The sequence below is a fragment of the Nansenia antarctica genome (assembly GCF_963989245.1).
Source record: "Nansenia antarctica genome assembly, chromosome: 20".
Classification (NCBI taxonomy): Eukaryota; Metazoa; Chordata; class Actinopteri; order Argentiniformes; family Microstomatidae; genus Nansenia; species Nansenia antarctica.
The window spans coordinates 11,842,802-11,914,890 of NC_137693.1; the positions used below are offsets into that span (position 1 = coordinate 11,842,802).

The 72,089-nt window shown below is 44.1% G+C and overlaps 1 protein-coding gene and 1 pseudogene across 2 annotated transcripts; both read left to right on the forward strand.

Annotated features, from left to right (window-relative positions):
* Positions 1 to 19,105: 19,105 nt before the first annotated feature.
* On the forward strand, positions 19,106 to 39,549 carry LOC308174733 (myosin heavy chain, fast skeletal muscle-like; the record flags this gene model as incomplete). The annotated part of the gene is made up of 39 exons (XM_080549835.1): positions 19,106 to 19,312; positions 19,601 to 19,744; positions 20,470 to 20,626; positions 20,746 to 20,773; positions 20,986 to 21,103; positions 21,388 to 21,480; positions 21,556 to 21,619; positions 21,711 to 21,809; positions 22,081 to 22,184; positions 22,447 to 22,585; positions 22,884 to 23,002; positions 26,845 to 26,994; positions 27,092 to 27,262; positions 27,506 to 27,809; positions 28,438 to 28,502; positions 28,615 to 28,702; positions 28,839 to 28,956; positions 29,079 to 29,202; positions 29,827 to 29,963; positions 30,068 to 30,323; positions 30,494 to 30,736; positions 31,881 to 32,057; positions 32,354 to 32,499; positions 32,735 to 32,825; positions 33,136 to 33,525; positions 33,645 to 33,771; positions 33,978 to 34,096; positions 34,338 to 34,534; positions 35,110 to 35,293; positions 35,378 to 35,543; positions 35,747 to 35,871; positions 36,097 to 36,405; positions 36,741 to 36,944; positions 37,045 to 37,170; positions 38,135 to 38,305; positions 38,437 to 38,541; positions 38,640 to 38,735; positions 39,034 to 39,165; positions 39,532 to 39,549. The coding sequence occupies 39 exons, from the start codon at positions 19,106 to 19,108 to the stop codon at positions 39,547 to 39,549; spliced, it is 5,811 nt and encodes a 1,936-aa protein (XP_080405961.1).
* Positions 39,550 to 57,127: 17,578 nt separating this feature from the next.
* Positions 57,128 to 69,769, forward strand: LOC308174736 (myosin heavy chain, fast skeletal muscle-like; annotated as a pseudogene). Its single transcript has 32 exons — positions 57,128 to 57,334; positions 57,644 to 57,787; positions 57,951 to 58,107; positions 58,227 to 58,254; positions 58,431 to 58,548; positions 58,750 to 58,842; positions 58,917 to 58,980; positions 59,068 to 59,166; positions 59,437 to 59,540; positions 59,829 to 59,967; positions 60,368 to 60,486; positions 60,858 to 61,007; positions 61,106 to 61,276; positions 61,872 to 62,175; positions 62,682 to 62,746; positions 62,862 to 62,949; positions 63,085 to 63,202; positions 63,337 to 63,460; positions 64,007 to 64,143; positions 64,418 to 64,673; positions 64,820 to 65,062; positions 65,404 to 65,580; positions 65,882 to 66,027; positions 66,261 to 66,351; positions 66,665 to 67,054; positions 67,170 to 67,296; positions 67,583 to 67,701; positions 67,833 to 68,029; positions 68,431 to 68,614; positions 68,801 to 68,966; positions 69,203 to 69,327; positions 69,577 to 69,769. The product of its transcript is annotated as a myosin heavy chain, fast skeletal muscle-like (transcript).
* The last annotated feature ends 2,320 nt before the right edge of the window (positions 69,770 to 72,089 follow it).

Here is a 72,089-nt window from a genome sequence, read left to right on the forward strand (position 1 = left end):
CTTGATGATGATGGGGGCTGGGGTCCTTCTCTTCCTCCTAAAATCCACCACCAACTCCTTTGTTTTGCTGGTGTTAAGCAAAAGGTAGTTGGTGTCGCACCACTGCACGAAGCTCTCCACCAGGGCCCTGTACTCCTCATCCCTGTCGTCTGTGATGTAACCGACGATAGAGGAGTCATCCGAAAACTTCTGCAGGTGGCACTGGTCGGAGCTAAACTGGAAGTCGGAGGTATAGAGGGTGAAGAGAAAGGGTGACAGAACAGTTCCCTGGGGGGCACCGGTGTTGCACACCACCACCTCAGACTGACAGCCCTGCAGTCTCACATACTGACGCCTGTCTGTGAGGTAGTTGTGGATCCAAGCCGTCAGGGAGTCCTCCACACACATCACTGCTAGTTTGTCAGCCAGCAGTGATGGCTTGATAGTGTTAAATGCACTGGAGAAGTCGAAGAACATGGTCCTCACCATGCTCTGTGGCCTCTCCAGGTGTGTGTAGGCCCTGTGCAGCATGTAAATGATGGCGTCCTCCACCCCCATGCTCTCCTGGTATGCAAACTGCCGGGGGTCCAGGAAGTCCTTCACCTGGGGCTTAAGGTGTTGCAGCACTAGCCTCTCCAGGATCTTCATGACCTGTGGTGTCAGGGCGACAGGTCTGTAGTCGTTTGGGGTGCTGGGCCGTCCCTTCTTTGGCACTGGGACGATACAAGAGGTCTTCCAGAGCTGTGGCACCCTCCTCAGTCTTAGAGATAGACTGAAGAGATGTTGGAATGTGTCCGCCAGCTCTCCAGCACACACCTTCAGAACCCTGGGGTTGATGTTGTCTGGACCTCTGGACTTGTTCACATTCACCCTGGAAAGCTGCCTTCTCACCTGCTCAGATGTTATAAAGCTGTGAGTACCGGTGTCTCCAGGTGTGAAGCATGCTCCCTGGCTCCTGGTGTTGGTAAGGGGAGGCAGTTGCTGCTGGGGTGCTGCTGGGGTGTCAGGGGGAGTGGGGGCTACTGTTGCCAGGGGTGCGGTACATTGGAGAGGGGAAGAGAGGGTCGGGGGCTGTGGGGGGTGACAGGGGGATGGGGGGGGTGACAGGGTCGGGGGCTGTGACAGGGTCGGGGGCTGTGACAGGGTCGGGGGCTGTGACAGGGTCGGGGGCTGTGGGGGGTGACAGGGGGATGGTTGGTCAAACCTGTTAAAGAAGCAGTTCAGGTCATCTGCCTGCTCTCGGGTCCCCTCCACCACAGTATGTGGCTGCTTGTGGCCCGTGATCTTCTTGAAGCCCTTCCACACCTCCTTGGAGCTGTGGGCCTCTAGCCCGCCCTCCAATTTCCTCCTGTATTCCTCTTTGGCTGCTCTCAGCTCCTTCTTCACCTCCTTCTGAGTGGCCCTGGCTCCCTCAGTGTCCCCTGCCTTAAACAGCCTCCTCTTCCTTTTCAGAAGGTTCTTGATGTTCCCATTTATCCACGGCTTGTTGTTAGGAAAGCACCGTACCTTTTTAATGGGGACGATGCTCTCCTCGCAGAACTTGATATAGTCTGTGACACAGTCTAGCAGACCATCTATGTCCTCCCCGTGGACTCTCTGGAACATCCCCCAGTCGGTTGTTTCAAAACACGCCCTCAGCTCCTCCTCCACGTCTTCTGACCATTGCTGGACAGTCCTGGTGGTGATAGGCAGCCTTTTTATGATAGGGGTGTATGTTGGTTCCATCCAGACCATATTGTGATCGGATGCCCCTAGTGGCGGGAGGGCAGTGGATGTGTAGGCTCCCTTCACATTGGCATATAGTTTGTCTAGTATTTTGTTCTCCCTTGTTTTACATGTGACATACTGGGTAAAATCCGTCAATGTCTTTTCCATATTTACATGGTTGAAGTCCCCATTCACAATGATAAATGCGTTTGGGTGAGCGGTCTGTATCCCCGCGATACAGGAATGGATGACGTCATTTGCGCGCGCCGGGTTCGCGCTTGGTGGAATGTAAATAGTCACAGCCACAACATGTGAAAACTCTCTCGGACAGAGATCTGGCCTCAAACCTAGCGCCAACAGTTCTATGTCTGGAGTGCAGACTTGCTCTTTGATAGTGATATGACCTGGCTTGCACCATTTGGAATTAACAAACACAGCGATCCCGCCTCCTTTTATCTTACCGCTGTTTCTCGTTCTGTCCGCGCGGACCATTGTGAAACCATCTTGTTCCATCGCCCCGTCTGGGATACCAGGATTCAGCCAGGATTCAGTCAGGAATAGCAGGCTGCATTTCCCATATTCCCCCTGTCCCTTCATCAGAGCAGAGAGCTCATCAGCCTTGTTGACCAGCGACCTGACGTTCCCCATAAGAACAGACGGCAGGTAGGTCCTATTTGCTTGTCTGTCTCTCCTCGCCCTCACGAACGCGCCAGCCCTCGTTCCTCGTCTGCGTGTCCTTATTTCGCTGGGCACTCCTGTAGGGGGAGCGGCGGCGGCTCGACTCCTAAAGGCAATGAGCTCCTCTCTGGAATACACCCGCATTCCTCCGTTTATCAGGCACATATTGAGCACTCCGGTTAAAAGATAAAAGATAAAAGTTTGAAATAAAAGGTTGAAAAGGGCTAAAAAAGGGCTAAAAAGTAGAAGTAAGACTGAGCTGTTTCACTGGCAGCCACCCAACCGGCGCCATTTTGCATCTACTTCATTGCGGATCACTGTGGGGAGATTGATTGATTGATTGATTGAAAACTTTATTAGAAGATTTGCAGAAGTAGGTACATGACAGTACATATTACATACAAGGTCAACTAACAGGATAAAAACCCAAGAAAGCCACTGGCTTATTTCAATTGGGGTCCTTGATTCTCAATTCATCGTTACATGTAAGACAGACAAAGAGAAAAAAAAAAAAAAAAACTAGTACTATCTACAAGATAATACAGACAAATAACTATTACTATCTACAAGATAAAAATACATCCATCATGGGAAGAACAATACAACAAAACATCAGGTATGTACAGCGGGTAGGACAGGTGGGGACATACACCACAGGTGGGGGCGGGGGACAAAACACAAAGTATGTACAGTGGGTAGTTCGGGTCTTTTAATCTGATTTTTGATTTATATGTGCTTATATTAGAGAGTTCCAAAGGGTGGGTGCTGCCACACTGAACGTTCTGCCCCCGAACCAGAAGGGAATTAAACCAATTTAATATAGAAGTTCATCCAAATATGTGCTTATATTATTTCTTAGAATAAGCACAATACATAGGCTAGAACAATAACCTCAAAAGAATACTAGACTTGAGATGATCACATTTTACTGCTTTAAAGCTGTCCTTTTCAGGACCAATAGGACAACCAATATCTGCCATGTCCTCACTCTCTCCTTGCGAGGGGCAGTCAGTCTGTGTCCAGGCGGTCACAGTGGCGTACCGCAAAATCCCGAGGCCCCCCCGCAAGGTGGCGGCGGGGGCCCTTTCGCAACGGAGGTTAAAAAATAAAAATAATAATAATAATGATAATAATAATAATTAAAAAATATTTTAAAAAACGTGCGTTTTTTAGAGGCCGATGCGTTATTGACGTTGCGAAATTCCGCAATATGCACTCTACATTCTAAATGCTTGACTTAGCAAAAGGTACAAACAAGTGAGAGCAATAACTAAAACCAAATGGTAGACTACATCAGTAGAATGTATTATAAGTAGAAAAGTACAAGCTTTATTTCTTTTAACAAAGTGTGGTGTGCACAGCAGTGCGATATCTGTAAACATACAAGCTGTAGACTCTCCGCTAAGGGTTGCCAGATGGGATTGAGAATTTCCAACCTAACCAATCTAAAAACTTCTAAATCCACCAAAAACCAGCCCATCTGGCAACCCTGTCTCCGCTGCATCAGAGTCTACTTGTTGCGTAAAATAGGCCAGGGTTTGTCAAATCCTTTGTTGGACATCTCGTTTCTTAAGTCCTGGTATATTGTGGCATGTCTTTACTGTTTGCCATCTGGTCTAGGAATACCCAGGGAGACGCAGACAGCAGAAGTAGAATAGAATAGTAGAATAGAAAAAGAAACAGCTATATATAGCCTAACCATGCTGAATTATGTACCTGTATGATGCACTGACAGCCTGTGACTGTGAACCTGGCCGGACCCTGCCCTTCTGCCTGAGTTTGAGTATGATGCTGCCCAAATAAATGTTATTGTTTAGTGCTGTACGCTTTCGTGGTATTATATTGTGTGAATTATCATCTGTATGTTGTTTTTCTTTCACTCGACTAACCGCCGAGATAATACTTGAGACATGTACTTCCGTAAACATACATTTTTGATTTGATTTTTTTACAATATCGGACCGACAGTCCCACATATAGCGGCTATAATGTCCGAATAGAGAATCTACCACCACCTAAAGAATGCTTATTGTACTTTGTATTGTATTTTCGCTTGCTCATTTTCCTTGTGTCTCGCTGCCTACGTGTGACGTCAAAGTCATGTTGCTATTGGATACGGCTAACTATCTATATATTTTTAAATATAGGCCTATATATTAAAATTAAGGTTGACACAATGAAGGGCCACTTATTTTCTTTGTTTTATATATTTATTTATTTTTAAAGTTTGGATCCAATGTTAGGGGGCCCCCTAGTGGCTGGGGCCCCCCCGCGGTGCGTCGCTTGCGGGCCCGTCCGCTACGCCACTGGGCGGTCAGCCCTTGGCCCTCCTCCTCTGGCGTTCGTCACCCATCTCCTGCATTCTCCTCTCCAGCCTCTCCTGCAGCCTCTCCAGCAGACTCTCCTCCACGCTCAGCAGACTCTCCTCCAGGCCCACCAGCCTCTCCTCCACGCTCAGCAGACTCTCCTCCAGGCCCACCTGCCTCTCCTCCAGGCCCCCCCGCCTCTCCTCCAGGCCCACCAGCCTCTCCTGCAGGCCCACCCGCCCCTCCTCCAGCCTCTTCTGCACGTGCACCCGCCTCTCCTGCATGGCCACCAGCCTCTCCTGCAGGCCCACCAGGCTCTCCTCCAGGCCCACCAGCCACTCCTGCAGGCCCACCTGCCTCTCCTCCAGGCCCACCAGCCTCTCCTGCAGGCCCACCCGCCTCTCCTCCAGGCCCACCAGCCTCTCCTGCAGGACCACCTGCCTCTCCTCCAGGCCCACCAGCCTCTCCCCCAGGATTGTCTGCCTCAGGGCCAGGAGGGTTCTGCCCTCGCTGGGCTGCTCAGACTGGGTGGCGGCTGTGGTCCGCATGGCATCGTTTCTCTGCAGGGAGAAATCCAGGGTTCGAGTTATGTGGGAGCCAATGGGAGCTGAGCTCCCATAAGGAAGGTCTGAGCTCCCATGAAAGCAGTAAAATCATACATCTGTGGGAGTCGCTAATAATACATTACCACAACCATTATTTGATCATAAATGTCAATGTAATGAGTATTATTTATATTTATTTATATGATAAATATTTTAAAATAAACATGTTTTCCAAAAGAACTACGCGCACCAGCATTAATATCCTGTGAATGACAGTATGCCTTTGACTGCCTGCACTTTACCACCAAGACACTATGGGGCGCAGTAGAATATTGTGCAACAGCAGAATATGATCGTTGAGAGCTTGCGAACGTGAAAATACGATTATTGAGAAGAAAACATTCAGTAGCTAGCTATCATGCCGCCCCAAAAAAGGCGACTGCTGCCGACCGAGTCGACAAGCCTGGAAAGTTTCGGGTTTTCATCCAAGAAACCAAACTTGAATTCAGCTGCACCTGTTATGACACCTAACGTTGAAACTGTTGAAATAGCAGAGCTCAAACAAATCCAAGTGCTTCCGAAGAAAGTAGCAGAACTCACTATGGAGCTATTTTAGTGCCATCAGAAATTGAATTGTATTTGACAGATTTAATTGAATATGAGCACAAATTGAATTGTATTTGACAGATTGAATTATATTCAATTCAGTTTTCATTATTTTAATTCAGTTTTCAAATTCAGTTTCTCTAAATACAATCCGTTTTTTCTCAAAATACAATTCAGTTCTCAAAATACAATTCAGTTTTTCTCAAAATACAATTCAGTTTTTCTCAAAATACAATTCAGTTTTAGAGGCACTCATCCGGGGACTCTGGGCTAGGTAGAATAATAGAGCAATGATCGGCGTCGTTATATACAGAACATTGATGAAATAGGGGTTGATTCATCAGAGCAGTCATATATCATCTCCCTGTCATCAGGGATTTGTAGTTCTTCATTTGATTTGCCGTGTAAATCCCCAGATGAGAGTGTTACATTAGTTTTCTTAAGATAGGATAATAAATAAATCTGTTCAATAGGCATTTGCCAAAGTAGGGTTAGGGTTATCTAAGCATTCATCAGCAGCTACATGTCAGAGGTGTTGTGTGGAGAGCATGCGGCGTCTGGCCTGTAGGGGGAGCTATAGGACTGTGGTTGAGAGTAGGGTTAGGGTTAGCTCCCTCTACAGGCCAGACACTCTCCACCACAAGTTGGGTTTACTCACATCAGTGCTGAGGCCCTTCTGCTCGCTCTCCTGGTCCTCTACCTGGCTCATCACTGCTCCCTCAACAAGGCCTACAGCAGACTCTCTGCTCTCTGCCATCTTGTTGTTGTTTGAAATGTTTTGATTTGAATGTTCTGGAAGATGCAAAGCATTAGAACACTAGACTGTTCATTACAAACAGTTGATGCCTCAAAGTTTCAAATTCCAACATGGGAAAACAATGAGGATACTGTAGGACTCCTTCCCTCAACACACCTCCCAGTTGAAGGAGAAGGAGGTGAGCAGTAGGAGATTGGGGTTAACAAACAGATTTTGAATATTTTAATGTATGCTGCATTACCATGCAAGCATTGCTGGGCCTTCTCCTTGTTCTCTTCTCCATGGCCCTCCTCCTCCACATGTCTCTTCTCCATGGCCCTCCTCCTCCACATGTCTCTTCTCCATGGCCCTCCTCCTCCACATGTGTCTTCTCCATGGCCCTCCTCCTCCACATGTCTCTTCTCCATGGCCCTCCTCCTCCACATGTGTCTTCTCCATGGCCCTCCTCCTCCACATGTCTCTTCTCCATGGCCCTCCTCCTCCACATGTGTCTTCTCCATGGCCCTCCTCCTCCACATGTCTCTTCTCCATGGCCCTCCTCCTCCACATGTCTCTTCTCCATGGCCCTCCTCCTCCACATGTCTCTTCTCCATGGCCCTCCTCCACATGTCGCGCTCAAAGACCTCCAGGGTGGCAACCAGGGTTAATATTAAAGTAAAAAGCTAGCTAGCTCCCAAACCTGGCCCAAACTTTTGGGCTGGTAGATTTGCTTCACTCACCAGCCAAAAAACCAACAACGATGACGTTAATCTATTGAGTGGCTGGTCAAATCTGAACGTTCACCAATTTGTCCATTTGGACAGTGGATAAAAGTAAATTTTGCGCCCAGCTTCCTAGCAATTTCTGACAACACACACGCTCGACGTTATTCGCATTTACGGTTAGTTTGTGGTCAAGAAAGTAAATGTATCCATACAAAGTAACGTTAATCAATTAAAAACAGTTATTGTAACCTTACCGTTTAATCCACAGTGTCCCGTTCCCTTGTGCTGTCTTCAACTAAAACCGTCTACCTGTGCCCGACCACTGAACATCTCAGTCAGGCGTGAAATCTAATCAGAGTCGTTTGATTGGTCTGCCACATCCTCAGCCTCCTCGGTTATTGGTGCAAATCTGAAACTTGAATTTTTAATAACATCCCAAAAACATTTTAAGAATGTTTGGGCATAATGTTTTAACAGGGTTTTCAGTAAACATTTTAAGGTTATAAACAAACGTTTTTAGAATGTTTTTTAGAGCACGTTATCCTAAAACATTCTGGGAACAAACAAAAAACTTAAGCTGAAAATGTTTTGAGAACATAAGGTGTAATGTTCTAGCAATATTGTCAACTCACATTTTAAGAAGGTTATTACCAAACATTTGTAGAATGTTTTTTGAGAACATTATCCTAAAACATTCTGGGAACTTAAAGAAAACTTCCCGCTGAAAACATTTTCAAGAACATTAGGGCATAATGTTCTAGCAATGTTGTCACTTAACATTTTAAGAAGGTTATCACACAACATTTTACAAATGTTTTTAGAGAACATTATCCTAGAACATTCTGGGAACTTAAAGAAAACTTCCCGCTGAAAACATTACGAGAACATTCTAGGTAACATTCTTTGAACATGTTTAGAACAAAAAATTGCTAGCTGGGAATGTTCTTCCTTTGTTATCATGTAACATTGTGGGAACATTTTATAAAAGAACATTTTATAATCTGTTACCTAAACAATGTCCCCAAAACATCCTTGGAATGTTGCAGGTAAAACGTTCTTCCTTTGTTTACATATCACATTACAGGTACATTCTAGAAAAAACGTTTTGTGATCTGAGGCATCAATAACATCCTGAAAACATTATCCGAATGTTGCTTTGAAAATGTCCATTCTTTGTTATCATGTAACATTGTGGGAACATTTTATAAAAGAACATTCTATAATCTGTTACCTAAACAATGTCCCCAAAACATCCTCAGAATGTTGCATCTAAAACGTTCTTACTTTGTTAACATTTAACGTTATAGGAACATTATTTGAAATGGTAAACATCCTTAAAATGCTCTTTGAACATTAGATGAAAACGTTTTCTTTAAAACATTAGCAGAACTTGTAGGGAATGTTAGCCAATGTTGTGGGAACATTCCCTGCTAGCTGGGTGAGTGTTAAATGTGTGAGCTACTTTTAACAGCTACTTCTAGGCAGCTCATAAAGAAGCCACGGCAATGCTTTGCAGTAACATTTAATTTGGGTCCATCAAGTAATCATCACTTAAATTTCACAGCCTATTACATACGCTTTTGTTATGGTCAAGATTAGGTCCTGTTGGCGGGCTGGATTTCAAGACTAAAATGTAATAGCTGGCGCTCCTTTCATGTTGTCTTTAATGAAACTTCCCACTAGGACCCTATATACTGAAAAATGTATGCACGCACTGCAATTCAAGTCGCTTTGGATAAAAGATAAATGTCATATATTATGTATTAACTTGTGGTATCCACAGTGTTAAACCAGAGACAACAGCTGCTTCATAGAGGTCACGTACATAATCATGAAGCAATTAAACTAATGAACAACCTCATACTGTGTTTAAGACATTCATGGATAGACAGGAAGGGACACATTAAAGGTTTCTGTTGATTTGTGAACTCTGGCTTCCTAACAGACATGACGTCTCCTCAAACACCCGATGTAAACCAGCTATGCTATCAAAAAGTTAGCAATTCAACAGTGCAGGTGGCGGTTTGAGGACCTTGACCTCGACCTTGACCTTGAGGAGTGAGCTCTACCATCTCAACACGGTTACACTCACTCCATCACAGCAAACCCAGCTGTTGAGCTGAGCCCAACTGCATATGTTGGTAATGGCTCCAGTAAAACAGAGGTCAAGTTGTCAACAGCAGACATTCTCTTTGTTCCACAGTCTGTGGTGTCAGTAAATCTAAAAATATCATTCATAAAAAATGATTGTTTGACTCAGGGCTGAGCCCTAAATGGCTATATTCCATGATGCACAGCAGAAGCAGATCTGCTTTGATCTCTATGCGGATCATATAGCACTCACAAATGACCCAAGTCTGTGCTGTGATGCATAGATGTATTTCTGACTCCTCAGTTTCTGAACATGGCCATATTCAGCCCTCCATACTCAGATGAAAACATATACTGTAATGTGCTGCTGAGATCAGGTCTAGGGCAACACATACTAATTCTGACCATGTTAGTTGACCCTGGTATGTGGCTTGGAAAATAAGACCTGAATGAGCCTCCCTAAGGTTGTTCAAAGGACTTCCTTAGTGGAGCCCTGCCACTGCATGTGACATATCACCATCCCAAATTAGAGTCTTTACTGTGGAGACATTTCAGCAGATTAAATCAGGCTACACAAAATGCTGATGTGAGCCAACAGATGAGGCCTCTCATACTGTTGGTGTTAACTCTTGGCTTTTAAAGCACCCTTAAAAATATTTAGAATCTAATGAAATACTTCAAATATACTCAATGACAGTTTAATTTGCTCATATCACAGCTGGCAATTAACAACATATCTACCGTATACTTCTAGCACGCAATTAAGGGTGGTAAGATGTTTTGGTAATGAATATTACAAATACGTTCAAATGAATGCTGACAATCTGACCTAATTTTATTGAACACTGGCCTACTGCAGCATGGTAGCCTTAGCCTAGACTACCAGTTCTGTTTGAGTCGTTTGTCCACTACTATGTGGGCGGCTAGCTTGGTTACAGCAGCTCTCTAGCAGGAGAGGCCCATGTTAATGCATGGTAAAAATTACTTAATTTAATAGTTTATTATTATTATTGTGTATACAGACGTGTCAATATTAGTTAATACAAACTAGCGACCAGTCAGACACATCCCCTACATTTACATTTATCCAGTATTTCAGACATTAGAGAAATGCAATAATTTTAGGAAAAACAATCTCAAATTTTCTCTCCTCAAATCGACCATTGAAGAGGATTGCTAGCTATCAATTTCAATAAATTGCACCGTTAACACTGTCTCCTGTTAAAGCATCAATCTATTTACATTGCTTATTTTAAAATACACAGATAGTATTTTGTATTGATTGTTAATATGGCCCTGACTAATCCCTGGGTTGGAAATGTTGTTTATTTACTTCCTTGAGAAGGAGTAATGTCTGTGACCGTCAATGCCATTCAACAACTTTTTATTGAATCAAAGCATCTAACCATTCTTGCAGGATGGTGAGTCCAGTACCATCAGAACAGGCTAGGCACAGACTGAACAGTGCATACTTATATACACTTTAGAGCACATACATTCTATCAGTGGCGGGCGGTGCATTTCACACCTAGGCCTTCAGTGATGTCCGACACATTCCTACCTGAATTATTCTACCTCTTAATACCATCGTTATGACGCCATGGCTCTAGAAACTAGACAGAAACACAGTATAACCGGGCGTTGCATCACCTTAACATAGTCAGACAAGTACAACAGAGTTATATTAATATTTCCGAAGCATTTTTAATCAATAAATCCGCATTTACAATGAAGAGTGTTAAACTAACATCTTTAAGATCGCTACATTACCCACGTCTGTCGTCTCGTCCACCATAATAGCGACAAAGGGTGCCTTTTTAATCTCCATTTTGATCTCTTCTTCCATCACTTCAGCAATAGCAAAAATCAGGTCGTTTTGTATTTTGCCTGACGTCCCAGTAAACACTTTGTTTGTGGACAGGTGGTAATGTAAATCTGGGTTGTTTTCAGCCAGAAAAGAAAGAAGCTCAACGTAGTTTCCTCTGTTTGTGGACTTGGCGCTTTCATTGTGTCCCCTAAATGAAAGTTATTGTTTACCCAAAAACAGGACACAATCGATCAGTATTATCGATCAGTCAACGAAAGCTTTCGTTGTGAGGCCCCGTTTCCCTGCGCACGTTCAAAAGTTTCACATCTACCGGCATAGTTCCGCATCTCAATAGTGAATATCAATAGTGCGTATCAATAGTGCGTAGCAATAGTGCGTATCCAATCAAAAGACGTGCTGGGTGCTGACATCATTGAGCCTTCCAGCAGGCGCCGTTGTTGCTTTTGCTCGCATCTACGTAGGTTTACTAGGAACGCCACAGTTTTTCTCGTTCCAACGTTAAGGTACAGGTCGAATCCGCGGCACCGTTTAATCGAAGGCGGGCAGATTTTTGAGCCCCCTAGCAACACATTTTGATTGGATAAAAGCTCTAACATAAAGGCCAGCCCTCCAAATCTCAATCGGAGACTGGAAGCAGCGCAACCAAGAGGAAAGCTATGAAATGAAGAGAATAGACTATGGGGAATCATTAATACATATTTGTGGAAAATATATATTAAAATAAAATGTATATTCTGATGATGTTTAGGCCAGCAGAGAAGGCCTTGCTGGCCCTGACGGCACACCACTGCATTCTATATGTCATTGTCGTATATATGCCAGGTGGTTTCGTACAATGTAATCCTCCTCTAAAATCCCCAAGTGGTTTCATCTATATTCTATTGAGTGTATTTGTGTCTTTAAACTGTGGTTGGACTCTTAACCAGTGACCCTCTATCATCAGTTGCTAGTAAGGGCCCAAATAGAGACCCTGAGCTTAAGGAGAGTTACAAACTAAGATGTTTCAGCGTCCATCTGTATGCCCACACAGGATGCCTATGCAACTGAGAGTGTAGAATCCCATAGGCTGAACAGCAGCTCTGCCTCCAAAAACCACACAAACTCCTATGTGATCTTGTATGTGAGTCTGTCATCTGTATCTTCAAGACCATCACCTTTTATAACATCCCTCTGCGTCGGTGATCAGGCCAATTACTGTTGTGTTGTCGGCGTACTTGATCACCGCGTTGGAGCTGTGAGTGGCCACGCAGTCGTGGGTGTACAGGGAGTAGAGGAGGGGGCTTATTACACAGCCTTAGGGGGCTCCTGTGCTGATGGTCAGAGGGGCGAAGGTCTCAGAGCCCATCTTCACCACTTGTTTACGGTCCGACAGGAAGTCCAGGATCCAGTTGCATAGGCTGGTATTGATGCTTAGGTCATCTGTATCTTCAAGACCATCACTTTTAAGCTCCCGGAGCTTGCTGTCGAGTCTGGAGGGTACTATAGTGTTGAATGCTGAACTGTAGTATACAAACAGCCTCCTCACATAGGAGTTTCTCTTGCCACGGTGGGTGAGGGCTGAGTGGAGTGCCGTGGCAATGGCGTCATCTGTAGATCTGATCTCGGTAGGAACATTCGTATAAGGCTATGTATCACATAAAATCAAAGGTATTACATTTACATTTACATTTTTTTATGTTTATCAGAGACTTTTATGCAAAGTGACTTACAAGTACATTTGGCTAAAGTAAGTGAATCATCTAAGCAAAAATCTATGTTCGGACCAAGTGCCATTGCCAGTCACTATTCTATAAGATCTCGTATTATATTATAATATTATTATTTTTATTTTGTATTATTATTAAGAGTAGAGGAACTGTACAGAGGGGTGGAGGGGGGTGAACAGGTCTTTAGGAGGGACAGTCGAGGTGTAGCCTAAAGAGATCATCAGTCGACAGTAGACCTCTGTAGTCCTGACAGCAGTGGGAAGCATGTTCCCCAACCGGGGTCCAAGAGAGTGAAAAGCTGTGACTGAACAGCATGACCACTGCATATTCATAGAGGATTTTACTAGACCTCTTACAGAGCCGTAAACCATGTCAATTTACATGATTTATAATGTTCCAAGTGTGCTAGGTAAAACCTGTTAAATACAAGGGGTTGGACTGGCAATTTTTCACCCCCAGGACCCCTTAGACCAACAGCAGCAGCTCTAACGAAACCCACATATTAGCCTTGAGCTTCAGGCCCAGTATTTCAAAAAAAATGAATCTAGATCAGAATGATGCAGATAATTTTTTGCTATCCAGGACCAGATCTATCAAACAGATTTTGAGTAGTATAAAGGAAATCAGATGATCCAGATTAAACATTTAGGAATACTAGGCCCAGGGCTGTGGGTGGCATGGCCACTGGTGCTAATGATGTTGCCTATTGTAATATACTGTTGAAAATATGGACCTCCCTCAATCTGACCAATCATTGGGGGTCCCTCAATCTGGCGAACCATTAGAAGTCATCAGGCCAGAGAAACCTAAAGCCTTATGGGAACGCAGGGCTAAGCGAGATGAGTCATGGGAGACTCAAAGCCAGTCTCTCAGCTCTCAGGCCACCCAATAGATCTGTCTACCTGGGGATGGAGAACTGAGTCTGAGGACAATACTTGTCCTGTCTTAACCCTAAAATCCAAAAATATAGTTGGAAAAAACGTATTTGCCTCAGGGCTGATCCCTAAATGGCCATATTCCCTGGTGCGCAGCTCAAATGGCAACAGATCTGTGTTGATACTCATCTTTATGACTGAGGGACACAAAGCAATCCAAAATGGAGTCCTGCCACTGCTTGTGACATTTCACATCCCAAATTAGATATTTTACTGTGGTGACATGTTAATGGTTAAAAAATGTTGTCACAATCCTCGCTCAGCTCTCATTTCCTCTATAGGCCACAGCTGTTGCCTACTGTTACGCCCAGGCTGCAGGTCAGAATGGCAGAATACCCTGTGCAGTGCCTGTAATAATTCCAGTGCAGTGCCTGGTGCAGGGAGTAACTGCCTGATTGGAACGCACCCTCAGAGAAATAATGTTAATGGCAGATTTCCAATTTGAATGTCTGCATGGTGCGAATGCTCTCTACATACAAACAAGCCAAGTGCATTTGCTCTAAGCCCTTACAATGGCATAGATTCAAGAATGAGGCTGTACAAAATAGGTGGCTGCTACACAGTCATTCAAAAAGTTTACAACAGTTAGCTTTGGCTGCAGAGATGAAAAGAGCACATACAGTAGCAGCCTTGCTGGTTTGCTCCTGATTGTCAATCACATTTTCCTCAAGCACTCTCTGATACAATAAACTATTCTAACAACTAACTAGTGGATTATATGATGGTGAGCTGGCCAGGCCCTGCTGCAGCAAAGCAACCCCAAACCATAACATTTCCTCCCCCATGCTTCACAGTTGGTATGAGGTTCTTGTGCTCAAATGCTGTCTTTGGTTTGCGCCAAACATGTCTTCTGTTAGTGTGCCCAAATAATTCAACTTTAGATGTATCTGTCCAAAGCACATTGTTTCAGAAGTTCTGGTGTTTGTCTATGTGTTCTCTGGCAAACTTCTGTTTTGCCCTGATGGTTTGTTTTTGTTTGTTTTTTACACCAAGGGTTTTCTCCTTGCACACCTCCCATCTTCTTCGGCGTATGGGTAGTTGTTTTCCTCTCCACTCCACCAGGCTCGGGGCCGAGGGAATACCCTTTTACCACCCCGAGACCTGGTTGAGGGGCTCACCCGGGCTATTATTTCTGGACACCCCTCCAGAAGCCACGTCATCGTCTCGTCATCTAATACCGACAGGCCATGCATCCCGTTGGGTGGGTGGTACACCGGGCAATCCAGGATAACATGGTCTGCGGTTTGGTCCTCTGCGCCACACTCGCACAACGCATTTGGGGCCAAGCCCCATCTGTGCATTGATGAGCGGAAACGCCCGACGCCGGTCCGGAGACGATTGAGCCTCACCCAGGATAGCCTTGGCAAGTCCATCCCGAGGGGCTCAGGGCCGGCGACTGGGATGTGGTCGCAGAGTTTGGAGGTGTTTGCCTCAGGGGTCTCTAAAGCTAGAGAACTCTAAGCTCACAACAAGTGGAAAACCTTGTGCGAACTGCGAATCACCAAGCGAATAGAGAGCATTCAGCATCCGTGCATGTTGATGTGGCGTGGCAAACACCTTCTCGTGGTGCCCCCGTAAGTAGCTAATGACTGCCAAAAGCAAGAAGCGAAACAAAGTTTGCCAACCAGGGCCCCTCACCCGGGCTGGTGTTCGGCAGCAGCCGGGGGAGAGGTCTGCTGACCTCGAACCCAGAATACTGCAGCTGAACACCGAAGGACTAACCCCCAGTAAGATCGACACCTCCCATGACAATCAAACTTGTGCAGTCTCTTTCTGATGGTTGATGTATGTACTTTGATATCAACTGTGGCAAGAGCTACCTGGAGGTCCAGTGATGGCATTTTATGATTGTTGGAGACTCCTTTAAGCATCTTACAGACTGCTCTTGGGTTGAACTTATTTTCCGGACAGTGGAATGGCTGATTTCTAATAGTTTGGAGACCTTTTTAAATCCCTTCCCAGAATCATACACATCTACAACCTTCTTTCTGAAGGCCTTAGAGAGATCTTTTGATCTCACCATGGTGATACCACTGACTTCAACAATCAAAAGCAAACCAAACTAAATGTCTGAGGTTTAAATAAGACAGGATCCTTCAAGACTCCTCACTAACAATTTATTTATTAATTATATCTAATATCCAATTGTAGGCATTTTAAGTAGTAATTACTTTTTAAAAAGAAAAATTGCTATTAATTATATTTTCACAAATCATGTTTAAAATATATTTCTGTTTTATTTGTTTAGTTATTACCTCCATCTTTCAATATTGTTAAAATAAAGATCAATTGAGAACTAAATAGTCCCCAACACATGTGTGCTTAACTCCACGCAAACCTCTGACCATGCATACTTTTGTTACATTTACATTTTTGCCATTTAGCCTCATTCCAAAGCGACTTACAATGAAAACATTTGACTAAGCAAGTGAATCATCAGTTTTCAGTTTTTCTCTGTTGTGTTTTTTTTCTCTAGCACTACTCACTGTTTTTGCTGGGTGAATAAAGAAAAGTGTTTAAAATGAGACGATACCGGCCTCTTGGCCTTCCATATACCCCAGATATAAAAGCTCTGGTACGTCCAGGAGCTACTCCCTTTTATTGAAGAGTGTTGAAAGCTCCATGGCACCTGCAGAAACAATGGAGCTCACAGCTATATGATATCTCTCTCAGCTATATTAGATATCAGAAAGCTTTTCATCTGAGTTCAGCATTTGGTGGTTCTGCACACTGTGAAGTTGGATTGGTGTAAATAGTTTGAAAGGTGTAGGACCAGCAACATGTAATCCTTTGGTTTGCATAGATCTCCATGCTAATATTTGCACTTTGCACGTTTAAACAATTCCCCCCCCCCCAAAAAAAAAAATATATTAACTTCAGTAAGACCTCTATGTACGTTGTAAAGTTGGATTGGTTTTATTGAAGGGACATTCCAGCTAAAACTGTGATTTATATCAAGGCAGATGAAATTAGCCTCACCAAAGTTTGAAAAACAAAAATATTATTTCTCTGTCCGTTGACCAGTATCTGAAAATACAAGAAAATCTGTCCTGAGTCTGAATTGCTTGGATTTATTTCACAGAGAAGGACCTTACATCACATCGTTGCTCATTAAAACCTGCCAGTAACTGGTTGATCTCAGTTTTCTTATTGCTCCAATGAGTGCAACAAACAATACAGGATTTTGTGTGCAACTGAAATCAGAGCAATTGGAGAGTTGGGGGGACTTTAAGAAAAGAATATCACACAGGAAACTCAGAAAAGGGCATACGGAAACAGCTATGTCTCTCATCCAATCCATCTCCTCTAGCTGTGTGGTCCATAATTAACTTCTGCTTGGTTGGCACTCTGGAACCATATATAAGGAGTCTGAGACCACAACATCCTCAGGCAGATCCCACCTCTGTGGTAAGACCCTCTACCTCCTTACATGATTTCACTTGTCTTATCTATGAGCTCCTTATCTGATGCTTTGTGAGAGTTGTTCTGGATGTATTTATATTCCACTTGATTCATTCTATTGCTAATCCTGTCCTGCATTCTATTTGTTAGTAAAGTGGCATTGTTTTTAAATGGTGATATATACTGTAATTCAGTTATATTTATTATATTTAATATTTATACCAAGCTGAGATTTAAATTTAGATTTTTTTCCATTTTAAAATATTTCTTGTCAAAATTACCTTTTTGGCTCTATGCTAAAAGTATGAGGTTAGAGTATAGAGTCTCAGATTTTATTTGTGGCTATTTGTGTATATTATTCCTCACACCATTTACAAATTACAACGTAGTCCCCCTATTTCATGACACCAAAAGTATTTGTAAAATTGGCTTGACAAGTGTTTCTGGTTAGTCAGGTCTGTTCTGTCACATAATTTGTGCAGGCATCAGAGAGCTGTCAATGTCTAGTCTTGATTCTAGGCTTTGCGTTTGCCTTAGAGTCTGCTATTTGTGTCTGTCAGGATAAGGAACAGTGGGGTGTCACTGAATGTCAAGGAAGCCATTAAGAAGCTGAAAATATAGGCTATAGGAAGAACTGTCCTTTCAAAAGTATCTTAAGGGCTTTTCATGTTGTTTCGATAGTCTGCATCAAAAGTGACTGAAATAGATTAGATCAAACCACATGTGATGTTCCACAGTGTTCACGTGTGATGTTAGATAAAACCACACTGTTCTCCAGCAACGTTTATCCGGTTGAAGGACACCTCAATTGGATGGAAAAATGCATTTAAGCACAAACCAATAACTGATAATCAACTTGGTCATATGCATTTTTGTTTCACACAAGAAAATGATGTAGCTAGGGTATTTCAAATGTACACAGGTGCTCTTGGAGGAGGGGAATCATAGTAATAATGAGCGTAATGTATCAAACATGAGCAGAACACATTGGTGTGTAAATCGTTCTCGATGTTACACATTTCCAAATGGGTTATTATAGCTTCAGCAAAGGGCCTCTTTTGCAGGAATAATCATTGAGCTTAAAATTCACAGTTTGAGTTTTGAATAATAAAGTAGGGCATATATAATTAATTCAGGACAATGTTAAATGAGGCCCACTTAACATTATCAAAAACAGTCTAACATGGTGGTTAAAACCACTTCTTATCCACTCCCCCATGGATGGGGGAAAAGTCAGATCTATGTTTAATATAGATTTTTCACAATGTTCTAGCTCTACTCTGACACAGTAACAAATATGTTGATTCTGACACTTCTACAGTCACCCCACAGGGTGTTAGCTTTCATTTGATACCAAGATCATTATGAAGGCCCTTGTGATTGTGGAGATATTCTATATTCACTGTGGGCATGTCATTTTGAGCAGAAAACCTGAAAAATAGGGGCGATAAGAACAGGTTGAAATAGGAGAACTATGTATAGAAAGTGTTATTTCTAAATGGTGATGCCAATACGAAAAAAAAATATATATATAAATAATGAAGAGAATATATACTTAGTAAAGAAAAAATGCTTCAGCGTCCCAATAATTAAAGAGGTCACTGTATATAATTATAGAATAATTATTTAATTGTCATTGTTTTCTTTTCAGCTGACTGTGTTTGTGGGACATTGGGTTACCAAAAAGATACGATTTAATCTGGGTGGAGAAAAGAAGGTGAGACATGAGTTTGAGTATTCACATTATTAGAATACATTCTGTTAAATATACTGCCTCTAACTCTGTTGACTGGGGAGGGGTTAGTAGTACAGACTCAAACATGTTTGTTTTTTATTCTTTCTTTCCTAGTGAGCCGCCACCATGAGTACGGATGCGGAGATGGCCATTTATGGCGCAGCTGCCATATACCTTCGTAAGCCAGAGAGGGAGAGGATCGAAGCTCAGAGCAAACCCTTCGATGCTAAGAACTCCTGCTATGTGACGGACAAGGTGGAGCTGTACCTCAAGGGTATGATTGTTGCCAGGGATAAGGGAAAAATATCTGTGAAAATTCTGGACACTCAAGAGGTAAGTCTATAACATAAAACCAAACTGCAGCTTCCATAAGCAGGATAAAAGATTGTTATCAAAAATATTATTTAAAACAAAGGGAATCTTTGATCAAAAAGTGTTTACTTAATTTCCCCTTTAACATTCAAGTAGAGTTGAGGATAGCATAGCACTAGTACTGAAATGCAAATAAATCAATTGCATGCTTATAACAACAAATCCTGAAATATTTTCAATTTGTTTATCAGTAAAAAGCTATCCATATAGTGTTGATTTGACTATTGTCTAAATATCCCACTGTTTCAGACTAAAGACTTCAAAGAAGATGACATCTTGCAAATAAATCCCCCAAAGTATGACAAGATTGAGGACATGGCCATGATGACCTACCTGAATGAAGCCTCTGTGCTGTATAACCTCAAAGAGCGTTACGCAGCATGGATGATCTACGTAAGAGACACATACACATCAGTGAACACCAGAAACCTTGCACGCATTGGCAAACGCTGAGAACAAAAACCTTGCCACCATAAGTACACTATATGGACAAAAGTATGTGGACACAATTATCGTCTGGGGCTGTTTTCATGGTTTAGGCTAGACCCCTTAGTTCCAGTGAAGGGAAATCTTAATGCGACAGCAACCAATGTGATTCTAGAGAATTGTATGCTTCCAACTTTGTGGCAACAGTTTGGAGAAGGCCCTTTCCTGTTTCAGCATGACGATGCCCCCATACACAAAGTGAGGTCCATAATGACATCATGGTTTGCCGAGTTTGGTCTGGGAGAAATTGACTGGCCTGCACACAGAGCTCTGACCTCAACCCCATCGAACACCTTTGGGATGAATTGGAACGCAGACTACGAGCTAGTCCTTCTCGCCCAACATCAGTGCCCAACATCATTAACGCTCTTGTGGCTGAATGGGAGCAAATCCCTGCAACCATATTCTAAAATCTAGTAGAAAGTCTTCCCAGAAGAGTGGAAGTTGCAAAGGTGGGACCAACTCCATATTAATGGCCATGGTTTTGGAATGAGAAGTTGAAAAGTACATATGGGTGTGATGTTCGGGTGTGCCAATACTTTTGTCCATATAGTGTATGTTCAAAGATACCTAAACTTCCACATTCCAGCTAATCTGATTTGGCTAATTCCCATTTGATCCTCTTTTTCCAGACCTACTCTGGGCTCTTCTGTGCCACGGTGAACCCCTACAAGTGGCTCCCCGTGTACGACCAGTCAGTTGTGAACGCCTACAGAGGGAAGAAGCGTATGGAGGCTCCACCCCATATCTTCTCTGTCTCTGACAACGCCTTTCAGTTCATGTTGGTTGGTAAGAAGACTCATGGATGGATGGATAGTTAGATGAGCGACTTTATGATGATGCCTTGAATGCACTAATATACCAAAGTCCAGTGAATGAATATGAACAATGTGTTTCTTTGCTTGCAGATAGAGAGAATCAGTCTGTCCTGATTACGTAAGTTGTTCACTAACATCTTAATTTTTAAAAAGTGTTCCTTTTGCAATAAGTTGGTTATTATGAAGTCAATATTGAGTAACTGAGTGAGAATATTCGTGAACATAAACTTATTATAAAAACAAGTTAAAGCAATGCCATTTTCATTTCTTGCTTAATGAATGCTGATATGATCGTAACCCTAAACCCCTCTTTCTCTGTCTATAAACCAGTGGAGAATCCGGTGCAGGAAAGACTGTCAACACCAAGCGTGTCATCCAGTACTTTGCCACCATTGCTGTGGCTGGAGGAAAGAAGGGAGAATCATCTGGGAGCTCTGGTAAAATCAAGGTAAGTTGTGCTTCTGTGTCACAAATTAGAGTAAGTTGAGGTGAATGATTGAAAACACATAAACTTTTTCTCAAATGAACTCTAGTTTGACAGAGGATTTGGGGAGGGTGTGCTGTTGGGAACCAGTGGGAAAACAGAGACAGCTGGGTGGTTTTCGGATGGGAGATTTTTCATGAGGTCTGTACCTCACTATAGCCACCTTCTCAGAACAGATGTTGTTGAAAAAAACATGAAATATAAGAGATTTTCAGTTACTAATGCTTTAGCAACTTTGTCTCATTCAGGGGTCTCTTGAGGATCAGATCATTGCAGCTAACCCCCTGCTGGAGGCATACGGTAATGCCAAGACTGTGAGGAATGACAACTCGTCTCGCTTTGTAAGTATGAGAGAAACACTTTGGCAGTTCTACCTTTTTTGTTGACTGATTTCTAACCGCCCTGCTCTACTGTAGGGTAAATTCATCAGGATTCACTTCGCTACGTCCGGCAAACTGGCTAGTGCTGACATTGAGACCTGTAAGTTAGCATTAGTCATTTCTCCATACTTATTCCACCCAAAAAAAGTCTTGCAATAGTTTACATTTTTTTCTCCTGTTCTCTCTATCAGATCTGCTGGAGAAGTCCAGGGTGGCCTTCCAGCTTCCTGCTGAGAGGGGTTACCACATCTTCTACCAGATGATGACCAACCACAAACCTGAGATAGTTGGTACGCCAAAGCAGAGATCTGGGAAAACTAGCTCCCTGTTGTGAAAGTGAAATACCCATACAGTAGCTGCTGCACTAAGTAGAGTCAGAGATGGTATAAGAATTAGCCTTTGATTTAGTTGTTGAAATGTGCCTGGCAGGGGGAATAGGTAAAACAATCCACTGATTATTGAGCACATCTGTCATTGAGTATAGTATGTATTGAGTACAAGTGGTCCATATATTTACATGTGTTTGATTTAACAGACAACTTTGTTCTCTGTTATCTACAGAAATGTGCCTCATCACCACCAACCCCTACGACTTCCCCATGATCAGCCAGGGGCAGATCACTGTGGCCAGTATCGATGACAAGGAAGAGCTGGTCGCCACAGATGTGAGTCAGGCAGAGGGTTTTTCTTTGTATCAATGATTTGTTTTGAAGTACCCAGTGTTAATGACTCCTCTCATAGGGGTGCATACCGCATCCACAAGAGTGTCCTGTGTAAGATTGTTATAATCCTATTCTGCTGCTAGTCTACTAGAGAAATAGAGAAGTCATTTGGCATTTCCATCCATTCTGCTAGATTTGGAGTTAACAGAGTGAGTTTGTCCTCACTGTTTTCTTTTCTCGCTAACATGGAAACCGCATCTTTCAGGACGCCATTGACATCCTGGGCTTCATCGGTGAGGAGAAACAGTACATCTACAAGCTGACAGGTGCTGTCATGCAACATGGCAACATGCACTTCAAACAGAAGCAGCGTGAGGAGCAGGCCGAGCCAGACGGCACAGAGGGTGAGTTCACCTCCGACCCCAAACATGAACAAAACAACAATTAGTAGTTGTTCCCCATGAAACATTAGAATAGCTGATCACTCTTTTAGATGTGTAAATTGAACTAGGGCCTGCCCTGGACACTAAAATAAAGGGAATAAAATGCAGGAGCATTTGAGTGAGCAGGCCCACTTTTGTATGAGACCCATTCGGCACGAATACATGTTCCATCACAAACTAAGACTTGTAGACAAAATAAGACACAAACAATCGTGTATGGCTCTGTTCTTGAGTCTGTTGTTGCTCCTTCTCTTTCCAGTGGCTGATAAAATCTCTTACCTCCTGGGCCTGAACTCAGCTGACATGCTTAAAGCTTTGTGCTACCCAAGAGTGAAGGTCGGCAATGAGTTTGTGACCAAGGGACAGACAGTGCCTCAGGTAGGGCATACATTTTTTTCTCTCACAATCATCCTTTAAATTCATAACATCTCTATATTTTTGACATAATTGTGAACAATCTTGAAAAACATTTGGTTTTATAGTGCTTGCATGTAAGTGCAACCCTGTGGTTCAACAATGTTGAGAAATCATAAAACACAAAAACACATATCAATCAATACCAATATCAATTTAACAACACCGGAAAAGGAAGACAAACAGCCCCCCCCCCGCTCCCCTAAGATGCAGTAACAACACTTATATAGTTTCTCTGATTCAGTGCCCTAATCCTTGAACTATAAAAATCCCTCTAATGTCCATACCCCCCTCCACCTGCATCACCTCAACTACATGCTCAATATCTCATCAGGGGAGGCTGGTTCATTAGGGGCAATTGGACAATGCCCCACCAAAGGGAGAAGAGAGAGATTTTTTTTCTATGACTTCTAGACAGTGTTGCTTCTGAATATCATAGTCCAATCAGCTAGTGTTCTGTGGAGTATATCATAGTCCAATCAGCTAGTGTTCTGTGGAGTATGTTCCAATCAGCTTCAAGTCCCGCCCCTTTCAGGGCAACTTTCAGTCTACTCGAAGTTGCACTAGGCTGTTCTCGTAGACTTGCATGTAAAATCTATTTTGGTAACTTCAGGCCATTCGGTCATTTGTCTATGGGGTTTTGGGACATGCACAAAGAATCGTACGTGCTTACGTCATGTCCGGCGTAGCTTCGTTCACCTGCTTCACCATGGCGATGGCGGCTAGTAATGTTCTGAACAACTCGGTTGAATCTTTAAAAGAAACACCGTTCAGCCGTCGTAGCAACCAGGAGAAATTAACAGTAAAGGAATTAGGACCACCCAGACCAAATTTAATTATAAAGCAAGTTTATACAAAGGCAGGGAAAATTGGAAAATCGTATAACCGAGGATTTACGAGGGGTTGGTATGAGAAGAAAACATGGCTAGCGGGATGTGAGGTAACAAATGCGTTGTTCTGCTTTCCCTGCATGTTATTCCATCCGAGTGCGGACGCATGGACAAGTACAGGTGTCACAGACATGCACCATTTGTCTGAAAAGGCAAAAAAACATGACCTGTCAAAGCTACACATGGCTAGTTGCATGAAGCTTCAAGCATTCGGGAGGGTCGACATTGCCACACAGTTGGATGAGAGCTACAGGGTCGCTGTGCGTCGTCACAACGACGAGGTGAACAAAAACCGACATATTCTCTCCCGTCTGATTGAGTGTGTGATGTTTTGTGGGGTGTTCGAGGTAGCTTTGCGGGGGAAAAATGAAAATGACTCGGGTTCCGGCAACCCAGGGATTTTTCGTGGACTGGTGGACTTGGTGGCATCGATGGATGAAGTGTTTGAGGAACACTTGAAAACAGCAACAGTCTTCAAGGGAACGTCAAAGACTGTGCAGAACGAGCTGTTGGATTGTATGCTGTCAGTCATCAGGGAACGGATTATGGAGGAAGTGAAGTTAGCCAGATTCGTAGCAATCCAAGCAGATGAGACCACGGATGTTTCTACACAGACTCAGTTGGTGCTTGTGCTGAGATACATAGACAGGAACCATGCTGTCCAAGAACGTTTTTTTGAATTCATCCCCATCTTGAATGCAACAGCCGACTCGATCGCTACTGTACTGCTGGAGAGACTTGGCAGCCTTTTCACTGAAGAAGAGAAAGGTAATGTCGCCCCCTCCCGGTTGTTTCAGTATTAAGAATGGAAAATTATGTTTATTTATTTATTTTGTGTTGTTTCAATATTAAGAATGAAAAAGTATTACTACTGATGATACTGAAATAATTATTATTAGTGTAGCGTTCCCGTACGGGGCCTGTTAACAGCTCCTCCCTTGGTGTTGTGGTTAGCGAGCCGAGGCCGGCGGTTATGCGGGAGATCGGGGTTCGACTCCCGCATGGGGCGAGCTACACTACCAGTTCCTCGTTCGTTACATTATTATTAATTAATTGGATTATAATATAATAGGACTGTAAAGTGTTATAACATATTAGTTATTTGTTCTTTTATTATTTAAATCATGTTCGAAAATAAAATATTCATTCATTCATTCATTCATTCAAGGTAAACTTGTCGCTCAAGCGTATGACGGGGCCAGTGTGATGAGGGGCGAGAGAGCTGGTGTTCAGCAGAAGGTGCGTGAACATTATGGAAATGCCCATTATGTCCACTGTTACGCACACCAATTGAACTTGATTATGCAGCAAGCCACTTCTAACATCCCCGCAGTGAGAGTTTTTTTTTCGGATTTGAGTGGTATTGCCACTTTTTTTTCCCGGTCGCCTAAACGCACGAGCATCCTCGACGAGGTTGTTGCAAGAAGGCTGCCAAGAGCCTCGTCCACAAGATGGAATTTCAACAGCAGAATCGTGAACACTGTATACGAGAACCTGGATGACCTCATAGAGTGTTTCGAAACCATCAGGACCAGCTCCTTTGATAACACCACAGTGCAGGAGGCATCTGGCTTTGTGAGGATGCTGGAGGATGAGAACTTCCGGTTTTTCCTGCATCTCTTCCACGGTATCATGCCTCACGTTGACATGCTGTACCAGAAGCTGCAGAAGAAGGACATTGACGCAGTCTTCATAAAACATGCCGTCCAAAGCTTCACAAGCAGCATGCAGGCCATAAGGTAAGATCAAAAAATATAGTTTGTACATTGATACAATTACAACTACAAGACAGCAGATTGTTCAGCTACATTTTCTTATTTGAAATCTTAACACTGTTGGTCTGTCTGCCTTCAGGGACCAAAGCTCATCTCAAGAGCAGCAGCAAGAAGCCACAGGAACCAGAACATCAAGGAGGGTCTTGGGAGAAGAAGAGAAGCAGAGGCTGTCTAAAGAGGTAGGTCCAAGTTTTGAAACACAGTGTTGGAAAATCACCACCAATCAGAGTTACATTCAGGGATGGGATGGTAGCAGTCTTTATTCAGTGTTGTACTTCCAAAGTGCTTATTTCCACATTTTCTTTTACACCCCATACTTTTGACAGATCTGCGACACAATCCTGGCCCACTCCAAAGAAAGGTTTTCTTTCACCAACCACCTTGTGAGTGCCACGCTGCTCCAAGGAGAGATGTTCCAACAGCACTGCCATGCATTCCCTGTTGAGGCTCTGAACACCACTGTCAAGGCATACCCCATGCTGAACCAGGTGAAGCTCAAGACTGAGCTGTCCCTTGTCTATGAGAGTGCTGAGTTCAAGGGCTGCTCTGGTGCACTGGCACTGTACCAGGTTCTACACAGTTACAACCTCCAGGAGACTTTCTCTGAGACTGTAGCTCTGTTGAACATCCTAATTACTACTCCCATGACAACAGCTGAAGCTGAGAGGTGTTTCTCGACCCTTAAGAGAATCAAGAACTTCCTGCGAAACACAATGGGCCAGGAGCGCCTGAATGCACTGGCCATGCTTTCAATGGAGAGGGAACTAGTCAGGAAGATGCCTGATTTTAATGAGAGGGTCATTGATTGTTTTGCTGCTTTGAAAGAGAGACGAGCTAAATTTCAATACAAGTGAGCAGTATGTATGCCGTCCATATTTTGTATTTTGTAGTATGTAAATAGTTTTATCCATCCATTGCACATTATCAGCCCCTGTGTCACTGCTCTTTATCCTGGATTTGCTGCACCTAAAATAAAAGATGTGATAACTGAATACCAATGGCTGTGAGAGTCAATTTATTTAAGCCCGCTGATTTAGGTGAATTTACCCTTGAACGTGTCACCTTAACCATCAACGCAACAATTGCCCCCCCTGAGAGATTTGGCAGGAGCCGCCACTGTATCTCATTATATTTTTTACAGGTGAATAATTCCGTGATGGCTCTGGCTAAGTCCATCTATGAGAGGATGTTCTTGTGGATGGTCATCCGTATCAACGAACAGTTGGACACCAAGAATGCAAGGCAGTTCTACATCGGTGTGCTCGACATTGCCGGTTTTGAGATCTTTGATGTGAGTATGTTGTCAGGACAAGAAAACAAGTTGCGATTAAGAAAGATTACAGCCATGTATGTCCAAAAGATTCTTCATTATGAAATTCCACCAACAGTACAACAGCATGGAGCAGCTGTGTATTAACTTCACCAACGAGAAACTGCAACAGTTCTTCAACCACACCATGTTCGTCCTGGAGCAAGAGGAGTACAAGAAGGAGGGAATCATCTGGGATTTCATTGACTTCGGCATGGACTTGGCTGCCTGCATTGAGCTTATTGAGAAGGTAAGCAGCCTGTGAGGATTCTACTATTTAATGATGGGTGTCAAAATAACAATTAATAGAGGTAGTTGTTTGAGACTATTGTAAGATGTCCGCATTGTGGTACAACACATCTTACTGTTAGTAACTCAACATAGTCCTTACTTACTTACTATGCTTCCACGACGTGCATGTAAAGGTGACTGTTGAAGTAAAGAACATGAAAACATGAACATAATAATTGAATTCATAACTCTTTTTGCACAGCCATTGGGCATCTTCTCCATCCTTGAAGAGGAGTGCATGTTCCCCAAGGCTTCAGACACAACCTTCAAGAACAAGCTGAACGACCAGCATCTTGGTAAAACCAAGGCGTATGAAAAACCCAAGCCTGGCAAGGGCAAGGCTGAGGCCCACTTCTCCCTGGTGCACTATGCGGGCACTGTGGACTACAACATCACTGGCTGGCTGGACAAGAACAAGGATCCCCTGAATGACTCTGTGGTGCAGCTCTACCAGAAGTCCTCAGTCAGACTTCTACCTGTCCTCTATCCTGCTGCTGCAGCTGAAGGTAACATTAGCATCATATTAATAACTAAGCATTAGCATGATAATTAGTATTAAGCCGGGCAGACACTACATGATTTCAGGCATGAATTTCCCACGAAGAAATGTACATAACATATCAGCTGTAAATGTGGGTCATCTGCAGTGAACCTTTACCTGCACAGCGTGAGTTGGTCAATGACGTGAAGAGAAGACGTAATCACATCCTATTTGAATTCAGACATGTCCAAAGTTTTTGATGGGGGATCCTTTCTACTTGTGCAGTGTGAGGGGTGCTACAGGGCGATATGAGAAATTCAACCAATGGGATTCCAGGATGCTGTAAATAATGGCAACACACAAGTGCCATTTGGGACCATAGTCAATAGCCAAGTTACAATAGAATACTTAAAAGATTGGCTAAAATATAGAATTTTGAAGGGATTTCAAGTTGCAGGACAGAACGTCTTTTCAATATAGCTTAAATATATGATATTATTATATTCATATTAATTATTATATATTTAATTATATTTCTCTGTTTGACTATCATGATCAAGTATTTTAAAGAATAGTGAACCCTTTCCTGTCCGTGCCAGGATATCAGGTCCAATTTCTGTCATTTATAACACTTTTTTTACTCTTTGAAAAAGATACTTCAAAGAAGGGAGGCAAGAAGAAGGGAGGTTCCATGCAGACTGTGTCCTCCCAGTTCAGGGTGAGCTTTAGTCCTGCCTGCCTGTGTGTCTGTTGAAACTAACTATATTTTGAAAAAGTGTAAATTAAGTCTGAGTTATTGTGAGAGCCCTATGGTTTGTAACCCCTCACAGGAGAACTTGGGCAAGCTGATGACCAACTTGAGGAGCACCCACCCTCACTTTGTGCGCTGCCTCATCCCCAACGAGTCAAAGACTCCAGGTACAACACAGAGAGACATACAGACTAAGCCCATGATTAAACTACTGATCATTACTATCCTTGAGTCTATAAAATATACATTGCATGCAATTGTACAGGTTTATTTAGGGGTTAAGATGCATTTTGTGTTTTCCAGGTCTGATGGAGAACTTCCTGGTTATCCATCAGCTGAGGTGTAATGGTGTTCTGGAAGGTATCAGGATCTGCAGAAAGGGCTTCCCCAGCAGAATCCTCTATGCTGACTTCAAGCAGAGGTAGAGTACACAGTACACAGTAGACAGTAAACACACACACACACACACACACACACACACACACACACACACACAATAAGTAACATTGTTAAGTAAAATATTTAACAACTCTCCCCATCCAGGTACAAAGTACTGAATGCCGGTGTCATCCCTGAGGGTCAGTTCATGGACAACAAGAAGGCTTCTGAGAAGCTGCTTGGGTCGATTGATGTGCCTCACGATGAGTACAAGTTTGGACACACCAAGGTCAGGAGATGTTACACGTAACAGGACTGAAACATCAAAGAGATGCTACAGGATCATTGGTGTCATTTGGTGTGATTTCAGCCTACTGTTCTAAAAGTACAATGTCTTCCCGTTGCACATGTCAACAGACGTCAAGTTTTGCAAACATTCGCTTCGACCAAGTCTCGAACTTGCGTCCTCTGACTTGCCAACACACGTGAAAGTAAAAGTACTGCCCCTTCATAATATTGACGGTGAAAAACTAGGGATGGTAGAACAGTGATTTAGTTAATGGATTCTATTTATTATTATTCTATTTATTATTATAATTATTGTTATTATTATGTATTATTGTTGTTGTTATTATTATATTTATTATTATTATTATTGTTTTGATAGATTAGAGTTGTACAAACTATTCATTATCCAACCGTTTCCAAAATCAGAGGTTTAAAAAATACATAGTCATGATGATCACATAGCATCTCTTTAATGTACGATATCCATTCAAAACCTTGTCTCTCCAATTCTCTTTACAACCAAGTGTAGGGGTGTTGAACCTCTATTTGACTTTCTATTCTGCCTCTTCCTATATGTTACAGTGTCTACCTCCTCCATTTGACATGTTTGTTTATCTGTGCTCAGGTATTCTTCAAGGCTGGTCTTCTGGGTGTCTTGGAGGAGATGCGTGATGAGAAGCTGGCGTCTCTGGTAACCATGACTCAAGCTCTCTGCCGTGGATTCTTGATGAGGAGGGAGTTCATGAAGATGATGGAGAGGAGGTATGGGATGGAAGATAATCTTTTTAGCACTATTTATTATATTATTGAGCCTTTCAAAAGCATGAATCTCACTCTTCCACAATTGCCTTCCTATTGTCAACCAGAGACTCTGTCTACACCATCCAGTACAACATCCGCTCATTCATGAATGTCAAACATTGGCCATGGATGAAGGTTTACTACAAGATCAAACCCCTGCTGCAGAGTGCTGAGACAGAGAAGGAGCTGGCCAACATGAAGGAGGACTTTGAGAAGTGCAAAGTTGCCCTGACTAAGGCAGAGGCCCGTAAGAAGGAGCTGGAGGAGAAGATGGTATCTCTCCTGCAGGAGAAGAATGACCTTGCCCTTCAAGTTGCATCTGTGAGTGAGCGACCAGGGCGGACACACACACACACACACACACACACACACATTTTTCATAGATTTGTATTGATTTGCTGTGTACCCTTGGACGAGAATCAGTTTATAGTTGCATACACTTTTGTGTACAGTTTTGAAGCCATTTGCTTTTTCTTCCCTTCTGAAAACAGGAAGGAGATTGTCTGAACGATGCTGAGGAGAGGTGTGAGGGGCTCATCAAGAGCAAGATCCAGCTGGAGGCCAAACTCAAAGAGACGACCGAGAGGCTGGAAGATGAGGAGGAGATCAATGCTGAGTTGACAGCCAAGAAGAGGAAGCTGGAGGATGAGTGTTCTGAGTTGAAGAAAGACATCGATGACCTGGAGCTAACTCTGGCCAAAGTGGAGAAGGAGAAACACGCCACTGAAAACAAGGTCTCATAACACATACAAACTACAATCTGATCAAACTGTCAATGTCAAACAATCAATTAATCCAACCATAGAAAAACAATAACTAAATCCAAGTGATGTTGGTCCTGTAATGAAATAGTAGCAGCATAATACTCCACACATTCATAGCATATTCTGGACTCGTCATTCTATATCTGATATAAATTCATGGTATACACTGCCATCTAGAGGATCTAGTATCTGCGAACACCTGCAAGCTATGAATGAATGAATGGACTTTATTGTCATTGCTACAGTACAGGTACCAAACAACGAAATTTAGGAGGGGTGGCTCCCCTGGTGTTAGGAAAGGAAAAAAAAAAAAAAACTTTTAGAAAAAGAATAAAATCACAAGAAGGTAAGGAGCTGGTTTACATAAATAAAGGCTATGTACACAATCCACTGTACTATACTGCACAGATAGTCAACTAGGGTTGTCATATTGCACAATAGTATTTTTTCACGTTATTTAAAGTGTCACAGTTTGCAGGCTTGAAATGTACATGTTTGTGCCTCAGCACTACACCTGATTTTTTTCAGTCCAGCAGCTGCCATACAATCCGTCCAGACTGTCCAGGGCCCAGAACTTAGGTCTTTGCTGTGTTCAGGGCCTGGACGGCCCTGTGGTAGAAGCAGTTCTTCAGTCTGTTTGTCTTAGCGGCCGGGGTCCTGTACCTCCTTTTCGAGGGCAGCCTGATAAAGTGTACGTGCCCAGGGTGGGTCGGGTCCCTGGAGATCTTGGAGGCCTTCCTGAGACAGCGTGTGTTGTACAGCTCTTCCAGAGAGGGGAGGGGGGCGCCGGTGATCTTCTGTGGTGTTCTCACGACTCTCTGTAGCGCATTTCTCTCCGCTGTTGTGCAGCTGTAGAACCAGTTGCAGATGCCGTAGGTGAGGATGCTCTCCACTGCGCCGCGGTAGAAGGCCACCAGTATCTCCTGCTTGTTGTGTTCTTTCCTGAGGCATCTCAGGGTGTATAGCCGCTGTTGTGCCCTCTTGATGCCCTCTTGATGGTGCCTTTTGTGTTGTCCTTCCAGGTCAGGTCATCCCGCATGTGATGCAATATGAACTGCATTTCCCTTCATGATGTGAAATGACAAAAGACTATCTCTGTTGTGGTTATGTTCAGGTTAAAAACCTGACCGAGGAAATGGCGTCTCAGGATGAGGCTGTTGCAAAGCTCACCAAGGAGAAGAAAGCCCTCCAAGAGGCCCACCAGCAGACACTGGACGACTTGCAGGCAGAGGAGGACAAAGTCAACACTCTGACCAAGGCTAAGACCAAGCTGGAACAGCAAGTGGATGATGTGAGTGGCCAACAAACATAAAGCTGTGCTAGTGTCAACCAATATTGTAATGGAAGAGAAAACCTTATTGTTTTACATAAGTTAAAACAGACAAACAGTCACATACAAGCTGGGAATTACTAGATGGCTATTATCGTATGAAAGACAGGATTAGTAATTTATTTAAGGCAACCATTATGAACCTGCACCCTGGCTTATACTCTCAAAAGCATTACTTCAATAATCTAGTTTACTTCATCAACAACATTGTTGTTCATTATTTAGATTTTGATGACAAATGTGTGTTTATCTTTAAGCTTGAGGGTTCTCTGGAGCAAGAGAAGAAGCTCCGTATGGACCTAGAGAGATCTAAGAGAAAGCTGGAGGGAGATCTGAAACTGGCCCAGGAGTCCATAATGGACCTGGAGAATGACAAGCAGCAGTCTGATGAGAAGATCAAAAAGTAAACGCAAACAAATGACAAAAAAGTTGTATTTGATATAAATTGAACACTCATTTTGCTTTACATCGTTGCAGTAGTCAGAATCATCATTCTGTTGAAACAAAACAAAAACAACTTTTTATTGAATTCGTAAATAGACAAATCGGAAAAGATGTCTTCATATATCAAAGTGAACGGTATGATAGACTTTCCATTTACACTATCAAACTGCAATCAATGTGTTTGTGTTCTTTAGAAAGGACTTCGAGACCTCCCAGCTCCTCAGCAAGATTGAGGATGAACAGTCTCTGGGTGCTCAGATGCAGAAAAAGATCAAGGAACTTCAGGTACAGAACAGGACAGTCTGATGGCTCAGTTGGCTGTATAGTGTCTAACGACATTACAGTTAACATTTTCAGGATCGCCATGAGAAACAGTGATCACTTCATTCTAGCACTGTCCTGGTTTGCAATGGTTTAGTTGGTTTAAGCATGATGCTTAAACACCATACAGTACATTCTGTTTGTTAACTATAAGTTGCTTTGGATAAAGACATTTTAATAATAAAATAATCATTTGTGTACTATTATTTTGTGAGCTCCTTTGCTTTGACTGTGTTGCAGATTTAATCTCTCTGTTTGTGTCTCCCTATTGTAGGCCCGTATTGAGGAGCTGGAGGAGGAGATCGAGGCTGAGCGTGCTGCCAGGGCTAAGGTGGAAAAGCAGAGGGCTGATCTTTCCAGGGAACTTGAGGAGATCAGTGAGAGGCTGGAGGAGGCCGGAGGTGCAACCGCTTCTCAGATAGAAATGAACAAGAAGCGCGAGGCCGAGTTTCAGAAACTGAGACGCGACCTAGAGGAGTCCACCCTGCAGCACGAGGCCACAGCCTCCGCTCTGAGGAAGAAGCAGGCAGACAGCGTGGCAGAGCTCGGGGAGCAGATCGACAACCTGCAGCGCGTCAAGCAGAAGCTGGAGAAGGAGAAGAGCGAGTTCAAGATGGAGATTGATGACCTCTCCAGCAACATGGAGGCCGTCGCTAAGTCTAAGGTCAGTAGCAATGTTTGAATGGAACAGGGTGTAGGGATCAATTCAAATAAAAGTAGAAAAAGGAAAGCTTGGCACAAGATAATCATGTAAAGTAATAATGGTTTATGTTTCACTACCAGGGCAATCTCGAGAAGATGTGCCGTACTCTTGAGGATCAGCTAAGCGAGATCAAGACTAAGAATGATGAGAATGCGCGACAGGTCAATGACATGAGCGCTCAGAGGGCCAGACTCCTGACTGAGAACGGTACCAATCATACTGCAGATACTGTAGAAGTGCTTCATGTACTTCATCTAGGACCAGCTTACCCACACCAAATCCTACCCTTAACATCAGAAACAAATGACTGACCATAACTCAAACTTGATCCCCTTTGAGCAGTGACAACAATTAACATTAATCATTAGAACTTAGCGACCAGAGACCCTATTAAGATGCCCTGTTCCCCACAGGTGAGTATGGTCGCCAGCTTGAGGAGAAGGAGGCCCTGGTGTCCCAGCTGACCAGAGGCAAACAGGCCTTCACCCAGCAGATTGAGGAGCTGAAGAGACATGTTGAGGAGGAAGTCAAGGTAAGGAACTCAAAATAGACTCCACCGGCCACAACGTTTTGAACTACAGCTTCATGTTGACTATGATTATGCCACCCAGTGACAGTTCTTACAGTTCTAACTGTAATATTTAGTCTCTACTCATGTCTCTCTCTTTGTCTTTTTCTTTTTCAATGACACTTTTACACCCTCTCTATTTTTCCTACTCCCTTTCACCTCTCTTCCCCCTATCCCCTGTCACCTCTTCTATTTCTCTCCCCAGGCTAAGAACGCACTGGCCCACGGTGTCCAGTCTGCCCGCCATGACTGTGACCTCCTGAGAGAGCAGTTTGAGGAGGAGCAGGAGGCCAAGACAGAGCTGCAACGCGGCATGTCCAAGGCCAACAGTGAGGTCGCTCAGTGGAGGACCAAGTACGAGACTGATGCCATCCAGCGCACTGAGGAGCTGGAGGAGGCCAAGTGAGTCACACACAACCCTCATTTCAGGGTTGGGGGGTATTTCATTTATGTTCTGTTCATTCTGGAGATGAGTTGACACATTTTAATTAAATAATTAAAAAAGTTATATTTATCAGGAACATTTTAATATATATTTGGGGATTTATTCAAGGAAGTCAAGTGAGTCATACAAAACAGCAAAAACACAGTCTACCTCACTGTCCTATCTGTTTTGATATACAGTAGGTTGGCAATGAAAGGAAACCAGAATGTGGAAGTAGAAATGTACAGTGTTCTCATAGATTAAGACAAAAGAGTGCTATTTGCCTAAACCAAAAGACCCTTGTTTACTTGAATACATGTCACCCTAGCTTATTGTCCTTGGTCTGATTTAAAGAAATCTGATTCATATAAATAAAGCATGGGTTGTCAATTAAGGCAGTAATAGATTAATCTGTTCAATTAATGGATTAATCTTTAAAGGCCTAATATACTGTAGCATGTTTCTCCCATCACCTGTAAGAGCCAGGTGTGCAGACATTCTCTGACACAGTCCCTCAGAGGTGAAGCTTTAAAATGCCTCATCTGTCTAACAGGAAGAAGCTGGCCCAGCGTCTGCAGGAGGCAGAGGAGACAATCGAGGCGACCAACTCAAAGTGTGCCTCTCTGGAGAAGACCAAGCAGAGGCTGCAGGGAGAGGTGGAGGACCTCATGATTGACGTGGAGAGAGCCAATGCTCTTGCTGCCAACCTCGACAAGAAGCAGAGGAACTTTGACAAGGTGTGAAATAACTATGTAACATCAATTAGTTCATGGCAGATAAAAGAAAAAAGAAAAAGATTAAAATCACATTCATTTCCCTAGGTCTTGTCAGATTGGAAGCAGAAGTTTGAGGAGGGCCAGGCAGAGCTGGAAGGAGCTCAGAAGGAGGCTCGTTCTCTGAGCACAGAGCTCTTCAAAATGAAGAACTCCTATGAGGAGGCTTTGGATCAGCTGGAGACTCTGAAGAGAGAGAACAAGAACCTGCAACGTGAGTCAAATGGCAGCAGATTTATTTGGCGTCTCATCAAGCTATATGAGTGACCCTATTCTACAGAACAATGTTTAAATTGTCATTCAACTATTTTTAGAGGTTATTTTAAGACACTTAGCTACACCAGACAGTACAAACATTTGCCTACATAGATAAGAAAATCCACCTGTTCTGAATGAATTCTGTGTTTCTGTTTGCAGAGGAGATCTCTGACTTGACTGAGCAGATTGGGGAGACTGGCAAGAGCATCCATGAGCTGGAGAAGGCCAAGAAGACTGTGGAGACAGAGAAGTCTGAGATCCAGACTGCCCTGGAGGAAGCTGAGGTAGAAACTAATACCGTTTAATCCTGTTCATATACTCATCCTTTCATTGAAGCGTTACTGTCCAGTTTAGTCTCATCGAGATGAAAAAAAATTCTTCCTATCCGATTGTGACATTTCCATGGCATACAGTAGCAGGCCCCTTTCCAGGACAAGCCATAGTTAATAAGTGCCAGTCCACTGCTCTCCCCCACATTCAACGCGTGGCTACTGTTTTGTTTTGTTCAGGGTACACTGGAGCATGAGGAATCAAAGATTCTGCGTGTGCAGCTGGAGCTAAACCAGATCAAGGGAGAGGTTGACAGGAAGCTGGCGGAGAAGGATGAGGAGATGGAGCAGATCAAGAGGAACAGCCAGAGGGTGACAGACTCCATGCAGAGCACCTTGGACTCAGAGGTGAGGAGCAGGAACGACGCCATGAGGGTGAAGAAGAAGATGGAGGGAGACCTGAACGAGATGGAGGTCCAGCTGAGCCACGCCAACAGACAGGCAGCCGAGGCCCAAAAACAGCTGAGGAACATCCAGGGACAGCTCAAGGTAAGGGGCTGGGAAATCAGTCACAGTAAACATTACCCCTAACCATACATTTTAGATGAGATAATACAACCTATTACTAACCTTAATGATTAGAAAAAATATATAACAATCTCAGCCCATATCAGTGTCTGGTGAACTCTCATGTGTCTGGTGAACAAAAGTGAAAATGTAGAGAGGGTTTTGTCTATTTGCCAATAGAATAGAACGCAGGAATAAAGTAGACTGGTGTATGAAATAATAGAATGGGTATCAGGGAACACAATGTATGCATCCCTTACCGATCCTATCAGCCAACAACAACACGTTTTAATGCTTAATGTCTTTGTGAATCCCAGGATGCCCAATTGCACCTTGATGATGCTGTTCGCGCAGCAGATGATTTGAAGGAGCAGACAGCCATGGTGGAGCGCAGGAGTGGTCTAATGATGGCTGAGATTGAGGAGCTCAGGGTTGCTCTGGAGCAGACAGAGAGAGGCCGCAAAGTGGCTGAACAGGAGCTGGTGGATGCCAGTGAGCGTGTTGGACTGCTTCACTCCCAGGTATAGGTGATTTCTAGGCAGACTCATCTTACCCGCTGTGTGACTTTTGTAAAATGTCTTGAAATACAGTTCCATCTAATCATTGAGTTTCCTCATACAGAACACTAGCCTTCTGAACTCTAAGAAGAAGCTGGAGACTGACCTGGTTCAAGTGCAGGGAGAGGTGGACGACACTGTGCAGGAGGCCAGAAACGCAGAGGAGAAGGCAAAGAAGGCCATCACTGATGTAAGTCCCCATATTCAAAACAAAACCATACAAGAAACATAATTTGTGTCCAAAGTAGAGGTCTTTACAGATCAACCCGAACCCGAAAACTAAAGACCAGGGTAAATGACAGATTTACGGGGGTGGACCTGATGAGCAGCTCTGATCATGAGTGTTGCATATACAGTTGTCACCGTCAATCCCAATTCATCAAAACCTGCACTATAGTCTAGCTGCCTCTGGCCACGTGCACCATCACACAAAATGATAGCACATAGTGAGAGAGAGAGATAGCAATGGAATGCTAGATGGAGTAGGGTGAACACTCTCACCACATTTTGGCTATTTGGGACAGCAGCTTGTGAAACCGGGAACCAATTAAAATGTTCTGACTTTTATTCTGAAATGTTGATGACAACGTTGTTGAAAATCAATGACACACTCGCTAGTCAAGCAATGGATTCGTTGAGTAATCCCCACTACTACACTAACTAGCTAATAGTGGGGATTACTCACCGAATCCATTGCATTGCAATATTTTGGCTTGACCAGTGAGTGCGTCGTTGATGAAGATATGATATGTTCCACATCATAACACCACACATGTCATAACCATCATGTCATAATATGTTGTGTTTGCACTAAATATCATGTCACATAAATATATCATGGCACTAAATACCATGTTCATCATGTCACATCCAATCATTCACTCCAACGTCATGGGTGCGTGCATCAATTACCTCTCCAAGCATCAGAGAGCACTCTGGCACACTGAGGAGACCTTATTTACAAAGGTAGCCCAAAACAGAAAGTTAGGCTTCTTCCTGGTTGGAGTCAGAAATCCACGGGTCTATTTTAGAACAGGTCCATGTTTTTTGACCCGTAAGGATCTCTATGCCATGGTCCAATTGTAGCTGGGCTGAGCACAGGATCTGTGACACATTGTGGATGAACTAAATGCTTGCACACACTACCATCTTAGGCAGCCATGATGGCAGAGGAGCTGAAGAAGGAGCAGGACACCAGCTCTCACCTGGAGAGGATGAAGAAGAACCTTGAGGTCACAGTCAAGGACCTTCAGCACCGTCTGGATGAGGCTGAGAACCTGGCAATGAAGGGTGGCAAGAAACAGCTCCAGAAACTGGAGTCCAGGGTAACTTTGCAGTACTTATGGCATTCAATACACTTTTGTTCACAGTCTATCCATATTAATCTCTACTTCTTTCCAATAACTCACGACTGATTTCACCACCTTAACCGCATACCTGTGTTGACTCGATACAGGTGCGTGAGCTTGAGACTGAGGTGGAGGGCGAGCAGAGAAGGGGTGCAGACGCAATCAAGGGTGTTCGCAAGTACGAGCGCAGAGTCAAGGAGCTCACTTACCAAGTAAGAGTAACAGAAACACCGTAACACATTCTGATCCAGTCCGGCACCTGAAAGCAAGTATGAACATTGACTTTGATTCCTTTGACTTTCTCCCACAGACTGAGGAGGATAAGAAGAATGTTACCAGACTTCAGGACCTGGTTGACAAGCTGCAGCTTAAAGTGAAGGCTTACAAGAGGCAGGCTGAGGAAGCGGTGAGTCACATACTACCAGTCAAATATTCTTACTGAATACTGTATACGACACATGGGTTTGTTCATAGTCAACATACATGACCACATTTTGTATCCACAATGTACATCACAAGTAACTGTTAAGGAAATAATATATACAGTGCTTCCTTTGCTTCTATTTTATCATCACTATAAGAAAAAAGTAAATATGTAATCAATATAACTAATATCATTTTGGTTCATTTGTTTTGACAACAGTGTAGGCTGAGTGTTATTGTCTCCCTCTCTCATTCTCTACCTCTCTTTTTTTATCTCCCAGGAGGAACAAGCCAACTCCCACATGGGTAAACTGCGTAAGGTTCAGCATGAGATGGAGGAGGCAGAGGAGCGTGCTGACATCGCTGAGTCCCAGGTCAACAAGCTCCGGGCTAAGAGCCGCGATACTGGAAAGGTACAAAGCTGCTAATAAACCTGTACCTGACTCATGTCCCAATATGACCTCATCAACAACACCATTTCAGGTTCAGTGTACACATAGAGGTCAATATTGACTTTTACATTCACAACTGTCTGGGAAGTCTCTGAGAAATGTATCCTTCGGGTTGGGTGGGGGGGGGGGGGTCCTCCTTTTTGGCATTCCACAATGTCCTCCTGTTAATGACAGATTAATACAAACCAAACTGACACTCAAGCTTAAACTCAAAGTTGAGCCCAGAGCCAAATAATTGCTTTTCCTAAACAGTCTAGTGTTATTTGAAGTGATCATACCTAAGAGGTTCATTCATATTCATCCCTTATTTTCTTTCTCTCTTCACAGGCCAAAGAGGCTGAATAAACAAGACCACAGTCTGTGGTGCACCGATTGTGAAAACATAAAAAAAAAAAAAAAAGATTTTCATTGTGAAATTCTGATCATTGATTAAAAACTTTTCCTTTGTGACTTTGTGGTCGTTTTGTCTATGAATTGTGGCACAAACAATGTTTCAGAAGATCTGTGAAAAAAAACATACATTGACATAGCAATGTCTCAATACTTTTTTCAATAGTTGTTTATAACAGTGTGTGATTGATTTTGCGAATGTGGCTAGGTCTTGCGAGTTATTGATAAAGTCCCTGCTAGTTTTTTAGATACTACTGCAGTAGTATGCTCTATGCACTACTGGTGGCCTTCTACCGCTGCGCAGTGGAGAGCATCCTCACCTACTGCATCTGCAACTGGTTCTCCAGCTGCACAGCCGCAGAGAGAAACACGCTACAGAGAGTCGTGAGAACAGCCCAGAAGATCACCGGCGCCCCCCTCCCCTCTCTGGAAGAGCTGTACAACACACGCTGCCTCAGGAAGGCCTCCAAGATCTCCAGAGACCCATCCCACCCTGGGTACGAACACTTTGCCCGGCTGCCCTCGAAAAGGCGGTATAGTACAGGACCATGGCCGCAAGGACAAACAGACTGAAGCTCAGCTTCTACCCCAGGGCCATCCAGGCCCTGAACACAGCAAAGACCTAGGTTCTGGGCCCTGGACAGTCTGGACGGATTGATGGCAGCTGCTGGATTGAAAAATCAGGTATAGTGCTGAGGCACAAATGTGTACATTTCAAGCCTGCAAACTGCGACACTTTAAATGAATGTGCAATAACACTATGTGCAATATGACAACCCTAGTCGTTTTATCTGTACAGTATAGTATAGTGGATAGTGTACATAGCCTTTATTTATGTAAACCAGCTCCTTTCCCTTCTTGTTTTTTTTAGTTTTTTTCTTTCCTAGCACCAGGGGAGCCACCCCTCCCAAATTTCGTTGTTTGGTACCTGTACTATAGCAATGACAATAAAGACCATTCATTCATTCATTCATTCATTCATTCATTCAGATATAGTCTACACAGTTCTGCATAACGAGTTCTGCATAGCCTGACCCTACCAGGGTTTTCTTGCCTCAAAATAAGGCTTACTCTTGGGCCACACTGGCTACCTCTACCTCACACTGAGGTATTTCCTCGATCAAATGCAAATCAATTCATAACTTTTATATAATGTGTTTTTCTGGATTTTTTCTTGTGGATATTCTACAACTTGTTTTACAAGCACTGTTAAAATAAACCTACCATTAAAATGATAGACCGTTCATTTCTTTGTCAGTGGGCAAACTTACAAAATCATCAGGGGATCAAATACATAATTATTTCCCCGACTGTAGCTGCTCGACATCCTCTGGGATTTAGCCCAGAGGCTACGGTATCGTTTCAGTAGTTCGAACTGTTTCTGATTCGGATAGCTGGGGTCTTTGATAGGCCTGAGGGTCTTACTGACACATCAGTCACTGTAGTTGTCCTGGATGGAGGGTAGCACACAACCGCTGATCTTCTCGGCTGTCTGCACTACCCTTTGCAGTGCTTTGCTGTTTAGGGCAGTGCAGTTCCTGTACCAGGCAGTGATACAGCCTGTCAGGATGCTCTCAGTTGTGCCTCTGAAGAAGGCTCCCAGTATCTTGGACTCTAAGCCGAACTTGAAAGTCATCAGTAAAAATCATGAGTCAATCAACCTCCAGCAGATCAGTTTTGCTGATTTTTGCAAATTGGTGGGGCTCCAGTTCAGGTGATAGCGAGACACAGACCAGCTCCTTGACCAGCTTCTCACAGCATTTGTTCACTTCGGGAGTGAGAGCAACAGGGCAATATTCATTTGGGTATAATAACTTGTTCTTTTTCGGCACAAGGACAATGATGGATGACTTGAAGCAGGAGGGAACTATACCTGTGGAGAGGGAGAGATTGAGTATGTGAGTAAAAACGCCAGCCAGCTGCGGCGCGTAAAGTTTGAGTACCCAGCAGATGTTGAAGACAACAAGGGAACTGGAGAAAAGGCAGGTTCTTCCAGGAACTGCTGAAGCAGTCCCAACAGTCCTCACAAACACGCTGGATTCCCTGGAGTGGGAATCTACTGCCCTGCCAAAGAGTTTTCTTTGTACCAGGCACAGGGCATGGTAAAAGACATGACCTGGATGGACTCAATCTGCCTTTTATGAGACTGAGAAGCAGAGGTGGATGGTGGAAAAGGGGAAGTGACTATGCAGATACACACACAGAAATCTACAAAGTGGAAAATGTTCCTGTGTATTGCAACATATTGTGCTTTTTTGTTAGTTATTTATTATTTACAATGAAATTCTTCATTCATGTTGTCACACTGTTGGAAATTGTTTTGGGGTTGTAGAAGCCGATGAATTTTCTTGTCAGTATGTCTGTGTCACCCTCTACAGGCTTGGAGGAGAGAAAGACCTGGTCAAGAGAGGACCAGGTGTTGTTGATTGGAGGCAGAGGAGAAGGGATATTGGCCTAGCCAACCACAGTGTCATAGTGCTTCATTCTATTTTTAGACGTGTTTTTTTGGTGATTTTTAGTGTGTGTGTGTGTGTGTGTGTGTGTGTGTATGTGTGCGCGTGTTGTGGCAGGCCCCTCGCCTCGACCAATATAAACACACCCTCGCTGCTCTCCGTGAGGGAATGCCAGTGTGTGTGTGTGTGTGTGTGTGTGTGTGTGTGTGTGTGTGTGTGCGCACATGTCACTAGACACTACAACAGGCCTAGGTGCCAGACTTTCATCTGAGGGCCTTTAGATTAAGTTCATTGATTTCCTAGAGCTAGGGACAGATTATGCCTAATCCTAAACCTAACCCTAATCCTAACCTATACTTAACGCTAAACACCAAATCCAACCTCCCAACCCCAAACCTTACCCAAACCCAAACCTAAACTGTAGTATAATGAAGAGAATAATGAAGAGATTGATGGAGAGGCCTTAAAGAGATCTGTTTGAGAAACTGCAACTGGAGGAGCGTGGAACACTGCCAGAACAAACTGCCAAATAACCTATATATATTATTACCCCGGACTGTGAGTCAGAATGCAGTGAGGGATTCCCTTGGTAGTTTGTATTCACAGCCTGTGTCACTATGTTTATGTGTGTCTGAGCATTTTATGAAACTGCAGGTAAGACTAGTAGATGTGTTTGTAGAAGGAAGAGCCATAGATATTATTGCATGATATTGTTAACACTAACCCATGCATTGTTGAACATTCCAATAGTTTTTGGGGAAAAAATGACCCTAACCCAACGTGAGAAAAATAGGTGCGTGATGGTATTACATAACGCTTGTCAAGCAACCGGATCATGTTTCTAAAACCGTCTTTGGTAACTGTGTAAATTGGTACCATGACGTTCGGGAGGTGAAAAGTTATCAGTGATATCTCTCTGCCGTTTGGAATTCTCGTTTACTATGGTGTAACACTGAAAGGCATCTAAAATAGTTTTTTGCTTTGGCTTTGGATGGTATTCAGATCTGGCTTTGCCCCAGTCATACAGAACATACTGCCTAATAACCATAACCCCTGACTGTGAGTCAGAATGCACTGAAGGATTCCCCTGGTAGTTTGCGGTCATGGCCTGATTTACAGCCTGTTCTGTGTTGTTGTCACTATGTCACTACTGAGCATTAATAATAATAATAGTTATGGGCAGGACTTTGTTTAGACCATGTAACCTAACCAGGGGAAACGTATAATTAACAAGTCTTTAAAATACTATCCCATTTAATAAACTTTAAAGGCTAATGAAACCTTCATTACCTATAATAAGGCTTATGCTTCACAAATATCATGCTACGGTATATGAAGGTGGGCAAAAGAGAAGATGGAAGGACCCGAAATAACGAAATGTACCTAGGATCCTATGTAGGCCTTATAAAGGTTTCATTAAGCCGTCCTAAGTTGTAATTAGTGGGGCTGTGTGCTGTAACATTACACAGTATCAAAAGTAAATGTCAGAGAACCTAACCAAGTTCATATATAAACAATTTATATTCATATATTCAGCAATGTTACACTTGCCCACAGTTACCAGTGGCTTCAAGCTGCACAGCCTTATGTGAGTGCGTATTTATTTATCAGCCTTTTAAATAACCATATAAACATCTGATCTCAGATTTCCAGCATGCCCACCATACCTCAACATTTATGAGCCAACTATAAATAAAATCCACTGTGGCGGGAAGGGAGGCCTGGGGAGAAGGCAGAGAGTCCCAGTCAAAACCACATGACACGAGTGTTAGAAGCTACTGCTAGACAACTCGTGAAGAAGCCAAAGAAGCCAAAGAGGCCAAAGAAGCCAAAGCAGCCAAAGATTGCTGTGCAGTAACATTTTAACCTGGAGCCAACAAGTAATCATCACTTCAATTTCACAGCCTACTACATACTACTCCTAGAGATATGGTCAAGATATGGACCTGTTGATGGGCTGGATTGCAAGACATTTACATTTACATTGTTGGCATTTAGCAGACACCTTTATCCAAAGTGACTTAAAATAAATACATTTGTCTAAGTAAGTGAAGTCATCTAACCATCAGCCATCACAAGATCTATAATCATAATCTATGCTTGGGCCAGGGCAGTCATAATACTAGAAAGAAGAAGGAATATTATGTATTTGTTATTATTATTTGCAGTAGAGAAACTGTACAGGGGGGTAGAGGCGATGGAGAGGTCCCAGGAGGGACAGGTAAGTTGCACCCTGAAGAGATGGGTCTTCATTCTATGGCGGAAGATAGGGAGTAACTCTGCACTCCTGACAGCAGTGGGAAGCTCATTCCTCCAGCGGGGTCTCAGGACAGTGAAAAGCTGTGACCGAGTGGCGTGACTGTAGAGGCAGTGGTGCCACTCGGCCAACAGAGGTGGAAGAGCAAGTGAACGGGCAGGTGTTTGGAGGGTGACCATTGCTTGCAGGGAAGAAGGTGTTGTTCCCTTGGCCTGGTAGGCGAGCACCAGGTCTTGAATCTGATGCAAGCTGCGTCATGTGTTTTTAGCTGTATGTGTTAATTTCCTCCATTTAAAAAACCAAGTCGAAATATTGAGAAAAAAAAAAACTTTTACCTTGTATTTTAGTAAATATTCATCAGTTTAAAATGTCACATGCTGTATGTATCAGCCTAGGTTTCATGGAATTTTGCAGAAGGACCAGATAAGATACCTGCAGAGGCGTTACAGGCCGATGTTGAGACCTCAACCACCATGCTATACCAGCTGATACAACAAATATGGGAGGAAGGAAACAAACAAACCAACAGACTGGAGAGACCGGCTCATTACTATTATACCCAAGAAAGGAGACCTGAGGGATTGCAATAACTACCGAGGTATCATGCTGCTAACAACACCGGACAAAGTGTTCAACCTCATTATCTTGGAGAGACTGAGGAAGGGGGTGGATGAAAAACCAGGCTGGTTTCAGGCATGGAAGGTTGTGCAGTGACAGGGATCATCATCCAGCATTCCATAGAATGGCACACACCTGTCTACCGTGAACTACTATGGAAACTCATGGCACACTATGGAATCCCCCCAAAATACATAAACATCATTAAGAACATCCATCAGGGATGTGCACAAGAAAAGTGTTAAGTGTTCACCGGAGTGAGATAGGGCTGCTTGCTCTCTCCTTTCCTCGTTCTCTTATTCATCAAATGGATCATGAACCAAACAACCCTACTGTATCACTTATCACTATCATGTTTTGCACTATATCACTATTTGCGCTTCTGGTTAGAAGGTAAACTGCATTTTGTTGTCTGGTACTTACTGCAGGGTGGAGTGTACTCCCGACCGCTAGGGGGCGATAGTATTGGTTTATGTGTTTAGTACTCTCTGTTAAGAGGTTAGAGTTAGGAGAAGTGGTGGCGGCCATTGTGGATGCCAGGTGGTCCGAGGATACACGCTGTTTCTCCTCTCTCTTTAGGACGTGTTTGCCTGTTATACGTAAGTCTGTTATTAGTTATATGTATCTTATTATCAGATTGTGGTTAACAGTAATCGTTCATGTTTGTTTATATCTTGTTATGTATGTCTTGTTTTGGTAATTGTATTTACTCATACGCTGTATTCCCACCCACAGGGTGTTGACATCTTTGTCTGAATAAATATTATGAACCGACATTGAGGAGTCTTCTTCATGTCAACACCATGAAGGTGGAATGCCCCTTCCCCGGCTGCGACTTCGAGACCAGAGACGTGTCCGAAGCACTCGCCATCGTCTTGCTGACAAACCATGGACATTTCCATCGAGGTGCGGCGGTTCAGACCCCAGCTCCCCGAGGCCCGAGGATGGAGCGGCCTAGGGTTGACACCGGCATCTCAACGGAGGAGTGGAACGTGTTCGTCCGGCGGTGGGAGGTCTTCCGGGCGGGGTCGGGCATTGGAGCGGCCCAGGCCCCGTTCCAGCTGTTTCAGTGCGCGGGGATCGAACTTGGAGACAGCCTGTTGAAAGCGGACCCGGACGTCGCCTCTGGGGCTCTAGAGGAACTACTTGCTGCTATGCGCTTGCTGGCCGTTGTCCCGGTCGCCACATGCGTCCTGCGCACAGAGCTGCTTCAGCTGCGCCAGGAACGCGATGAGACATTCCGCGCCTTTACTGCCAGAGTGCGTGGGAAGGCGGAGACGTGCTCTTACGTGGCTGTCTGCGAGTGTGGCAAGAGTGTGAGCTACACTGATCACATCATCCGCGATGTCCTTGTTAATGGGATCTACGACCCGGACATACGCCGCGAGGCGTTAGGGACGCCTGACATTCTTCTGAAGCCCGTTAATGATGTGGTCGCGCTCGTCGAGGGCAAGGAGATGGCTCGTAACGCCCTTCCATCATCCGCCCTGTCGGCTGTCTCCTCATTCCAGCGCTTGAGGAAGGACCCACAGCCAAGCCCACAGCGGAGCCCCTCCTTGGCCCCGAGTCCAGCTGATGTGGCAAAACGAGCCGTGTGCCCAGGGTGTCAGAACACGTTCCATGTCTTTACAGAGGGGTCCCGCGGATGGAACATCAGGCCTCACCAGCTCTGTGTCGACTGCTTCAAGGCCCGTCGACGCAAGCGGCGGCTGCCACCATTTGACGGTCAGCAGGCTACCATGGGATCCGAGGTGTGGCTGCGGACGCCGTCTAACGGTCAGCAGGCCGCCCTGGAGTCGGAGCCAATCTCCCAGCTCTCGGTCATTCAGTCTGAGGCGCGCCCAGATCGACACTACGGGAACCATCGTCGGCGCCGCACAACGGCACCTCTCAGACTCGAGCACCATATCTTCTCCAAGGGCGAATGGAGGCGGGCCAGGCTGAGGGAACACCCCCGGGCACTGATCTCCGTCTCGATTGACAATCCGGTGGGTCAGGGGGGCGGCGCCGGCTGTCGGCCCTCGGGGAACATGGTGGAGGTGTCCGCCATCGCAGACACAGGTGCGCAGTCGGACATTTGGTCGTTAGAGGAGTACCTGTCCTGCGGATTCTCGCGTGACGACCTGCGCCCTGTTAGCCTCAGCCTCTCGGCTGCAAATCGCTCCCCCATAGCCATTGATGGCGCATTCTTTGCTACACTCTCGGCGGTCTCCAACGGCGGCGAGGTGTCGTCCTGCCGCTCAATGGTGTATGTGAGCAGCTCGGTCCGGGGAATGTACCTCTCCTATGAGTCGCTGCTCAACCTCAGCCTCCTGCCTAAGGACTTCCCAACAGGTGGTGCGGGGCGACCCAGGGACACGCACGATCCTGCCCCCCCTTCTTCGCCGGGTCGGCCCTTGTCTGTGAATGCATTGAGGTCCGCCAACGGCGGCTGCGACGGCCCGAGCGACCCCCATGACGCCGGGTGCTCGTGTCCACAGCGTGCAGTCCCTCCGTCACGCCCCGCGGCGCTGCCATTCCCTTGCGAGCCTGAGAACAATAGCCGGATGAAGGGGTGGTTGATTGAGAGGTATGCCTCATCTACATTTAACACGTGCCCCCATCGGGCATTGCCGTGCATGGAGGGGCCGCCCGTCGAGATGCATGTGGACCCTGCTGCCGCGCCGAAAGCGTGCCACACCGCAGCCGGTGTGCCTCTCCACTGGCAGCAGAAGGTCCACGACGACCTTCTCCGGGACGAGGCCCTTGGTGTCATCGAGCGTGTGCCGTACGGCGAACCGGTTACATGGTGCCACCGGATGGTGGTTACCCGGAAGCACGACGGGTCCCCCCGCAGGACCGTGGACCTTTCCCCTCTCAATAAGTTCTGCCAGCGTGAGACGTTCGCCACTGAGTCCCCATTCCACCTCGCACGTCGTGTCCCGAAGGGCACCTGGAAGACAGTCACGGACGCTTGGAATGGTTATCACAGTGTGCCACTGCGCGAGTCTGACCGTCATCTGACAACGTTCATCACTCCCTTTGGCCGGTGGCGTTACACCAGGGCACCACAGGGTTTCCTCTCGTCGGGTGATGGCTACAACCGCCGTTTTGACGCTATCCTCTCAGACTTTGAACGCAAGGAACGGTGTGTGGATGACACGGTCCACTACGACACCGACTTGGAGCAGCACTGGTGGAGGACCATCGATTTCCTGACACGTGTCGGGCGGTCAGGGGTCGTGTTGAACCCGGGCAAGTTTCAGTTTGCGCAGAGGAGCGTGGACTTCGCTGGCTTCAGGGTGTCGGACGCTACCATCGAGCCACTTCCCAAATACCTGGACGCCATCCGGGACTTCCCCAGCCCGGTCTCCACGACAGATATCAGAAGCTGGTTTGGCCTTGTAAATCAGGTGACTAACTACGCCCAGTTGCGCGATACTATGGCTCCTTTCAAGCCCTTCCTCAGCCCACGCTGCAAGTTCGCATGGTCAACCGAGCTGGAGGAGGCCTTCCAGGCGTCTAAGCATGCCATAATTGGGGCCATTCGCGAAGGTGTAGAGATCTATGACATGCAGAAGCGCACCTGCCTCCGCCCCGACTGGTCCAGGCGAGGCATTGGCTACTTCCTTCTCCAACAGCATTGCAGCTGTGCCTCGGGCGTGCCGGACTGCTGCCCGGGAGGTTGGAGAATCACACTCGCTGGGTCTCGCTTCCTGTCCTCCGCGGAGCAGCGTTATGCGGCTATCGAAGGGGAGGCCCTGGCCGTGGCCTGGGGTCTGGAGCAGGCACGATACTTCACGCAGGGATGCGACGATCTCGTCGTGGTCACCGACCACAAGCCCCTGGTGAAGATCTTCGGGGACCGCACACTCGACGAGATCACAAACTCACGCTTGTTCAGGCTCAAACAGCGTACCCTCCCATGGCGTTTCGAGATTGTTTACCTCCCTGGCGTGAGCAACCATGCCGCTGACGCTGCCTCAAGGCACCCTTCCCCCTCGGGCTCGGCTAGCGGCCTCTCCCTGGAACCGCCAGGCGTGCCTGACACTGTCGAGTTGGCACTCATGGCTTCCATCTGCGTCGATGCTCAGGAGCTCGGCGCCGTCTCCTGGCCCCTCCTCGCGCAAGAGACAGCGGCTGACGCATGCCTCGGCCGCCTGCTGGACATGATTGAGCACGGGGACGGAGTGGACGCGCATGACCCTGCCGTGGTGAGTTTGTCGCCGGTCTGTGACTCCATCTATGCGCAGGACGGGGTCTTGCTGTATCAGGATCGCGTCGTGATTCCCCTATCCCTCCGCGGGAGAGTCCTTCGACACCTTCATGCTGCCCACCAGGGGGTTTCGGCGATGGAGCAGCACGCCCGGGCCATAGTCTACTGGCCTGGGATGTCTGGGGATATCCGCACTGTCAGGACCGGGTGCGCGGACTGCAACCGCAATGCTCCATCACAGGCAGCTACGCCCCCTCTGTCATCTCCGCCACCGTCCACCCCGTTCGAGGCAGTGTTTGCTGACTTCTTTGATTACGGGGGCCGCCACTACCTGGTCGTCGGGGATCGGCTCTCAGGCTGGGTGGAGGTCCTGGGCGCTGCGGCCGGGACTGATGCTGGAGGCGCAGCTGGCCTTGTTCGCCACCTCCGCTCATTCTTCCGGACCTTTGGGGTGCCTGAGGAGCTTTCAAGCGATGGCGGCCCGGAATTTATGGCAAGCCACACTCAGGACTTCTTCCGCCTATGGCAGATCAGGCATCGTGTGTCCTCCGTCAGTTTCCCACAGTCTAACGGGAGAGCGGAGGTCGCTGTTAAGACTGCGAAGCGGCTTCTGATGTCCAACAGTGGCCCGGCGGGCAGTCTCGACCAGGATCGCTTCTTGCGCGCGATGATACAGTTGCGTAACACACCCGACCCAGACTGCAACCTCTCACCAGCACAGATCATTTTCGGTCACCCCCTTCGAGGCTCGCTCTCATTCGTTAACAGGCTGGAGAAGTTTTCGAACCCGCATATCCGTCCTCTCTGGCGTCAGGCATGGGCTGTGAAGGAGGATGCCCTTCGTACGCGGATGTCCCGTACCACCGAGTCTCTGGGGGTTCATTCAAGACCACTTCGCCCTCTGGCACTCGGTGGGAGGGTGTTCATCCAGAATCAGCAGGGCCCGAGCCCCAATAAGTGGGACAGGTCTGGGGTGGTGGTGGAGTCGCTTGGCCACGATCAGTATCGGGTGAGAGTTGATGGCTCAGGACGCCTGACGTTGCGCAACCGGCGGTTCCTCCGTGGCTACACGCCAGTCGCCCCATGTACCCAGCGGCTGCCGTCGCCGCCTCCCCTGCCTCCTCCCTCCCTGGACTCTCTGCCCCTAGCTACCCCCTCTGGTCCAGTGGTGCCCCAGGGTGACGCCCGGCTGGGGACGGATGGGCCCCGTGTTGCTGTTCTGGGCCCCTCTCTGCTAGGGCCTTCAGGCGGGGCGTCGTCTCTCCCCGCGCCCCTAGTTCCCGCTGGTGTGGCTCCCGCTACACCTCTTCCTGCGCCGTCGCCACTGCGGCCCGCCCGGCCGGCCCGTGCTAGGAGGCCACCTAAGCGATATGAAGCTGAGTCTGGCCAATGGATTTGAGCCCGTGGACCCACGTGGATTCGTGGCTCCCCGGTCTGGGGGGGATGCAGGGTGGAGTGTACTCCCGACCGCTAGGGGGCGATAGTATTGGTTTATGTGTTTAGTACTCTCTGTTAAGAGGTTAGAGTTAGGAGAAGTGGTGGCGGCCATTGTGGATGCCAGGTGGTCCGAGGATACACGCTGTTTCTCCTCTCTCTTTAGGACGTGTTTGCCTGTTATACGTAAGTCTGTTATTAGTTATATGTATCTTATTATCAGATTGTGGTTAACAGTAATCGTTCATGTTTGTTTATATCTTGTTATGTATGTCTTGTTTTGGTAATTGTATTTACTCATACGCTGTATTCCCACCCACAGGGTGTTGACATCTTTGTCTGAATAAATATTATGAACCGACATTGAGGAGTCTTCTTCACTTACCTACTCTGCAATGTCAATAAAGTTGAATCTAATCTAATCTATTCTAATCTAACGTATTTGTCCTCTCCTACACTTTGTCTCTGTTCCATCCCCTGTGGTGGCAGTTAATCTGAAAAAGCTACAATTATCGTTGATAAAAAAAGGAGACACTATTTGCCTCAGGGCTGAACCCTAAATGGCCATTTTCCCTGATTCACAGGTCAAATGGAAGCAGATCTGCTTTGATACTCATCTCTATGAGGGTCACGTGGATAGATGTATTCCTGACACCTCAGTTTCTGAACATGGCCATGTTCAGCCCTCCATACACTCAGATGAAAACAAACTGTACTGCACTGCAGAGTGGGAAAGAGCAGGTGTAGGGCAGCACATTATTCATATTAGTTGGCCCTGGTATGTGGCTTGGAAAATAAGATCTAAATTAACCTCTCCAAGGGATTTGTTTGGTGGAGCCCTGCCACTGCATTTGACATTTCACCCTCCCAAATTAGATTCAGTACAGTGGATTAAGGTTACAAAAAATGCTGACAAGGCCTCTTTAACAAACTGATGCTGTTAAGGATAACTTGGCTTTTAAAGCACACTTAAAAAGCACCCATAAAAATATCTAGAGTCTAATGTAAAAATACTTAATGACAGTTTAATGTGTTAACTCGTGTCACAGCCTACGACATCTACCATATAATTCTAGCATGCAGTTAAGGGTGTTGAGGTGTTTTGGTAATGAATATTACAAATACATTCATAATAAAAGCTCACAACAATCTGATCTCTGATTGATTTAAACCATGGCCTACTGTAGCATGGTAGCCTTAGCCTAGACTACACACAGCACTGAAATAGCTACCATCTCTCATTCTGATTGAGTCGTTTGTCCACTATGCAGGAGACTAGCTAGTTTACAGCAGCTCTCTGGCAGGATGACTTAATTCCATAGTTTATTATTATTATTATTATTATTATTATTATTATTGTGTATACAGACTTGTCAACATTAGGTAGCACAAACAAGCAACCAGTCGGACACACCTATACATTAACTTAAAAAAATACAATCATTTTAGGCAAACACAGTGCTTCTCTCCTCAAATCAACCATTGAAGAGGATTGATAGCTATTAATTTCCATGAATCCTACCTTTAACACTCTCTACTGCAAAAGCATCAATCTATTACCATTGCATATTTTTAAATACACAGATAGCATGTTTTGGATTGTTAATATGGCCCTGACTAATCCCTGGAGTGGAAACATTAAACATTACAAAAGTTCAAGCCTTCCAGTAACTAACTGAACTGAGCTGTGACACAAGCTACTGATGAGTTGATAACATCACAATTTCACTGGTTACATGGCGATATGGCTATGTGCTTCTTTTCAAAGCACCTTGTTTACTTGTTTTAACCTCAGTGGCTGTTTTGGATGTATTTCTCATGTAGTTTACAAGTAGCTAGCGAACGAAAGTTGTGTGGACACATGTGGAGAAAATCCTAGCTTTTCTGTGTGTTACAAGATCAACATGGTATTGGCAGATATTATTATTATTATTATAATATAGGGCAGATGCGTCTTGAGTCTAGTCTTGAATGTGTTGAGAGTATCCGAGCATCGAATGGCTGTTGGAAGGGAGTTCCACAGCTTGGGTGCAGCAACAGAAAAGGCACAGTGGCCAAGTGTGCAACGCCTAGGGTGGGGTATGATGAGGAGATCAGCATCGGAGGATCGGAGACCACGTGCAGGTGTGTAGGGTTGGAGTAGGTCAGTGAGGTAGGCAGGGACCAGGTCATGGAGTGTCTCAAAGGTGAGGAGGAGATTCTGTGTTTTATGGGGAGCCAGTGAAGTTGTTGTAGGGTAAGGGTGATGTTCTCCCAGGGTTTAGTACAGGTGAGGATCCTGGCAGCTAGTTTTGGACATATTGTAGCCGTTAATGAGCGATGATATATTTCAGATAAAGGTCACCAGACAGCAATACTATTTCAGTTTTCAAACTTTGGTGATGAGCATTTAATCTGCCTTGGTTGAAATGTGAATAAAGTTTGTTATAAATCAGTTTTAGCTGGAATGACCATTTAAGGGAAAACCTTTCCACACTAATTCTGTAACAGACGTAAGGTAGTGACTGAAGAAGAAAAACAAGTATTGCATAATTCAGCAGCGTTACCCTTACACACAATTTCCAGCAGCTTCAAGTTGCACCGACTTAAGACTTAAGCACTTTGTCAGCATGTATTTCATCATCAGTCATTAAACAGCCAGATAAAGTATGTCCACCATGCAACACACATAGCTTAAGACATTATGGGCCAACTACAAACATCACCCCTGATATTGTTTGTAGTTAAAAACTGTTTGAGTTCTTCATTTACAAGGGATTCCAGAACGTTAACCAGGGCAGACAAATTGGAGATGGGCCTATAAGACTGTCAGGTCACCCACATTACCCACAGTTACCAGTTTCAAGCTGCACTGACTTAAAGCTTTAGCACTTTGTCAACTTGTATTTAATCATCAGCCATTAAACAGCCATGTAAAGTATGACCAATATATAACAAACATAGTGGAGGCTTCAGATATTATGGACCAGCTATGAATAGAATCCACCGTGGAGGGAAGGGATGGCTGGAGTCCATCACTCCTGTCTAACCAGGGCTGGACACACGCTCTAACCAGCTCCAGGCCGATAACCTCAGGGCTGATCCCTAAATGGCCATTCACTGGTGCACAGCTCAAATGGCAGCAGATCTGGTTTGATACTCAACTTTATATGCGATAGTCAGATAGCAATCCAAAATGGAGCCCTGCCACTGCTTGGGACATATCACATCCCAAATTAGATTTTAACTGCGGGGGGACTTTAATGGTTTATCATGTTACAAAATGCTGATGTGGGCCAAATGCCCTTGACCATAGTGCCGTTTAAAACTATGAAGAATACTTAATAAGCAATCCCCAAAGATCCTACTGCCAAAATAACTCAAATATACTCAACAACAGTTGGTAAACTAATATATTTCATTCCAGTGCAGTGCCTGGTGTGGGGAGTAGCTGCCTAATTGGAATACACCCTCAGAGATATTATGTTAATAGCAGATTTCCCATTTGAATGTCTGCAAGGTGCAAATGTTATCTACATACAAACAAGCCAAGTGGATTTTCTCTGAGCCCTAGTTACAGTGGATGAAATAGATTAGATTCTGAATAGATTGAAGAATGAGGTTGTGCAAAATAGCTGGCTGCTAGACAATCATTCAAATTGTTTAGTACACATTTGATGGGAGATACTGAAACCCTTGCAGGGCTAAGCTGGCCAATGTAGAAACCCAGGTTAGCACACCACATCCCTCAATAGAGGGGTCTCTCCAGCTGTTCCCTTCTGGGCCTCTGGAGCCTCATTTATAACCACTGCACACTGAATGGACCCCAACACGTGTGTGCTTAGCTCCACGCAAACCTCTGTCCATGTGTACATTTGTGAGAGGGGCTACACCGCTACAGAAATGAAATAGTTTCCTCTTTTTCCTGTTTATTTCCTCTGTGTATTTCTCTACCACTGTTTTTGCCGGGTGAATAAAGGAAAGTGTTTAAAATGAGACGATACCAGCCACTTGGCCTTCCATATACCCCAGATATAAAAGCTCTGGTACAGTCCAGGAACTACTCCCTTTTATAGAAGAGTTCTGAAAGCTCCATGGCACCTGCAGCAACAATGGAGATCACAGATTGCTGACCTAACTAAACACTCTACCACGCAGGTGGGAGTTTTTGGAGTTACAAAAAGCTTTAAAAAGTATATTAGACATCAGATAGCATTTTTATCAGAGCTCATAATTTGGAGGTTTCTGAACACTGTAAAGTTGCATTGATATAAATATATTGAAAGGTGTAGGAGCAGCAGTGGAACAAACATTTAATATTAAGGTTTTCATCGATATCCATGTTAACATTTGCACTTTAAAAAGAAGTCTAACAATTATTAAAAACCAAAAGTTATTTAACTTCAATAAGACCTCTCTACACGTTGTAAAGTTGGATTCGTATTTATAGCTTCAAAATTGAAGGAGAAGTAGCAGTGGAAACATTGAGAATAATGATATGTATGCAAGAAAAGCAACAATTTATTAAAGGGACATTCTTTAAAATATATATATATATATTATTGCTCTGTCTGCTGACCTTTATCTGAAAATACAAGGACCTGTCCTGAGTCTGAATGGCTTGGATTTATTTCACAGAGAAGGAGCTTTCATCACATCGTTGTTGATTAGCATCTGCCAATAACGGTTGGTTATCCAGTTTTCTTATTCCTTCCATGACTGCTACAAAAAAGCCAGGATTGTGTGAACAACTGAAATCAGAGCAGTTGGAGTTGTCTGGACGTGGCTGAGATGAATATCACATTGGAAAATCAGAAAAGGGCATAGGGATACAGCTATGTCTCTCATCCAATCCATCTCCTCTAGCAGTGTGGTCCATAATTAACTTCTGCTTCGGTAGCACTCTGGAACCAGATATAAGGAGTCTGAGACCACAACATCCACAGGCAGATTCAACCACTGTGGTAAGACCCTCTACCTCCTTACATGATTTTACTTGTCTATGAGCTGGGTTATCTGATGCATTGTGAGAGTTGTGCTAGATGTTTCTACATTTCACTTGATTCGCTTTATTGCAAGTCCTGCATTCAATTTGACAATAAAGTGCTATTGTTTTTAAATTGTGATGGATAATTCAAAATATGTTTTACTTTGCGTATTTTGAAAGCAAGTGGGCATGTTTATACCAATTGGAGATTTAAGGTGCAATCCTAAAACCTTTCTGGTCAAATTACCTTCACATTACGCTACAAGGTGCAAACCACTAGTTATACTCAAAAACAGGATGGTCAGGTTATAGTTACAGCAAAAAAATAATAATCTAAAAACAGTTTACAGTGTGTTACCGCATGTACCAGTTTGTCATATAGAGATTACAGTGTGGGCCTTTTTGAGTATGGGCCGCTCAGCGGATGCCTAGTCGAGCGACCGTTAAAACCGTGAAATAAAGACTGAACAGAATGGATGAGTACATTGCATACTCTGCATGAGGCCATGTGCAGCTTTCTTTCCAAACATTAACACATACCATTGGAATAGAGGCACAACTGTGGCTTTGTAAACCGGTCGGGAGGTTGTGTGCAACATTCCAAATATTAACACATATCTAATATATCTCAATAGAGGGACACAGTATGGGATTACTTCGCCTTATGTAATACAAAGACTTTGGAAAAAATATAGGCTATAGGAAGAGTTTGAATAACGGTATCAATTAGCAATTTTCATAAAAACTGTCCTTTCAAAAGTATCATAAAAGGGTTTTTATGTTATTTAAATAGTCTGCATACAAAGTGATTGAAATAGATTATATCAAACCACATGGGATGCACTGTTCTCTAGCCTCGTTTATCTGTTTGGAAGACACACCAATTGGATGGAAGAATTAATTTGAACACAAACCAATAACTGTTCATCAATTTGGTCATGTGCATTTTTGTTTCATATGAGAAAATGACATATCAGGAGCGTTGATATTCCTAACGTCCACAGGTACTTTTGGAGGAGGGGAATCATAGTAATAATGAGCCTAATTAATCAAATGTGAGCCTAACACATTGTGTGTAACTCGTTATCAATGTTACACATTTCCAAATGGGTTATTACAGCTTCAGCACATTTTGCGGGAATCGTTATTGAGCTTGAAATGTACAGTTTCAGTTTTGAATAATACAATAGGGCCTATACAATTCATTCAGGAAAATGTTTGTAAATGAGGTCTACTGAACATCAACAACGATCAAAAACGGTCCAAAACGGTGGTTATGAAATAACGCTCAAATAATGCCTGAGACTCCATACTTATTAAAGAAAAAATGCTTCAGTGTCCCAATAATTATTGAACTCTGTATTCACCCCTTATATAATTCTTGTTTAATTCCTCTTTCAGCTGACTGTCGTTGTAGGACGTTGGGTTACCAGAAAGATACAATTTCATCTGGGTGGGGAAAAGAAGGTGAGACATGGTTTGAGTATTCACATTATTAGAATACATTCTGTTAAATATACTGCCTCTAACTCTGTTGACTGGGGAGGGGTTAGTAGTACAGACTCAAACATGTTTGTTTTTTATTCTTTCTTTCCTAGTGAGCCGCCACCATGAGTACGGATGCGGAGATGGCCATTTATGGCTCAGCTGCCATATACCTTCGTAAGCCAGAGAGGGAGAGGATCGAAGCTCAGAGCAAACCCTTTGATGCTAAGAACTCCTGCTATGTGACTGACAAGAAGGAACTGTACCTCAAGGGTCTAGTTGTTGCCAGGGATGGGGCAAAAATATCTGTGAAAATTCTGGACACTCAGGAGGTAAGACTATTACCAAACTGCAGCTTCCATAAGCAGGATAAACCTTTCAACACAAATAGTTTAAACAAATAAAATAGAATCTTTTAGGGATAGGAATTTTAATTTTTTACTTAATTTCCCCTTTAATAATCAAGTAAATTGGAGCATAGCACAACACTGGTATTGAAATACAAACACATCGATTTCATGGATTATGCTTGTAACAACAATGACAAACAAATTAAATGATAAATATTCTATTTGTTTATCAGTAAAAAGTTATCCATATAGTGTTGATTTGAGTATTATCTAAATATCTCACTGTTTCAGACTAAAGAATTCAAAGAAGAAGACATCTTGCAAATAAATCCCCCAAAGTATGACAAGATTGAGGACATGGCCATGATGACCTACCTGAATGAAGCCTCTGTGCTGTATAACCTCAAAGAGCGTTACGCAGCATGGATGATCTACGTAAGAGACACATACACATCAGTGAACACCAGAAACCTTGCACGCATGGGCAAATGCATAAAACAAAATCATACAGTACAACAGTGTATTCAAACATACCTAAACTTCCACATTCCAGCTAATCTGATTTGGCTAATTCCCATATTTGATCCACTTTATCCAGACCTACTCTGGGCTCTTCTGCGCCACGGTGAACCCCTACAAGTGGCTCCCCGTGTACGACCAGTCATGTGTGAACGCCTACAGAGGGAAGAAGCGTATGGAGGCTCCACCCCATATCTTCTCTGTCTCTGACAACGCCTTTCAGTTCATGATGGTTGGTAAGTAGACTCATGGATGGATGGATAGTTAGATGTGTGACTTTATGATGATGCCTTGAATGCAATAATGTACCAAAATCCAATGAATGGGTATGAACAATATGTTTCGTTGCTTGCAGATAGAGAGAATCAGTCCGTCCTGATTACGTAAGTTGTTCACTAACATCTGACTTTTCAAAAAGTGATTTTTAAAAAGTGAAATTCTTTGTATCAATGATTTGTGATTAACTGAGTGAGAATATTTGAGAATATTAACTTGGTTATGAAACAAAAGTTGAAGCAATGGCTAACCCTAAACCCCTCTTTCTATATCTATAAACCAGTGGAGAATCCGGTGCAGGAAAGACTGTCAACACCAAGCGTGTCATCCAGTACTTTGCCACCATTGCTGTGGCTGGCCCGAAGAAGGAGGGAGCAGTAGTTGGGAGCGGTAAAATAAAGGTATGTTTTGCTTGTGTGTCACAATTTAGAGTAAATTGAGGTGAATTATTGAAAACATCACATTTCAGTCAAAGATTTTTCATGAGGTCTGTACCTCACTACAGCCACCTTATCAGTTAAACGGAACAGATGTTGTTGAAAGAAAAATGAAATAAGAGAGATTTTCAGTTACTAACGCTTTAGCAACTTTGTCTCATTCAGGGGTCTCTTGAGGATCAGATCATTGCAGCTAACCCCCTGCTGGAGGCTTACGGTAATGCCAAGACTGTGAGGAATGACAACTCATCTCGCTTTGTAAGTATGAGGGAAACCCTTTGGCAGTTGTCGTTTTTTGATGACTGATTTCTAACTGCCTTGCACTACTGTAGGGTAAATTCATCAGGATTCACTTCGCTACGACCGGCAAACTGGCTAGTGCTGACATTGAGACCTGTAAGTTAGTATTAGTCTTTTCTCCATACTTATTCTACAAAACGTTTTGCAATACTTTACATTTGCCTCTCCTGTGCTCACTATCAGATCTGCTGGAGAAGTCCAGGGTGGCTTTCCAGCTTCCTGATGAGAGGGGTTACCACATCTTCTACCAGATGATGACCAACCACAAACCTGAGATAGTTGGTACGCCAAAGCAGAGATCTGGGAAAACTAGCTCCCTGCTGTGAAAGTGAATACCCATACAGTAGCTGCTGCACTAAGTAGAGTCAGAGATGGTATAAGAATTAGCCTTTGATTGAGTTGTTGAAATATGCCTGGCAGGGGGAATTGGTAAAACAATCCACTGATTATTGAGCACATCTGTCATTGAGTAAATTATGTATTGAGTACAAGTGGTCCATATATCTACATGCATTTAATTTAACAGACAACTTCATTCTCTGTTCTCCACAGAAATGTGCCTCATCACCACCAACCCCTACGATTTCCCCATGATCAGCCAGGGGCAGATCACTGTGGCCAGCATCGACGACACGGTAGAGCTGGACGCCACAGATGTGAGTCACGCAAAGGGTTTCTCTTTGTATCAATGATTTGTTTTGTACAACACTGGAGTACCCAGTGTTAATGACTCCTCTTATAGGGGTGCATACGGCATCCACAAGAGTGTCCTGTGTAACATTGTTAAAATCCTATTCTGCTGCTAGTCTACTAGAGGAATAGAGAAGGCTGACATTTCCATCCATTGTGCTAGATTTAGAGCGTACAGAGCCGTACTCAGAGTGAGTTTGTCTTCAATTCCTCACTGTTTTCTTCCCATCTAATATTAAATCCCTCTCTTTCAGGACGCCATTGACATCCTGGGCTTCGTCGGTGATGAGAAAGCATACATCTACAAACTGACAGGTGCTGTCATGCAACATGGCAACATGCATTTCAAGCAGAAGCAGCGTGAGGAGCAGGCCGAGCCAGACGGCACAGAGGGTGAGTTCCACCTCTGGTCCCAAACATGGAGAAAAAAAAATACATTTAGAAGTTGTTCCTCATGAAACATCAGAATAGCTCACTCAGGCCAGAGAGAATATTTAGACTATATTTAAATGTAAACTGATTTGAAATAGTACAACATACATGCAGAAGCATTTGAGTGTGCAGGCCCACTTTTGTAAGTGACCCACTTAGCACAAAAAATGGGCCAAACATTGTATACATACATACACGCAGTGTGTGTGTGTGTGTGTGTGTGTGTGTATGTATATATATCTATCTCTCTGGTATTCTGTTAATGCCAGGCTGATTGAGCGACTGAGTATCTGTGTCATTAGGCACAAACAATCTTGTATGGCACTGTCCTTGAGTCTGTTGTTTCTCCTTCTCTTTCCAGTGGCTGATAAAATATCGTACCTCCTGGGCCTGAACTCAGCTGACTTGCTTAAAGCTTTGTGCTACCCCAGAGTGAAGGTCGGCAATGAGTATGTGACCAAGGGACAGACAGTGCCTCAGGTAAGGCATACATTTTTCTTCTCTCTCAATAAAACATTTGGTTTTATAGTGCTTGCATGTAAGTGCAATCCTGTGGTTCAACAATGATGACAAATCATTAAAACACAAATACCCAAATCAATCAATCAATCAGTCAGTCAACACCAATATCAATCTCACAGAAACAACACAGAAAAATAAAGACAAACAAACAGCACCCCTCCCTCTCCCCCAAGTATATGCAGTCACAACACTTATCGTTTCTCTGATTCAGTGCCCTATTCCTTTAACCCTAAAAATCCCTCTAATGTCCATATCACCCTCCACCTGCATCACCTAAACTACACATGGTCATGATCTGATGTATTAACTCAAAGTATAACTTTTTACAGGTGAATAATTCTGTGATGGCTCTGGCTAAGTCCATCTATGAGAGGATGTTCTTGTGGATGGTCATCCGTATCAACGAACAGTTGGACACCAAGCAGGCAAGGCAGTACTACATAGGGGTGCTCGACATTGCCGGTTTTGAGATCTTTGATGTGAGTATACTGTCAGGACGAGAAAATAACTTGAAATTATTAAAGATTACAGCCATGTATGACGACAAGATGCCTTTATTTTGAAATTCAATCACCAGTACAACAGCATGGAGCAGCTGTGTATTAACTTCACCAATGAGAAACTGCAACAGTTCTTCAACCACACCATGTTCGTCCTGGAGCAAGAGGAGTACAAGAAGGAGGGAATCGTCTGGGCGTTCATTGACTTCGGCATGGACTTGGCTGCCTGCATTGAGCTTATTGAGAAGGTAAGCAGCCTGTGAGGGTAATACTAATTATCAGTGTCAAAAGCAAACTTAATAGAGGTAGGTGTTTTGAGACTACTGTAAGATGTCCTCATTGTGGTACAACGCATCTTGGTGTTAGTAAATCAACATGTTATTTTTTTTTTGATTGACATGCAACCAACTGGTCAGTCAATTGTTGGAATTTGGTATTGTTTGCTCTAGGCACAGGATCAGCCATAGTCGGTGCCCCCGCTTAATAGCCCTCCACGACATCCATGAAGTATCTGCCTCCATGCAGAACAAATGTAACAAATGTAACAAAAGGAACGGTTCACTACAGAGCAACGGTGGCATGGAATTCATTGCCAAGCTTTTCAGTTTCAAATAATAACAAAAGTTGCTTTAACAAAACATTAAAGATGTATCTGTTTACATATGGGATACCCTGAAAACAATTAAGTGTTTCTCACTGGTGAATTGAGCTATCTAATGGTGGATCTAAACAAACAAACAAACAAACAAACAAACAAACATGTCATCATATAACGGTGACTGTTGAAGTAAAGAACATGCAAATATGAACATACTAATTTAATTCACAACTATTTTTGCACAGCCATTGGGCATCTTCTCCATCCTTGAAGAGGAGTGCATGTTCCCCAAGGCTTCAGACACAACCTTCAAGGACAAGCTGAACAACACCCATCTGGGCAAAACCAAGGCGTTTGAGAAGCCCAAGCCTGCCAAGGGCAAGGCTGAGGCCCACTTCTCCCTGGTGCACTACGCTGGCACTGTGGACTACAACATCACTGGCTGGCTGGACAAGAACAAGGACCCCCTGAATGACTCTGTGGTGCAGCTCTACCAGAAGTCCTCAGTCAAACTGCTACCTGTCCTTTATCCTCAACCTCCACCTGAAGGTAACATTTGCATGATGTATAAAGCATTATAACAAAGCATTAGTGTGATAATTAGCGTTAAGCCAGCAGACACTACATGATTTCAGCCACGCATTTGCCCAAAAATAAATGGACATGTCTTATGCTGTAAACGTGGGTCATCTGCAGTGAACCTTGAACTGCACACTGTGAGTTGGTCAACGACGTGAAGAGAAGACGCAATCACGTCCAATTTAAATTCGAACATGTTTAAACCCGAAATCCGAAATGTTTGGGGGCTCCTTTCTACTCGTGCAGTGAGGGGTGCTACAGAGCGATATAAGAAAGTCAACCAATGGGAATCCAGGATGCTGTAAACAATGGCAACACACAAGTGCAGTTTGGGATCAAAAGTTAAAGATTGGCTACAATATAATTGTGTTAACTATTATGTGAAGAGCGCCATTTCTACTTCAATGAACAAACATTGAAGGGAGTCTTTTAGAGATTTCTATCATTTTCTAACACTTTTTTACTCTTTGAAAAAGATACCACAAAGAAAGGAGGCAAGAAGAAGGGAGGTTCCATGCAGACTGTGTCCTCCCAGTTCAGGGTGAGATTTTGATAGTCCGGCCTAACACGGTGTCTACTGAAATGACTATGTTTTGAAAAAGTATAAATTAAGTCTGAGCTATTGTGAGAGCTCTATGGTTTGTAACCCCACACAGGAGAACTTGCAGAAGCTGATGACCAACTTGAGGAGCACCCACCCTCACTTTGTGCGCTGCCTGATCCCCAACGAGTCAAAGACTCCAGGTACAACACAGAGAGATTACAGACTAAGCCCATGATTAAAGTACTTATCATTACTATCCTTGAGTCTATAAAATATACATTGCATGCAATTGTACAGGTTTATTTAGGGGATAAGATGCATTTTGTGTTTTCCAGGTCTGATGGAGAACTTCCTGGTTATCCATCAGCTGAGGTGTAACGGTGTTCTGGAAGGTATCAGGATCTGCAGAAAGGGCTTCCCCAGCAGAATCCTCTATGCTGACTTCAAGCAGAGGTAGAGTACACACACAAACACACACACATACACACACACACACACACACACACACACACACACACACAGTGCCCTTTCTTGAAAAATAGGCAACAGCTTTGAGACTAACATATTTAACAATTCTCCCCATACAGGTACAAAGTACTGAATGCCGCTGTCATCCCTGAGGGTCAGTTCATGGACAACAAGAAGGCTTCTGAGAAGCTGCTTGGGTCGATTGATGTTCCACAGGACGAGTACAAGTTTGGACACACCAAGGTCAGTTTTCAAATTCACCCAAGGAAATGGTACCACATAACAGGACAAAAACATTAAAAGAGATGCTACGGGATGTAGTAGTAGTAGTGTCCCAAAGGTAGCAGGCACGCTAGCCGAACATGAAGGTGAAAATATTGCTGGTACAAAATATTACTACTGAATTATTACGTGACTGAATGAGGTAAAGCAGTGATAGATTTGTACAAACTAAACATAGACAATTTATGTCCAAAATAAGAGGTTTAAAAAATACAGAAAACTGTCGCCGCGGAGACCCGCAAAGCATCTCTTTAATGTAAACAAATCTCGCTCATCTCTTAATTTCTCTTTCATTAAGAGGAGAAAAATATTGCCCACACATTTACAAAGTTGTAAGAACGCAGGCTTTAGACAGCTTTAATTCCTTTTTGAGTGCTTTGTGTTTGAGTGGTATGTCTATAGCTAATCTGTTCCATACCATTAGCGATCTGTTCTTCAAAATCTCATTTTCAATTATATGAATGTCAATAGCTCCTCCATTTGACATGTGTGTTTATCTGTGCTAAGGTGTTCTTCAAAGCTGGTCTGCTGGGTGTCTTGGAAGAGATGCGAGATGAGAAGCTGGCAACTTTGGTAACCATGACTCAAGCTCTCTGCCGCGCATACCTGATGAGGAGGGAGTTTGTAAAGATGATGGAGAGGAGGTATGGGATGGAAGATAATCTCTCTAGCACTATGTATTAACCACCTATATGTGATGCATTATGAATGCACTTACAGGAAATGATATAATCATATCATAATGTAGCCTGAGTTACTTTGCCTTGTACAGTACCAGTCAAAGGTTTGGACACACTTTCCAATAATGGGAAAGTCTGTCCAAACTTTTAACTGGTACTGTAACTTTGTTATCATTGAGCTGTTCAAAAGCATAAAACTTACTACACCACAATTGCCTTCCTCCTTGGCGTCAACCAGAGAGTCCGTCTACACCATCCAGTACAACATCCGCTCATTCATGAATGTCAAACATTGGCCATGGATGAAGGTCTACTACAAGATCAAGCCCCTGCTGCAGAGCGCTGAGACAGAGAAAGAGCTGGCCAGCATGAAGGACGACTTTGAGAAGTGCAAAGTTGCCCTGACTAAGGCAGAGGCCCGTAAGAAGGAGCTGGAGGAGAAGATGGTATCCCTCTTGCAGGAGAAGAATGACCTTGCCCTCCAAGTTGCAAATGTGAGTGAGCGACACACACACACACACACATACATTTTTCATAGATTTGTATTGATTTGCTGTGTGCCCTTGGACGAGAATCAGTTTATAGTTGCACACACATTGAGTTCTGAAGCCTTTTTCTTTTTCATCCCTTCTGAAAACAGGAAGGAGATTTTCTGAACGATGCTGAGGAGAGGTGTGAGGGGCTCATCAAGAGCAAGATCCAGCTGGAGGCCAAACTCAAAGAGACGACCGAGAGGCTGGAAGATGAGGAGGAGATCAATGCTGAGTTGACAGCAAAGAAGAGGAAGCTGGAGGATGAGTGTTCTGAGTTGAAGAAAGACATTGATGACCTGGAGCTAACTCTGGCCAAAGTGGAGAAGGAGAAACACGCCACTGAAAACAAGGTCTCATAACACATACAAACTACAATCTGATCAAACTGTCAATGTCAAACAATCAATGAACCCAACCATAGCAAAAACAATAACTAAATCCAAGTGATGAAACGAGAAGACATGAAATAGGAGTTCAGAGCAGAGTTCAGCAGCAAAGTACCCCCCTCATTCATAGCATATTCTGGACTCTTCATTCTATATTTGATATAAATTCATTGTATACACTGCTGTGTAGAGCATCACTTTTAGTATATGGTAACATTTGCAAGTTACATTAAATGCAATTTAAACTGCATTTCCCCAAGTGAGATGAAGTGATAAAAGACTGTCTATGTTGTGGCTGTTTTCAGGTTAAAAACCTGACTGAGGAAATGGCGTCTCAGGATGAGGCTGTTGCAAAGCTCACCAAGGAGAAGAAAGCCCTCCAAGAGGCCCACCAGCAGACACTGGACGACCTGCAGGCAGAGGAGGACAAAGTCAACACTCTGACCAAGGCTAAGACCAAGCTGGAACAGCAAGTGGACGATGTGAGTGGGCAATGCAAATAAATGTGCTAGTGTCAACCAAGATTGTAATAGAAGAGAAAAACGTACTGTTTTACATACGTTAAAACACACAAGAACATGCAACAGTCAATAAGGTGGGAATTATTAGATGGCTGTTATATTATGAAAGCCAAGGTTAGTCATTTACTTCAAGCAATCATCAGGAACCTGCACCCTGGCTTATACTCTCAAAGGCATTACTTTATTAATCTAGTTTACTTTCATCAATAACATTGTTGTTCGTTATTTAGATTTTGATGACAAATATGTGTTTATCTTCTAGCTTGAGGGTTCTCTGGAGCAAGAGAAGAAGCTCCGTATGGACCTAGAGAGAACTAAGAGAAAGATGGAGGGAGATTTGAAACTGGCCCAGGAGTCCATAATGGACCTGGAGAACGACAAGCAGCAGTCTGATGAGAAGATCAAAAAGTAAACGCAAACAAATGACTAAAAAGTTGTATTAGATCATTTGTACACTCATTTTGCTTTACATCGTTGCAGTAGTCAGAATCATCATTCTGTTGAAACAAAACAAAAACAACTTTTTATTGAATTCGTAAATAGACAAATCGGAAAAGATGTCTTTATATATCAAAGTGAACGGTATGATAGCCTTTCCATTTACACTATCAAACTGCAATCAATGTGTTTGTGTTCTTTAGGAAGGACTTCGAGACCTCCCAGCTTCTCAGCAAGATTGAGGATGAACAGTCTCTGGGTGCTCAGAATCAGAAGAAGATCAAGGAACTCCAGGTACAGAACAGGACCGTCTGATGGCTCAGTTGGCTGTATAGTGTCTAACGACACTACAGTTAACATTGCCAGGATCACGATAGGAAACAGTGATCAATTCATCCTCCTATTAGCACTGTCTTGGTTTGCAATGGTTCACCTGATTTAAGCATGAACACTTAAACACCATACAGTACATTCTGTATATTAACTGGAAGTTGCTTTTGATAAACACATCTTAATAATAAGATAATCATTTGTTAACAATTATTTTGTGAGCTCCATTGTTTTGATTGTGACAACTCAACTCTCTGTATGTGTCTCCCTATTGTAGGCCCGTATTGAGGAGCTGGAAGAGGAGATCGAGGCTGAGCGTGCTGCCAGGGCTAAGGTGGAGAAGCAGAGGGCCGATCTTTCCAGGGAACTTGAGGAGATCAGTGAGAGGCTGGAGGAGGCAGGAGGTGCTACCGCTTCTCAGATAGAGATGAACAAGAAGCGTGAGGCCGAGTTTCAGAAACTGAGACGCGACCTAGAGGAGTCCACCCTGCAGCACGAGGCCACAGCCTCCGCTCTGAGGAAGAAGCAGGCAGACAGCGTGGCAGAGCTCGGAGAGCAGATCGACAACCTGCAGCGCGTCAAGCAGAAGCTGGAGAAGGAGAAGAGCGAATACAAGATGGAGATTGATGACCTCTCCAGCAACATGGAGGCCGTCGCCAAGTCTAAGGTCAGTAGCAATGTTTGGATGGAGCAGCATGTGGGGGTCAATTCAAATAAAAGTGGAAAAAAGAAAAGCTTGGCACAAGATAATCATGTAATAATGGGTTATGTTTCACAACCAGGGCAATCTGGAGAAGATGTGCCGTACTGTTGAGGATCAGCTAAGCGAGATCAAGACTAAGAATGATGAGAATGTGCGCCAGCTCAATGACATAAGCGGACAGAGGGCCAGACTCCTGACTGAGAACGGTACCAATGATACTCCACATCCTGTAGAAGTGTCAGTAGTAGTATGTAGTATCAGCTTACCCACCCCGAATCCTACCCATGAACATTACTTAACAAACTGATCATGAATCAAACTTGACACAAATTAGAATAGCATTGGCAAGATAACATTTTGTCTATTACAACAGCATATACAGAAAATGTATATATCCTATAAACTCAGAAATATAACTGACCTTACTCCAACAACAACAATGAACATTAACCACCATTAGACCCCATTAACAAGATGCTCTGTTCCCCACAGGTGAGTTTGGTCGCCAGCTTGAGGAGAAGGAGGCCCTTGTGTCCCAGCTGACCAGAGGCAAACAGGCCTTCACCCAGCAGATTGAGGAGCTGAAGAGACATGTTGAGGAAGAGGTCAAGGTAAGGAACTCAAAATAGAAACCAACGAACAAATAGTTTGAATGACAGTCTCTACTCCCTTCCACCTCTTTCTTTCTCTCTACTACCTTCCACCTCTATTTGTCCCTCACCTCTTCTATTTCTCTCTCTAGGCTAAGAGCGCACTGGCCCACGGTGTCCAGTCTGCCCGCCATGACTGTGACCTCCTGAGGGAGCAGTTTGAGGAGGAGCAGGAGGCCAAGGCAGAGCTGCAACGCGGCATGTCCAAGGCCAACAGTGAGGTGGCTCAGTGGAGGACCAAGTACGAGACTGATGCCGTCCAGCGCACTGAGGAGCTGGAGGAAGCGAAGTGAGTTACACACAACACCCTTATTCACCAGGGTTGGGGGATATGTCATTTCTATTCTGTTCATGCTGGAGATGAGTTGACACATTTTAATCATCTAATCTAATCCTAAATAGAAATGTAGTTATTTCCCAGATATATATATTTCAAGGAAGCCAAGTGAGTAACACAACAGCAAAAACGGTCTATCCTGCTTTTTGATGCAGGTTGACAAAGAAAGGAAACCAGAAGTAGAAATGTAGAAGCTCCTGAGCAGGGCTTCTTAAAGTTAAATTATCATCAGAACGCTACATCTGAGTTACTGTATACTGTTTTTCCCATCACCTGTAAGAGCCAGATGTGCAGACATTCTCTGACACAGTCCCTCAGAGGTGATGCTTTATAATCCCTCATCTGTCTAACAGGAAGAAGCTGGCCCAGCGTCTGCAGGAGGCAGAGGAGACAATCGAGGCGACCAACTCAAAGTGTGCCTCTCTGGAGAAGACCAAGCTGAGGCTGCAGGGAGAGGTGGAGGACCTCATGGTTGACGTGGAGAGAGCCAATGCTCTTGCTGCCAACCTCGACAAGAAGCAGAGGAACTTTGACAAGGTGTGCAATAACTAAATACATCAAATCAAATATTGTTTTATTCATTCTAGCACCATATCGACCTCTTTAAATTGACCAATAGAGTGTATTGTTAAATAATATTTCTTATTACAAAAGCCACATCAATTAGCTAACAGACAGGTAAAAGAAGAAAGCAAAATATTAAAATCACATGTATTTCCCTAGGTCTTGGCAGAGTGGAAGCAGAAGTTTGAGGAGGGCCAGGCAGAGCTGGAAGGAACTCAGAAGGAGGCTCGTTCTATGAGCACAGAGCTCTTCAAAATGAAGAACTCCTATGAGGAGGCTTTGGATCAGCTGGAGACTCTGAAGAGAGAGAACAAGAACCTGCAACGTGAGTCAAACACCAGCAGTTTTATTTGGCTTATGACACTCATGTCTTATTTCATCATGCTACGTATTTTTCAGAACAATGTTCAAATTGTCTAAAACCTTTTCAGACCCTAAGCTTTGCCGGACAGAACAAACATTTAAATGTATTCTAGTCATAATTCAATATGAACTTCAGTGTGTTCCAATGATCAAAGAAAATCTCCCTGTTCTGAATGACTTCTGTATTTCTGTTTGCAGAGGAGATCTCTGACTTGACTGAGCAGATCGGTGAGACTGGCAAGAGCATCCATGAGCTGGAGAAGGCCAAGAAGACTGTGGAGACAGAGAAGTCTGAGATCCAGACTGCGCTTGAGGAGGCTGAGGTAGAAACTAATGCAGTTTAATCCTGTTCCTTGGCAACATATACTCATACTTTCATTTAAGCTTTGCTGTCCAGGTTAATCTCATTGAGATAAAATATATATTTTTAGACCTTGCCCTCCTATCCTAAATAACCACATTTCCATTGCATACAGTAGCAGGCCCCTTTCCAAGACAAGCCATAGTTAATGAGTGCCAGTCCACTACTCTCCCCCACAATCAACGTCTGACAAATATTTTGTTTTGTACAGGGTACACTGGAGCACGAGGAGTCCAAGATTCTGCGTGTGCAGCTGGAGCTAAACCAGATCAAGGGTGAGGTGGACAGGAAGCTGGCGGAGAAGGATGAGGAGATGGAGCAGATCAAGAGGAACAGCCAAAGGATTGTTGATTCCATGCAGGGCACCTTGGACTCAGAGGTGAGGAGCAGGAACGACGCCCTGAGGGTAAAGAAGAAGATGGAGGGAGACCTGAACGAGATGGAGGTCCAGCTGAGCCACGCCAACAGGCAGGCGGCTGAGTCCCAGAAGCAGCTGAGGAACGTCCAGGGACAGCTCAAGGTAAGGGGCTGGGAAATCAGTCAGTCAATGTCAACATTACCCCTAACCATGAATTTCAGATCAGATATTACAACCCAATATTAACTATTAGGAAAAAAATATATAATAATCTCAGCCTGTATCAGGGGAAACTTGTTCTGGTGAACAAAAGTGAAAATGAAGAGAGGGTTTTGTCTATTTGTCAATAAAATAGAACACAGGAATAAAGTAGACAGGTGTATAAAAGAATAGAAGGGTAATCAGTTAACAGAAAGAATGCATCCTGTACCGATCCAATCGGCCTTCAACAACAAGTTTTAATACGCTACTATGTCTTTGTGAATCCCAGGATGCCCAATTGCACCTTGATGATGCTGTTCGCGCCGCAGAAGATTTGAAGGAGCAGGCAGCCATGGTGGAGCGCAGGAACGGTCTGATGGTGGCTGAGATTGAGGAGCTTAGGGTTGCTCTGGAGCAGACAGAGAGAGGCCGCAAAGTGGCTGAGGGGGAGCTGGTGGATGCCAGCGAGCGTTTGGGACTGCTTACCTCCCAGGTATAGGTGATTTCTATGCAGTCTCATCTTACCCACTGTATGACTTTTGTATGCTTTCTTGAAATACAGTTCAAACTAATCACTGGGTTTCCTCATACAGAACACTAGCCTTCTGAACTCTAAGAAGAAGCTGGAGACTGACCTGGTTCAAGTGCAGGGAGAGGTGGACGACACTGTGCAGGAGGCCAGAAACGCAGAGGAGAAGGCAAAGAAGGCCATCACTGATGTAAGTCCCCATATTCAAAACAAAACAATAAACGTTATTTGTCTCGAGTAGAGGTCTTTACAGATGAATCTGAACCCAAAAACTTGAGACCACGATAAATGACAGATTTACCGGACCTTAAACAGTTCTGATCATGACAGCATTGCATATACAGTTGTCACCATCAATCCCAACTAATCAAATCCTGCACTAACCTCCCTGGTTGGAGTCGGAAATCCACGGGACCATGTATTTTGACCCGTAAGGACCTCTATGCCATGGTCCAGTTGTAGCTGGGCTGAGCACAGGATCTGTGACACATTGTGGATTAATTAAATGCTTCCACACCCTACCATTTCAGGCGGCCATGATGGCAGAGGAGCTAAAGAAGGAGCAGGACACCAGCTCTCACCTGGAGAGGATGAAGAAGAACCTTGAGGTCACAATCAAGGACCTGCAGCACCGTCTGGATGAGGCTGAGAACCTGGCAATGAAGGGTGGCAAGAAACAGCTCCAGAAACTGGAGTCCAGGGTAACTTTGCAGAACTTGATTTATTCAATAAACCTTTGTTCACACAGTAGAATCAACCTCTACTTCTTTCCAATAACTCACCACTGATTTCACCACCTTAAACACACAGCTGTGTTCCCTCCATACAGGTGCGTGAGCTTGAGACTGAATTGGACGGTGAGCAGAAAAGGGGTGGAGACGCAATCAAGGGTGTCCGCAAGTACGAGCGCAGAGTCAAGGAACTCACTTACCAGGTAACAGAAACACCATCAAACATCCTGGTACAGCACCGGAATGCAATTGAAATGGGCATTGACTTTCTTTGGTTTCTTGACTTTCTCCCACAGACTGAGGAGGATAAGAAGAATGTTCACAGACTTCAGGACCTGGTTGACAAGCTGCAGCTTAAAGTGAAGGCTTACAAGAGACAGGCTGAGGAAGCGGTGAGTCACATACTACCAGTCAAATATTCTTACAGCATATAAGACACATGGTTTTGTTCATAGTTATCATACATGACCAAATTTGGTATCTATAATGTACATCGCAAGTAACTGTAAAGGAAATAATACACACAGCACTTCCTTTGTTTCTATATTACCATCATTATAAGAAATAAGTAAGTATATAATCAATATAACTAATATCCTTTTGGTTAATTTGTTTTGACAACAGTGTAGGCTGAGTGTTATTGTCTCCCTCTCTCATTCTCTACCTCTCTTTTTTTATCTCCCAGGAGGAACAAGCCAACTCCCACATGGGTAAACTGCGTAAGGTTCAGCATGAGATGGAGGAGGCAGAGGAGCGTGCTGACATCGCTGAGACCCAGGTCAACAAGCTCAGGGCTAAGGGCCGCGATTCTGGAAAGGTACAAAGCTGCTATCAAACCTATACCTGACTCATGTCCAAATATGACCTCATCAACAACACCATTTCAGGTTCAGTGTACACATAGA